The 72089-nt window shown below is 39.8% G+C and overlaps 1 pseudogene; it reads right to left on the bottom strand.

Moving 5' to 3' along the window:
- Positions 1 to 45960: 45960 nt before the first annotated feature.
- LOC148132436 (uncharacterized) lies at positions 45961 to 46703 on the bottom strand (annotated as a pseudogene).
- Between the last annotated feature and the right edge of the window lie 25386 nt (positions 46704 to 72089).

Below are 72089 nucleotides of genomic sequence, written 5' to 3'. Positions count from 1 at the left end.
ATAGAGAAATAGAGCTGAAAAGTGTATCATATTCTATTTATTTCTGCCACATCTAATATTCTATGTTGTGCACAGTACAACATCTTTCTCCTTCTACAGAATGCCACAGCTGATGCTCAGGAAACTGATACAACTACACTATCACACATTTGGACTGTTGTAGCTTTCAGCAGGGACTTGGCATGAGGCTTGATAAGAGCAGTATTGCATTTCAACCATACCTGTTTAGGTGTGTTTGTATATGCATATAAAATTAAACATATATTTAATTTAAAAAGTATCTTTTGCATTTGCCACACTGTTCATGCATTTTTTGAATGTTACTTCATTTCAAATAGGAAGGAGTATGTGAAGCAGGGTGATCTAATTGTCACTGATAGCCATAATCTTCTTCCAATAATTGTTTCATTATTGCTTCCTTCTTTCCTTTCTCTCTTTTTCTCTTCCCCCCTCTTTCTCTCTCACCTCCCTCTTTCTCTCTCTTTTCCTCCCTCCCTCCATAGCTCATGATTTGTTAGAAAAATATCCATTCTCTGAATCTTTTTATTTTGTTGCCTTCTATCTTCTTACATCCTCAAATATCATTGGTTTTATTGCATGATCAGCTACTTAAAACCAAATCAGAATGATGACATGAAGGTTCAGTGAAATTCAACTTGTCAATGTTGTATTTCACGCCCTGATTCCTCCATCGTTTCTGCAGTTTCACATTTGTTTCTTCATCTGATTAAAAACATAAAATGCCCGTGGCTTTCTTTTGTGTTTGCATATGAAGGAAAGGTAGGGATGTGGTGGCTCAGTGGCTAAGACGCTTAGCTTGTCGATCAGAAAGGTCAGCAGTTCGGCAGTTTGAATCCCTAGCACTGTGTAACAGAGTAAGCTCCTGTTACTTGTCCCAGCTTCTGCCAACCTAGCAGTTCAAAAGCACATAAAAAATGCAAGTAGAATAATAGGGACCACTTTGGTGGGAAGGCAAAAGCGTTCCGTGCACCTTTGGCATTTAGTCATGCTGGCCACATGACCACAGAGACGTCTTCAGACAGTGCTGGCTCTTTGGCTTTCTAACGGAGATGAGCATTGCCCTAGAGCCAGAAATGAGTAGCAGGTATGTGCGAGGGGAACCTTTACCTTTATGAAGGAAAGACTAAATATGAAGTAAGAAGCTGGTTGGGAATATATGTCTATGCATTGCCACTGCAGAGATACAAATAAAAAAATTAAAAATAATGTAGAAAAGTGGTTTAAATGTGAAATCCCACACCCCACTAAACTCTCTTCCCATTAAAAGAAATCAGAAACATATTTGTTTGGGAGAAGATGTACATAATCAAATGCCTATGAACTTTACCATGGCCAGAATCCTTGTGCTGAATCTGCCTCTTTAGAATCTCTCTTTTCCCATCAAACAGCGCATTCGAGAAAGAATGCATATTTCCAAAAGTTACATGCCCATAGCAGTAGCTATATTTAAAGGGGAGAGGGAGAGAAGCTTATGCGGTGGAAAATCCACACTGAAAATTCTACATCAGGGAAATTTATGTAGCAGAGAAAACGTTAGTGAAATTTACTATAAGAAAATATTCCCTTGAAATACATGTTACGAATTACATAAATCAGGGAAAAGACAGATAGAAGGGGACTGTAAATTAGAGTAAGCTACAAATAGATGTAAAGAATTTACATTAAAAAATAATAAATTTAAAATACTGCCATAGTGGTGGGGCAGTGGTTAGAATGCAGTATTGCAGGCTAACTCACTGCTTACTGCCAGCAGTTCGATCCTGACTGGCTCGAGATTGACTCAGCCTTCCATCCTTCCATGGTTGATAAAATGAGGATCCAGATTGTTGGAGGCAATATGCTGACTCTGTAAATCACTTAAGAGAGGGCTGTAAAGCACTATGAAGTGATATATAAAACTAAATGCTATTGCTACTGCTATAGTGATGACAGGGTAATATCTATATGATCAGGCAGTAGGTCTATATTGCATACAGGTCTATATTGTAAGCCTGTTTTTCCATCCAGATCACTAATCACAAGAACATAAGCATAGGTAAAAAAAAAAAAAGAAGCAAATCTGGCTTTCACTTTTTTAATTGCAGGGACATATTTTCAGGACAAGCATAAGAATAATTATTGTCATTATGTCTGCTATTGCAGTAATGCTCTTATCTTATTCCCAACCTGTTTTTAATGTGAATACAGACTAGTGAATAGATTTTACTCATGCCAAGATTTAATTAATAGAAGATGGATGTTTAATATTACAAAATGCCCTCTTGGATGCAAGTGCGCACAAATAAATATACTGACACACACACATATACACACTAATTGTAGGTTTTATACAGGCACAAATGAAAATCATGCTCCATTTGGCACTTAAGCATCAGATACAATCATGGAACTGTGTAATAAGCCTATAGAAACAGAATATCAGGATGTCTCTGAGTTTTCAATCCATTATAAAAAAAATATCTAACCACTTTCTGACCTGAGCAGGCAGATGTCAAAATAATGAGAATGTATTTTCCTTACATTAAAGCATTGCACACTGAAAAAACAAAATGACCTTTCCCCTCCCCCTGATAACATTTCATAAAATAAGAGTGATGTCTGCTTCACGCCTTCAATTAAATGATGATTATTCCATCTCAGTATTTATATGCTTGATCAATAAACCATAATTAGATCAATCTTGGTTTAGAGTTCCATGTCAAATCTCCTTTAAATGCCTCTGAGCTTTGCTTAAATTTTTTAGGAGAAATAGGAAGGCACCCAACATCTAAACCAGTGGTGGCATTCAAATTATTTTACTACTGGTTCTGTGGGTGTGGCTTGGTGGTTGTGGCAGGGGAAGAATACTGTAAAATCTCTGCTCAGAGGTGGTATTTGCTAGTTCTCCAAACTACTCAAAATTTCTGCTACCGGTTCTCCAGAACTGGTCAGAACCAGCTGAATATCACCTCTAAACTAAACCCCAGACTCTGATGGGCATTAAAGAAGTATTGGTTCCATTTTTCACAGTGCTCTAAATGTTCAGTTCAATTTGAGAGGAAGAATTTTCAGACATAAACCATATGAGATTACTTTGGACCAGCTGCAAAATTCATGCCAATGTTCCAAAATTGTCCTAGCTTACTCTTCACCAGAAATTGCATTCTTGGATTACAACTCAGCCAAATTATACTTGGTGATCTCTCATCAGTGGCAATAAAGTCAGAAGGCCACACAACATAGTGACACCATGCCAGGCTTGGCCGATTGAAAAAAGCTAAGCAGCACTGGGCCAGGATAGTATTTGGATGGGAGACCACCAGAAACATTCAGGGCTGTAAATTAGACTGGAAGGTTGAAAAAAATCCTGGAAGAAGACAAAAGCAAACTGTTTCTCAAATGCAATGGGCAAACTTAAGGTAAACTGCTCCAAACTCGATTGCAGAAAATACGACTTCAGCAACAGAGTTGTCTAGAATGTACTACCTGACTCTATGGTTTCTTCCCCAACCCCGCAAAACTTTAACCTTAGACTACTGTTGACCTCACCCCATTCCTAAGAGGTCTGTAAGGGGCGTGCATAAGCACACCAACATGCCTACCATCCCTGTCCTAATGTCCCCTTTTATTCATACCCATTTCATGTAATCATAATCATGTTCTAATTATATCTGTTATCTAATACATGCTTGATGATTAAATAAATAAAAATAAATAAAAAAATAAAACTGCATGGAAATGTTCCATAAAGTCATCAGGAGAAGACGGTAACTCCAAAATGAATAGAATAGAATAGAATAGAATAGAATAGAATAGAATAGAATAGAATAGAATAGAATAGTCTTTATTGGCCAAGTGTGATTGAACATATAAGGAATTTGCCTCTAGTGCATAAGCTTTTAGTGTGCATACAAGCAACAAATTGATAAGACATAAATTATAACATGCAATCATAAATCATAACCACCAAAGTAATAGTCATAAGATACCAGTAGGAGTAGATAATAGAAAAGATGAGAAGGATAATAGAGCCCTACTGCATGACTGGATGTTAATAAAAGTTTCTACATTAACAAGATAATACAGATTTAAGATTATACAGCTTGACATCACTTGTCGGGGGTGCCTGTAGCAGCCTGAGTAATCTCCCAGAGAAAATGGGCTCCTGAGCTCCATTTTTGGCTGCAACGGCCTCCTGCAACCCTGTGCTAGTGAAAACGGAGCTCGGGAGAGCCGCATGCAGCCCTCCCGAGCTCCGTTTTCACTGGCAGAGGCACTGTGGGCCAGTCCTTTGCTGTTTCCAGGGCAGCCGCACGGACCAGATCTAAGCACCCTACAGTCCGGATCTGGCCCCCGGCCTTGAGTTTGACACCCAGGCTTGCACTAGACTATATCATGGTTAGGTAACTGGGCAATGTGATGTGTTTGGACTGAGCAATGATCTGGGTTCTAGGGGGAAAGGTGATTTGGGGCATGCAAAAGCTGTTCACACAGCTGTAGTTGGCAGCAGTTTAAAGGAAATGCATTTCCCCCCACCTTACCTAGTAGGAAGAAAAGATTTGATTTAATGGAGAATATTTGATTTAATGGAGTGTAGATGGTGTTACATTTACTCCGAATCCCATTTCCACCTAGAATATGGAAAGTTGCATTTTTGTGATCAGATGTTCTAAATGCAGTTTAAAAACAAGAATTTAAAAATGCCCCCCCTACTCTCCCCCCACCCACTCCAGTTCTTTATAGCATTTAAAAAAAAAAAAAAAACCATGAGAATAAGGCAGAGACAAAATCCTCATTTTAAAGAAAAGAAATTTCTGTCATCCTGGGTCTCCGAATTGGCCAGCCATTAATAATAATTTAGACATTCCAGTGCTCATGTTTTGTGCAGTGGACTTTTAAACATAATGAATTTAGCATTGAAAAAGTAAGTAACAGCTTTTTAGCCCATTAGTAAAGCAACAATTTGGTGAATACTAGTAATTGTAAATGCTACATGACAGACATTTTTTTTACCATGTCTATCCTTGTATTCATTGATTATGTTCAAATAAATTAACTGAGGGATTTGTTTAATCCCCAACTCCATGCATACTGACTCTGGGATACTGTTCAGAATCTAATTAAAGATGCTTCTTTGTGGAATGTTGCAACTAATTGTAGAATATATTTTATTTACTCAATTGGAAAATGAGTCCCCTCCTTTGAAACAAACACCAGCCTAATTACATTTTGCACAAATGGAAGTTTAAGATGAAAGCATTATTATCCTATGGTCCACATTCAGCACTTTCCTAGAATTACCTTTCTTTTTTTAAAATTCTTTTGTTAAAAGCTAGGTTTTAAAAATTATTTAAGGGTATCTGATTGTATGGAGAAGACTCGGTCAATTACCAAGAAAGTGTCCTACCCATTTGCTCCAACCATAAAAGGAAAAAAATAATAATCTAAAATCAGCATGGAATAGAAGACTAGTCATTCAGTGTAAAGATAAAAGTTTCATAAATCAGAATTTCAGCTGAAAATAAATGGAGCGTATACATTTTTCAGAGCCCCCTATAAGCAGTATAAACAGAGGTATCAAAAAACAACAACAAGATGGAGACCATTATCAAGCAATTTAAATATATTTTAAAATATGTTGTTGCTTCTGTTGGATATTCTTATGAATACTACCTTGACTGTGTTTGACTTTCCCTTCACACATCGCACTGGCCAGTGGAGGGATTCAAATTTTTTTTACTTCCAGTTCTGTGGGCATGGTTCGGTGGGACTGGCAGGAGAAGGTTACTGTAATTTGACCCTCTCTTCTTTGTGGCAGCCCCTCAAATACTGGGATACTGCTATCATGTCACCCCTAGTCATTCTTTTCTCTAGACTCTAAACCCAATTCCTGCAACTGTTCTTCATATGTTTTATTCTCCAGGCCTTTAATCACCTTAGTTGCTCTTCTTTGCACATTTTCCAAAGTCTCAACATCTTTTTTGTAATGTGGTGACCAAAACTGGATGCTCTATTCCAGGTGTGGTCTTACAGTACTAATACTTTATAAATCCTTAGTAAAACCACATATTTATGGATATGTTTGTGTTAGCAAGTGTGCAAAGTAAGGATTTCCGCAAATGGTAGCCATATTTCACCGTAATCACCCATAGATAATTTACGATAAATAATTTATTAGCACCTTACTAATAGGTCAACTCAGTTACAGATCATCCTGTAACCCAGTGGTGGGATTCAAAAAAATTTATTACCAGTTCTGTGGGTGTGACTTGGTAGGCGTGGTGTGGCTTATTGGGTGTGACTTGGTGGGCATGGCAGGGGAAGGATACTGCAAAATCTCCATTCCCACCCCACTCCAGGGGGAAGGTTACTGCAAAATCCTATTCCCTACCCACCCCACTAACCTGCTTTCCAGTTCCGTTCTCTTGTGCAGGGCAACAAAAGAAGACCCAGCCAATCAGCTGGGACTCAATGGGGAGCAGAGAATAGATGGGGGCAGGGCCAGTCAGAGGTGGGATTTGCCGGCTCTCTGAACTACTCAAAATTTCTGCTACCGGTTCTCCAGAACTGGTCAGAACCTGCTGAATACCACCTCTGTCCCTGGCTACAATATCTCTCTGTATTTTAATCTCTCAAAGTAAAGTAAAGCTTGATTCAATTGGTGAACTCATGACTAAAACAGTTTAAAACCTTAGGATTTCAGTTTAGTATTATGTTAAAGTAGCTTTCAATTTGAAGTCAGATTCAAACGATTCCTTTGTTTTCCTTCCTTCCTTCCTTCCTTCCTTCCTTCCTTCCTTCCTTCCTTCCTTCCTTCCTTCCTCCATTAATATATATCTAGGCTTCCTGTAGCATCTAATGAGACCAGAGGGAAAGAATTTCTGTTAGGGAAATTCTAGGAGTTGAAGTTGACACATCTTCAAGTGACTAAAGTTTAGAAACCCTGGGCACCACATTCCACTGTTTCTTAATTTTTTATTGAAAAAGTATCTCACTTGGCTTCAAAGTGATCAGATATATCTATCTATCTGAAATCTCATAGGTTTGACACTTTGTGAATACCCAAACATTGCACAATAATTGGTAGGCAATTCCCACATAATTTTTCTTCTTAGGTCCACTTTTTTTAAAAAAAGAAATAACTGCAAATTACCATGTAAGGGTTTGGGGAAAAAAAAAGCATTTTGGGTGGGTGGGTGTGGGTGGGTGCATATAATTGTGTTCCAATTTGCATATCAGGATGGGACACGATATTATATTTTCTCCCAATTTTTCCCAATTTCCCCAGTGATCGGCTGCACTTCAGAGACAGTAGTGACCTCTGGAGGAAATATAGTTATTCATCTGAGTGAATTGCTTGTTTTCTGAAGTTGTAACAGTAACGTATTTATTGAAAATATTCACCTGGCTGTTACTTTTGAAGCCAAAATAGTTTGGGTCCAGTATAGCTTGAAGCATCATCTCCTCCTTTACCAATTACAAAAAAAAAGGGCAGGCTTGACAATGACAGCACTTATCTCGGCTCAGAAACCAATCAGCAGCAAACCCCAGTATGTACTTGGGTGGGGATTATACCACATCCATAGGCTAGACTGACAATTCAAAAACTTTCCAGAGAAAAGTAGTGGCAAACCACTTCTGCATTTTGTTCTCTAGAAAATTGCAGGGATATGTGCTTGAAGTTGCCTGTCTCATCTCTCAATCCAACCTACTGCACGGAATTATCAGGTAAAGATAAAATAAGAGGAGATCCTCATGTCTACCGTGCTCAGCAGTATTATTCTACTTTATGTAAAGGACAAGAACTTTCCTCAGAAAGTCTCGATCAATATTTACATAAGGCAGAGGCTACTGAAGATTACAGAGAATCAGAAACAAACTTTGAATGGGCCTGTACAAATGGTCGCAAGTCCAGGATTACCTTTACTCCTCGCTTGAATGATCCACCAGCTTTCAGAATTCCTAAATATGGGAGTTTTTCCTCAGCCACGAATCAGTGAATCAGAATAACAGAGTTGGAAGGGACCTTGGAGGTCTTCTAGTCCAACCCCCTGCCTAGGCAGGAAACCCTACACCACTTCAGATAAATGGTTATCCAACATCTTCTTAAAAACTTCCAGTGTTGGAGCATTCACAACTACTGCAGGCAAGTTGTTCCTCTGATTAATTTTTCTAACTGTCAGGAAATTTCTCCTTAGTTCTAAATTGCTTCTCTACTTGATTAGTTTCCACCCATTGCTTCTTGTCCTGCCTTCAGATGCCTTGGAGAATAGGTTCACCCTCTCTTCTTTGTGGAAACCCCTTAGATATTGGAACACTGCTGTCATGTCACTCTTTATCAACCCAACTCATCATTGGGTGGTTGTGGGGAGGCATGAGTATAAATATGCTGGCTTGAGCTCCTACAGAAAGAAGTGATATACATCCAAGAAATAAAAATGTATGGCAATACTTACTGCCTCCTAATCAGATAGGCAGATGTAATTATAGCATTTTCCCATTGCTTCAACATACCATATGAAGAAGCAGAAAAATGAGGAGAAAAGACATCAGAAATTTGTCTGAAAATGTTATTTATTTTTATCTCATCTATTTTTTTGCTAGCTGAATCAGAATGCATGTATCAGAAACTCTGACGTTGGTTTTTTTTAATCCTCATTCTCAAACTTCCCTTTTTTAAAAAATATGCTGCTATATAAAGGCCTGTCCTTAGCGGTTCATATTCAGTTTATCCATTGGCAAGGTGGTTTTCTGCATCAGTTCCTTAGCACAGAAAGTGAGTGGCCGATAAAAACAGACTCCATTTTCCCTCTCTTACATACACCATCAGTCAGCATCCTTTCAATCAAACTGCCCAAAGTAAGTCAAAGATAGATACTGTAATCTAGTGGCATAGGTTGTTGAAAAGATCTGCTTTAGCCTGGACTTCATTTTGCTATTACAGCCATATAGAGAAAAAGAGAAAAGAAAAAATGGGGGGGGGGGGGATACGATTGATATCTTCTTAAGAACTATACCACAAATGTATTTTTAAAATGTATTCATTGTTCCGTAGAAAGCGCTGAGGAAAACATAGCACAGAAACAACTAAAATATAGGATTTAACAATGTTAAAATAAGTTAAATTAGATACTAAAAACTGAAGAGAATAAAACAAAACAAAAAAAATGAATAAAACTTAGTAAAAATTAAAGATCCATCAGCATCAGATTAAAGATGAATCATCATCAGATTATCCAAAACCCAGATTATCTAAAACCCAGATCATGAAGTAGAGTGGGGTAGTTTAGTGTAGAATTCATTTGCTTGGAGCAGAACAGATGAGATTAATGATGCTGCATTCCAACTGTGATCCAGTTCCATGAAAATCTGGTGCTGATGGATTAGTCCAGAATTTGGAATACTGTTTACACAAAAATGTTGTCAAGTGCAGGAAATCGGAAGTCCAGGCAGTTCAAATGAATATAGGTTTATTGTTTCTAAAGCTCCCTACAAAAACTTTTACTACTGGTTCTGTGCGCGTGGCTTGGTGGGCGTGGCCATGTGACTGGATGGACGTGGCATTTTTTGCAGCCCCCCCATTTTTGGGAGCTTCTTAGCCACAGAGGAGCCTCGGGGGGGGGCATTTTTGCTCCCCTAAAGCTCCTCTGGGGCTCAGGAAGAAAAGGAACAGAGGGGCATGCATGGGAGGGGCATGCAGCACCCCTTCAAGCTCCGTTTTGGGAGCTTCCTAGCCTCAGAGAAGCTTCGGGGGTGTGTGTTTTTGTCCCCTAAGACTCCTCTGGGGCTATGGAAGGCAAAAAATGGAGGGGGGGGGGCTGAGCTCCCTCCATTTTTTTGCCTTCCTGGGCCTCACCAATGGCACAGCTGATCTTATCTACAGCTGATTATCGGGAGGGGGGAAAAAGAAAGAAATACCTTAGGCGAATGTCAGGCAGGCGGGCGGGATGAGCGAGCATCGGGCAGGAAGGTGACCGGGTGGGGGGCGTGGCCAGCCAGAAGTTACTACCGGTTCGGCGACCCACACCAAATTCTTGCTACCGGTTCGCCCGATCCATTGCGAACCGGCTGAATACCACCACTGTCCCTACAAGAATCTGAACTACTAACAGTCAAAGCAAATTGGCAGAAGAAAGGCGTCAATGGAATTCAAGGTGGGCTGGATTTAGATTTTGGCATGAAGGAACTCGAGACTGATGATGTGTTTCACCCTTCCCTCAGGCTCAGCTTGGTCATCTCCTACAAAAGCCATGATATGAAAAAAAAGGAAAGCTTGATATTGGGACATAGGGAGAGGAGAATATTCAAATCAGAATAATCTGTTGATGGAACAGGAGGATGTTCTTGAAGACTGAAAGAAATTAATAGTTTAATCACTGATTTTACTGTTACTGGCCTATGATAGGTATACAAGATGATCTGTCCTGATTATTGCATTATGTTATAGAAAAGTCCAAGAAATACTTTCCTTATATTTCTGCCTCTGTCCCTGACTCTACCTCCAAAATATCTGTCATTTAAAATGATTGTTAACTTAACCTGCCTGAATTTAGCATAAGGCTTTCCAGCTGTAGGGGCTACTGTTACTGAATATTTCAACAAATTTGGTATAAAAACAAACATTATAGGCATATTTAAAAACCCTAATTAAGTTGCACCATGCAACTCACCATACGGTATCTCTTTATGTTCTTGCATTAATGCATAAGTATGTATCAGTATAACTCATGACTCTGTACGATGTTCACCAGATATCTTTTCCTCAGTTAACACAGTCTACCTTTGAGTTTAGAAACCAAATGCATAATTTTATATTTCTTGGGATAGATGGCATTTCCTATTATCTCTTACTTCCCTAGTCACACCGTGTAGTTTTCTCACATTTATTATAATAATACGCACCACAGAACAAATAGAAAAGTGTACAGGTTATAATTTTTTTCTATTCAGAAAAAAACAGGAAAGATTATAGTTTGTCTTCTATTATATTGGAAAATGTAACAATCTATGACCAAATCCACGATAGCTACCATACCAGCTTTAGACTTGCCCAGGAAAACAAAGATCATATATTCTTCGTAGCTATAAAAAAGAGGAATTGAACTGTTTTTAAAAAGTGAGCAAAGCACACTTACAGTTTACTTCATCAGTCTACTAGTGTCAAAATACAGTTTTGTGGCAGAACTCATACATACTTGCAAATCTCTTGCCTTCAGAAAGCATTTCAAACAGACATTTATTAGCAACTAGAAATGTCTTATGGACTTTTTGCATTTTGAAAAAATGAACTTATGATTTATAGCTTTGATGATTACACAGAATAGATTGTAGGAAGAAGATTGTAATCATAGAGTGAGAGGTAAATTTATAATTTATCAATTTTTATAATTTACATCTTCTGTAAAGAAGTTTGGAATCTACTTCTTTGTATCTCTTTTCCTTTTTTTCCCTTTTCTATTTTTCCCTCTCTCTTCCACTTCTAGCTTTCTCTTTATTTTTTCTTATTCTATATTAGTTTTTACCTTCCTATTTAATCTTTTAAAATATATATTTAATATATCATTCCTTTAATAAAATTATATGTGTATATGTATTTGTATCTGGGTGTGTATATATGGAGAGAGAGAGAGAGAGAGACAGACAGACAGACAGACAGACAGTGACAGTGACAGTGACAGTGACAGCGACAGAGGCCAAACTATAGGCCAGTACATGGAACAGCTGAGAAGGGCATTGGGAACAGCATTAGATGCTTCAAACACCAATTGTTCATATATAGATTAGTCACCCAAGACTCAATACAATCTGAATACAGCCTAGATAGAAAATTTATGACTCAATGGCACACACATGGATCAGAGAAAGTCAACAGGACACTAAGGACCTTCCTCAAGAACTCAATGGAACTGTGGAAGACAATACTGGAAGTCAACTCAAGACAGCTCACAGAAATGCCACATATACCAAGATGATGCACTGTCCCGACTGCTCATCTGCATAGATCTGAATCTCTTCAGCCAAATAATCAGAAGGACTGGATAAGGATACAATTTCAAGAATGGAACTACCACCAGCCAATATGAGTAGGTGCTATGTCTTATATCAGGCCTGTCAAAATGGTGGCCTGTGGGCCGGATGTATCACACGCAGGCCACGCCTACCCTGGCTCTGCAAAGGCAAAAAACATCATGATACATCACGGTACATCATGTGACGCGATGAAGTATGACACCCTTATATGAAGAAATGTAAATAATAATAATAATAAAAATGAAAAATATAATCATTTTCAGAGGATCCAGGCCACGTGACAGCATGATCCCCCTCAGGAGGACCTTTGGAGGGACTGGAGGGTGTACGAGAACATGCTTTATTTTTGCGCAGCCATTGCAGCCTCTGAAAAACATGCAAGAATGGGGTGTGCTTTTGATAATAGTTGTTGTGAGGTGTTGGTGAATGCTGGTATGTCACTCAAAACATTGTGGCATGTCATTGAGTCCTTGTCACTTGTTTAAGCTCAGAAACGAAAGCAATTTGTTGCTTTCTGCCTCAATACACTTTCTGTAAGAGTAAGGAAGGTGACTTTGATGGAGATACTGTATGCAGGAACCATTACCTAGGCATAAGGAATGGAATCATTTTTAAAGTCCAGAACAAGATAATATTCAGAAGCAGTTCAGGCAGATACCTCTCCAATTCACTAAACTGGGAGGAGGAGGAGGAGGAGGAGGAGGAGGAGGAGGAGGAGGAGGAGGAAGACTTGCAAAATTCTATAACTGTATCCTCAGTAAACTCAGTAAAAGTAATTTTAGACAATCTTAATAAAAGTAATTGTAGCCTACCTGTGGAATTGATTTCCTGGTCTGCTCTACCTAATGGAGCTAATACATTCTTACATGTAAATAGGAAACATAATAATAATGCCACAAAGGAGAGCAACATATTTAAGCACAAAGCCAAGAACAAATCAAAGAAGCATCACAGGGGGAGCTGCACTTCTCCAGTGATCACCAAATCTCCAAATTACTCCAACAGACAAGCTGTTACTACACACAGAGGCAACAAATCACCTGGTTATTTTTAACATTGACATAGTAATGGGGGGTGGGACAAAGAAAGAGGAGGAGGAGGAGGAAGAGGACCTTCCCATACTTAGATTTTGGAAGGAGCTTAGTAGCTAGAAACTGCTGGTTAAAAAGCCAAACAGTAATTTCAATTGATGGGTAATTAATATATTTTAACCACATAACTCACAATCTGAAAACTCCGGAGGACAAAATAAAATTGCAAGAAAATAAGCAAGAGCTGGAAAAATAATCATCTTTTGAGTGATGCCAGCTCTTTATGATAAACCCATCCAGAAATAGACATGGTAGAGATTCCAGGTTTGCCCGTGATTCTGTATTTATTCTATAGAATAACAGAAGTCTGAAAGCCTGTTCAGATTTCTCTCTGTCCCATCTTATACTAAAAATCAAGGCAGGGCAATTTTGAGTTTCCTTCTCAGGCATCTCTCTTAGGATTTTGTATTTTTTTCTGCAAATCTGCCCCTAATAACTTCCCCAAGGTAATCCCCGTGTTCCTTTATTTGGTTATAGAGGAGCTTGGGACAGGAAAAGAGCTGGTCAGTTGGGATGGGAGTTTACTCTGCTCAAAGTCTTCAAAGTTGCAGTGTACTCGAAGGATTTTAAGAATCAGCTTAAGATTCTGGTGCCATCTAGAGGCATCCAGAACAAGCCAGGAGAAAGTACATGGTATTATTTGCTCCCCTATCCATCCTTCAAAACAACTGAAATCTCAAATCTCCAAAAGTATTATTTATTAATTGAAGAAGTTTAAGATAATGTGAATCTGTTGTGGAGCGGCGGTTACAGAAAAAGGGCCCCAGAAAACAATCCCCCCCCCCCCCCCCCCCCCCCCCCCCCCCCCCCCCCCCCCCCCCCCCATCCCCCCCCCCCCCCCCCCCCCCCCCCCCCCTCCCCCCCCCCCCCCCTCCCCCCCCCCCCCCCCCCCCCCCCCCCCCCCCCCCCCCCCCCCCTCGTCGTTCCCCCCTCCCCCCCCCCGCCCCCCCCCGCCCCCCCCCCCCAAGCTTTCGCCCCGTCGCTCTTCCAACCCCCACCCACCCAAAAATAACCAACCCCCCCCCCCCCCTTACCCCCCACCCCCCCCCCCCCCCCCCCCCAAAAACCCCCCCTCACCCCAAATCCAACCAACCCCCCCCCCCCCCCCCCCCCCCCCCCCCCCCCCCCCCCCCCCTTCCCCCCCCCCCCCACCCCCCCCCCAACCTCCCTCCTTTTCTTTCCCCCCCCCCCCCCCCCCCCCCCCCCCCCCCCCCCCCCCCCCCCCCCCCCCCCCCCCCCCCCCCCCCCCCCCCCCCCCCCCCCCCCCCCCCCCCCCCCCCCCCCCCCCCCCCCCCCCCCCCCCCCCCCCCCCCCCCCCCCCCCCCCCCCCCCCCCCGAATCCATCTGCAGTAAGTAAAGCAAAGTCCTTGGTTTCCAATGGGGAATTGCTCCAGTTTCAATTGCTTCCTCTCTTCCCTCCCTTCCCACCTCCACTCCAATGCATGGGTTCAGCAATCATTTCTGAAAAGTTTTATTCTGCAAGGAAAAAAAATCTGCAGACAATTTGTGAATAAGTATCAAACCTAAAAGCCTACAAGCATCTTGTCCCAACATTGATTAAATGGAGGAATTGGAGGTATTTCTTCTACACAGCTAGTAAGCTTAATAGAATATAGAACATGGAATAATGATAATAGAGTTGGAAGGCACCTTGTAGGTCATCTAGTCCAACCCCTGATTGAGACTCTATATTCAGATAAATGATTGTCCAGTATCTTTTGAAAAGCCTCCAGTAATGGAGCACCCACAACTTCAGAAGGCAAGCTATTCCATTAGTTCATTGCTCTCACCATTTGGAAATTTCTCCTTATTTCTAGCTATTATATTAGAACTAAAGTTATGAGCTATTGTCTCCTTGGTTAGTTTCCATCCATTGTTTCTTGTCTTGCTTTTTGGTGCCTTGGAAAATAGGTTGACCCTCTCATCTTTGTAGATATATTTGCTTGAAATGGAGTAGCCCCAAGGAAAATTTTATTTGCACTTACAACTTTTTATTTCATCAGAATCTTGAGATGGAAGAAATGTTGATATGCTAACCTTACTGAAATAGCTCACCATATCCATTTTTCAAGTTAAAAAGATGTAACTCTGCAACGTTATTGCTTTTTAAGTTGCGAAACCTTCAGTTAGCACAACGGTGTCTGAATGCGATTATCGAAGAGGTGAAAACTATTAAAATAATTGCTTTTTAAATAATGTTGGGGTTAAGTCATTCTTACCCAGTGTTTTCATTAATGTAATATGCATCTTATTCCCAGATATCTTCTCGGTGTGATCTATTCCAGAAAAATATGTTATGAGCTATTGCTGAAATGGCGGATGAAGGAACAAAGGCCAGATGCCAGATCAAATGCAGATGCAGGAGCAGCCACTTTCATGGGTTTCAAAATTCTAAGTACGCCTGTTTTAGTGCAGAGAAAGAAGAGAATGAAAGAAAAAGGATGTGGCATATATTGGGGAGGAAATATATAGGCAATTTATCAACATACTGGCTGGATTTATCTTACGTGCAATTTAGGTATAACCTGGTCTCTCACATCCATCTGTATTTAATCAAAAAGTCTAGGCTGCCGATTTTCATTTTGATGCTCTTTTAAACACTTTAAGTAAGCACACGGTGGCCCAGTGGCTAAGACACTGAGCTTGTCGATCAGAAAGGTCGGCAGTTTGGCGGTTCGAATCCCTAGCACCGCATAACGGAGTGAGCTCCCATTACTTGCCCCACCTTCTGCCAACCTAGCAGTGCAAAAGCATGTAAAAATGCAAGTAGAAAAATAGGGACCACTTTGGTGGGAAGGTAACAGCTTTCCCTGTGCCTTCAGCATTTAGTCATGGTGGCCACATGACCACGGAGACGTCTTCGGACAGTGCTGGCTCTTCAGCTTTGTAATGGAGATGAGCACTGCCTCCTAGAGCTGGAAACGACTAGCACATATGTGCAAGGGGAACCTTTACCCTTTTAAGCACTTTAAACCCAGCGTGAGGCTGGGCTATCCAAGGCACATCCTCTCCCCAATTCATCTAGCTGTCCCATCAGACCTAGCAGAAGAAGCATGCTGAAAAGGTAAAGGGGTTCCAATGGGTTTTAGTCTGGTAGTCCTAGCTGACTTTAGGGGAAGGTGCTCATCTCCATTTCTTTAAGCCACTGAGTCAGCGCAATCCAAAGACATTTCTCTGATCATGTGGCTAGCATGACATCACGCTGTAGCACAAAGTATATGTTGAAACATGGAATGCTATTACCTTCCCACATGCTTATATGCAGAGCCTATTCACCTACTTGCATGTACATGCTTTCAAAATGCTAGGTTTGAAGGGTGGTATGGTGGCTCCTTGCTTAAGACCCTGGGGCTTGACAGCTAGAAAGCCGAGTGACACTTGATGGGGTGAGGTCCCACCCTCACCCCAGGGCCTGCCCACCTAGCAGCTCGAAAGCATACGAATGCAAATAGATAAATAGGTACCACTTCAGCAGGAAGGTAACAGGGCTCCATGACATCCTACTGGCCACATGACCATGGAAATGTCTCCAGATAGCGCAGGCTCAATGTCCTTGAAATGTTCCCCTTTAGTTGGCAACAAGCAACAGATTAAAATCTTCTTTATCTTTTTTTTAAAAAAACCTGCTAAATTAGCAGCAGCTGTGGCAAGTAATGGGACCCACCCGTAGTGGTAGGATCTGAACTGCCAGGCACCTTTATCTTTTTTTTAAAAAAACCTAGTATAGACTTTCTCTGATGTCTTTAAAGTTGCTGAGCCACTGTGCCTCTTGAGGCATGTTATGGCTCTCCTTTATTAGGGAACTGCATTTGCTGGACCAGGAAGGGATTCTTTTCTGTCATACCCACCTTATGAAATATTCTCCCCCCTAATGAAGTGAAGCTGGCTCCATTAATGTTGATTTTCCAGAAGTCCTTCAAAACCTGGTTATGTCATCAGGCCTGGGCTCCACAGAAGACAAGCAAGATTCACCTACCACCCATTATTTGGCCCTAAACTCATTATAAACAGGGTTCTATATAACTCCAACCAGTCAAATTCCCCGCCAAATACTTGCTTCTTCATATGCTTATCCAGGTGAAACCCCAAATCCACAATTTCAGAAAATTAGAATATTGTGAAAAGGTTCAATATTCTAGGCTCAAAGTGTCCCACTCTAATCAGCTACTTAAGCCATAACACCTGCAAAGGGTTCCTGAGCCTTTAAATGGTCTCTCAGTCAGGTTCAGTAGGAATCAAAATCATGGGAAAGACTGTTGAGCTGACAGTTGTGCAGAAAACCATCATTGACACCCTCCATAAGGAGGGAAAGCCTCAAAAGGTAATTGCAAAAGAAGTTGGATGTTCCCAAAGTGCTGTATCAAAGCACATTAATAGAAAGTTATGTGGAAGGGGAAAGTGTGGAAGAAAAAGGTACACAAGCAGCAGGGATGACCGCAGCCTGGAGAGGATTGTCAGGAAAAGGCCATTCAAAAGTGTTGGGGACTTTCACAAGGAGTGGACTGAGGCTGGAGTCAGTGCATCAACAGCCACCACACACAGATGGATCCTGGACATGGGCTTCAAATGTTGTATTCCTCTTGTCAACCCGCTTCTGAACAACAAACAATGTCAGAAGCGTCTTACCTGGGCTAAAGAAAAAGAGAACTGGTCTGTTGCTCAGTGGTCCAAAATCCTCTTTTCTTATGAGAGCAACTTCTCCATCTCATTTGGAAACCAAGGACCCAGAGTCTGGAGGAAGAATGGAGAGGCACACACTGCATGATGCTTGAAGTCCAGTGTGAAGTTTCCACAGTCTCTGTTGATTTGGGGAGCCATGTCATCTGCTGGTGTTGGTGCACTGTACTTCATTAAGTCCAGGGTCAATGCAGCCATCTACCAGGAGATTTTGGAGCACTTCATGCTTCCTTCCGCAGATGAGCTTTATGGGGATGCTGATTTCATTTTCCAGCAGGACTTGGCACCTGCCCACACTGCCAAAAGCACCAAAACCTGGTTCAATGACCATGGGATTACTGTGCTTGATTGGCCAGCAAACTTGCCTGACCTGAACCCCATAGAGAATCTATGGGGCATTGCCAAGAGAAAGATGAGAGACATGAGACGGAACAATGCAGAAGAGCTGAAGGCCACTATTGAAGCATCCTGGTCTTCAGCAGTCCCACAGGCTGATAGCTTCCATGCCACACTGCATTGAGTCAGTAATTGCTGCAAAAGGGGCCCAAACCAAGTACTGAGTACATATGCATGCTTATACTTTTCAGAGGTCCGGTATTGTTCTATGTACAATCCTTGTTTTATTGATTGCATGTAATATTCTAATTTTCTGAGATTGTGGATTTGGGGTTTTCATGAGTTGTAAGCCATAATCATCTCCATTATGACACATCATGCCTTGAACTATTTTGCTTTGCATGTAATGAATCTATCTCATATATTAGTTTCACCTTTTAAGTTGCATTACTGAAATAAATGAACTTTTGCACGATATTCTAATTTTTTGAGTTTCACCTCTAAACCCAGGTCAATCAACCAGAAGAAACCTTATTACCGTATTTTTTATTTTGCTACAGGTAGTCCTCCAATTACAACCACAACTGAGCCTGGAATCTTGGTCATTGAGTGAATCAGTTGTTAAGAAGATTCCATGTGATCGCTTCACTCAATGATCACAATCCTGACTCTCCCAGTTACAGTTATTAAGTGGGCCACCAAAGAAAGGGCCCAGGGCTCCAGGAATGAACCCCAAACTAGTGTAAATGCTATCTAACCCCAACAATTTGAGCCTTTCAAAAAAAAAAAAGCATTTGTTAGCATTTTATCTTCTTCCCAAGAACCTTTTTGGAGGGGAAGGGAAAACGCTGGCTTCACCAGGTTTGAGGTCCATTCCTCCAGTTCATGGGATGATTTCCCCTCCTGAATTGACATGAGGAAAAACCCCTCACCATGATGGGGGCGGGACAGACCCTCAAATCCAATGTTCGCTTTGCTTGCCCTCTTCCTTACCGGCTTCCCTATTGACTTTTTGAAAACGCTGGTAGGAAAAAATGGCAAACGTCGATCACACGATCACAGGCACTTGGTAACTGGTTGTGAAAAGTGAACAGGTTGCCTAGCGTCTGAAATGCGGTCATGTAAAGAGAAGGCTCAATGTAATGTTCTACAACCATCAATGTTTTACGACCAAGTGCGTTATGGGCTATAAAACACCCATTCCGAGCCTTTTGTGACTGCAAATGGTTGTTAAATGATCAGTTGCAATTTGAGGATAGCTATATATTATATTAACTTAATGTACCTGAACCATTCCCAAAGGTGCTTTTCCAAGAGCCAGCTGGATTAAGTTTCTCTCTGAAGATGTTTTGCTTCTGATCCAAGAAGTTTCTTCAGCTCCAGGTTGGGATAACCATGACTTGGATGACTGAGTATCTCCATAGACATTTAACTGAACCATTGTTTGTGGCTAAATGCTGTATAAAAAAGATTAAACCAATCATGGCTTCATAGTATGCGTGAACCGAATAAAAGCCTAAATTGTAACTGCTGGGACTGATAAAAAAAAAAAAAAGCTTTAAACTACAATAACTTACCATGGAAAGTTCTTCCATATTCTATGTGCTTCATTATGATCTGTGATTTTTAAAGTATTTGGGTATTTTAGGGGACTAAGAAGATCCAGGCTCGCATCTTGCCTTAGCCAATGAATCTTATTTAAGTTTTAACTCATAGGGCTGTTATAAGAACAAAATGAAAAAGCACTGAACTCCAGGGAAGAAAGATAGACTATTCGTGGATTACATTAATAGTAATCAAGTGAGGCACTGTGCTATTTCTGGATTTTTAAATCTCTCTTTCTTTCACCCTGGCGTATGCATTAATACATATCAATATCCATGACAGGAAATGTGAAGTCGATTCTAATCAAACAAAGCAATATAAAAAGCAATTTTGAAAAAAGTCTCTCACAGATACCATAGTTTTGATTATTATGGCCATATTGTTATTCCTGGAATATTCTGAGTGTCAAGTTATCTGTGTGCGACTAGCCTGCGTGTACAATACAGCTGCCCAGCAGGAAGTCTCTGGTGTAATATAATTCTGAAACCGTGCCAAGAGATACCTTTTAAATAATGCAGAAGTTACAAATGAATGAGAAAGCCATTTGACAAATGCAACAGAATGTGGCACAGAGAGAAAAACAGGAGGAACAGTTCTGAATTTTGGCTAAACTTGGAGAAGGGACAATCGAAGGTGGCAGGGAAACCAGTTTGTAATCTAGCAGCTTTTTGGCGTTTAGAAGAAACAGCCACGGCCTACCTTGAAGCAGAGACAGTTTGTAATACTACACAGCTAACGTTTCACTTTTGCAACATAATGTTATATTTTCTCCTGGTGTGAAATCAGTTGGCAGAGGGCTGTGGAAAGAGGGGGAGAGGAATTCCAGAGACTAGGGAACAAATGAAGACCATTTGATACATCTGCGAGAGCCGGTGCTTTTATGGGAGTTTGTGTACTGTGGTGTGATGGTTTTTGACAAGCACAAAAACTTTACTTCATTTTTTACTGTGAGAAGCTGGAAGAAAATAAGAGGGCAAAGGTAAACGGGAGGGCAAAGGTATCAAGAGTATAGACTAAGGCTGTGTACACTTCAAAAGTGATTCAGAAGTGCATCAGTTCAGTGGTGGGATTCAATTGTTTTTATTACCAGTTCTGTGGGTGTGGCTTGGTGGGTGTGGCATGTCTTAGTAGGCATGTCTTGGTGAGCCTGGCAGGGGAAGGATAGTGTAAAATCTCCATTTCCACCCCACTTCTGGGAGAAGGTTACTGCAAAATCTCCCCATTCACTCCCCACTAACCTGCTTTCCAGCTCCATTCTCCTGTGCAGGGCAACAAAAGAAGACCCAGCCAGGCTTCCGGTTTTGGACTTCCCCAAAAACAGACCGCTGACCGTGATTGTGCGCGGCTTTGGTCCGTGCTTCTTCATCTGAGAGCCACGATCGGCTAGATCTGGGGCAGAAGCCACCTTGTAGGGGTGGCGGAGGAAGGGGAGACCATCAGCTGGGTAGAGGGTGGTTGCAAACCCCCTCCCTGGATTGGTAAAGCTCCCTCCCGAAGACATTTGAAGCGGTGGTCTAAAATGGCCACCCTGAAGGGTAAGCTGGAATAAGATTGTGCAGGAGAGAGAAAGGAGTGGACAGCAGGCGAAACAGGACATTACAATTAAATGAAAGGAACCCCAGGATTAATTTTTAAGAATTTTTTAAAAGGGACTTTAAGCAGCGAAGAGAAAGGAGGGGAAAAAAGGGTGTGAATTGTTTTTTTGACAGCGGTGGGGCTTTGAACTGGAAAAGGTAGAAGCTGGAAGAAGAAATCATTTAACTAATTTGGATCAATTGGATTTGATTTTTTTGGAAAACTGTGATTTCAAAAGCCCCGAACAGAGGGGGAAAAAGGGGTGAAGATTTGTTATGATAAAGAGTGCCATCTAATGGTTAAAGTTAATTTGTTTTGTTATTAAAAGATTCTGCTTCTAAAAAAATCTTAAGGTACATTGATACAATATAACAAGATCTTTGAAAAATTGACACTTTGAAACAAAGAGAAAAGTAGGAAGATTCTTCCTTGGGATTAATTGTTGATTTTGACTGGACTTGGATTTGGACTAGTTATGAACTTAAAATTTGAAAAACAAAAGCTGACTGTTGGAAACTAACCTCATAGACTCTGTTTGGATTAAATTACTAGACAAAAAATGTGTAAATGGCAATATCTCTTCTGGAATTAAAAATGGAACTCAAAAACATGAAAGAAATATTACAAGAATGAGGTGAATCTTTGGTTTATACTTTAAAATTCTTGGGAAATGAGATCTTAGAATATGGACAACAAAGACAACAAAGACAAAAGATGGAAGATGAGGTGGAGCTGACTACAGAGGAGGCCATTTTTAATTATCATCAGGAAAAAAGAACTCTGAAAAGAAGGAGGAGAAGAGTGGGAAATAAAAATATGAGATGTAAGAAGTTAAATAAAAAGGGGAATATCTGTAAAATTAAAAAAAGGTAAACAGAAACAGCAGAAAATTGAAGGGTGAAAGGAAGCTATAAATAGGGAGGAGGATAAAAACTGGAGTGGCAGAATAAAGGGTAAAATGAAAGGGAAAAGAAGGGATAAGAAGCATGATTTGGAAACAAAGAAATATGGGAATTGTAAAAAAACGAAAAGGAAGTATTTATTTAGAATGCATAAAGTCAATGGCTAATTAATATCTTTTTTGGAAAGTTTTATTTGGGTTTTTTCACAAAAACAAAATACAAATAAAACATCTTTTTTGAAAATAGCATGGTCCCAGGTTATCACTTCTTCATACAGACACCAAACTCAATTTCATGCTCATTTTTATATTCTATTTCATATCTTATTACCGTTTCATATTTTCTACATAGTTTTTCCCCTCTTTTAATTTTCTCAACTTTATTTTAATTATCTCATCTCAATCAAATCATTATATTTATACTTTTGTCTGTCCTGTTTCAATTTCATATTATCTTTTCTTATTAAACATTTTTTTTCCTGTAGTTACCAATTGGAGTATGACACCTTTATATCTTTTAATTTTATCCATTCAAACTCTTATTTAAGCTTCAATGTATACCTTTAAGATTATAGCATTCAATATAATACATAACTTCCAATTGAATTCTGCTTGGTACATTCTTAAAACACACACTATATTCTTAAAAGAAATATATATATATATATATATATATATATATATATATATATATATATATATATATATATATATATATATTGTTTTCTTAAGTTTGCTGGTACTACATGTATGGTGTTAGGCTTGGTTCGGTATTTCCCACGTCATTGTAGTTGTTCTTTTGTTGTATATATCTGCATCATCAGGCTTCTGTATTGTGTCCGTCTGACGGACACAATACAGAAGCCTGATGATGGCAGATGAGATATATACAATACGTGATATATATATATATATATATATATATATATATATATATATATATATATATATATATATATATATATATATATATATATATATATATATGTGTGTGTGTGTGTGTGTGTGTGTGTGTGTGTGTGTGTGTGTGTGTGTGTAAATAAAGCACACATTCCATTCCAATTCAATTCTATCATTAATATTCATTAAAATCTTAACATCTTTAACATTTCTTTTCAATTAAATATCATACTTCCTTGGGAACACTTATAAACTTTCCATAGTTAATTGTTTTTTTCCCCATATTTCTCACTTATATTTTTATAAATCATTACTAATAATTAAAAATGTTCCCATTTAATTCTCTCAATCATTTGAATTCATTTATTTATTACCAAACATTCAACTACATTACAGTAAATATTGTATCCATCATTTTAATCATATTTTCTAAAATTATTTCTGTTTATAATATAACAATGCTATCTTATGTACCTTTGCAGAATCCCTTTTGCAATTAAATTTTCACCCATTATCTCTAAACAAGCTTATGGTTACAATCCTTATATTTTTCCCCTGTTTCTCCATTTCTTGTTTCTGTCTTTTACAACTTCTTTTCCTTGCCTTCTTTCCCCTCTTCTTCTCCCTCCCCTTTTTACCCCCTAGTCTCTCTACTTCTAACTCTCTCATCTGTAGTCCCCTCTTCTGTTGCTTTCTAATATACTTATCTTTCAAATTCTTCTTCTTCTTTTTGGTTGTTTTTTCTAGTCTTAAACCTTTCACTCTCTTTCCCCCCTTTTCTTTTTTTCCCCCACTTAAAATTATTTGATCATTAAAGATAGCTTCTTCTTTGTCCCAATCTTCTTGTTCTGCAAGCGTTTCTTGTTGTTTCTCATAGTTCCAGATCTCCATTTCTAAGAATTGAAATACGAAGCCAAAAGAACCTCTCCCTTCTTGTACATCTTCTTTCCATTTTTTTAGTTCAATTTTCAGTTCTTCTAAGAGTGATACCATTTTAAAGACTTTTAAACAACCACCCGGTTAATTTTAGTCATCCAGATGCAAAAACCAAAAATCACCAAGTAATCCAAATAATCCAAGGCTGTTTCTTTCTGCTTCTTTTTTCCACTTTCTCTTCCTGGGGTTCTATTATTTTGTTACCAAGTTTCAATTAAGATGTATCTTTGAGGAATCTTGTTGAAATTTCACTGTAAGTTCCTTTTAGTTACAGTTCCATTCCTTAGTTCCAGGCAGTCTCCTCCATTTTTCCAGATCCTGCCCTTTTATTCTTTTTTTTTCTCCTTTCCTGCTTTTAAAAACTTTTAAATATCCAGAAATCTTTATTGTCCCTTTGACTTTTATTTTCAGCTTAGATGCCTATTAATGTCAAAGTGGATTTTTTTCAATTTCTTGCCTCTTAGCTGTCAGTATAAGGAAGGGGAGAAAAAAAAACCTAACCCTTTCCCTTCTCTCTCTCCTTCGCAGCTTCAAAATCTTCTTTGGGAACAATGTTATTAAATTTAAATTCCAGGGTACCTTATTTGTTGCTTTTGCTGTTTGACCCGGTCAACCAAAACTTTCTCTTCTTATCTTCCTGCTGCACATTCTTTTCTGGTCGAGTTCTTCTTTGTGGTGGTCATTTCTGACCACCGCTGCAACCGCCTTCGGGAAAGGGAATAATGGCCAGCTGGGGAGGAGAGATGCAGCTCTCCTCAACCCTGCAGGCAGTCTCCCACTTCTTCACCACCTCTATTTGGTGGCTTAGCCCCGAAACCAGCCGGCTCGGGGTGCTCCAGCGTTGAGCACGGATCGAAGCCTCACAGAGATGAGGTTTCGGTCTGTCGCCGAAGAAGCTCAAACCGGAAGTCTCGGCTAATTAATATCTTAAAAGGGGATTCTGCAAGGTGAGGAAGGGTAGTTTAAATATACTTAAAGTTATGAATATTGAAATTGTAAATAATTTTTATGAATTTAAGAAGGGGAAAAACCATGCAGAATCTGATTTATATTTGCTATGTAGTTTTAAAAGGATTATTAATTTCCATTTTCTAGGTAATAAAGGTTAAATATTCATTGCGATTAAAAGGGGAGATAATTAGTGACTTTGTAAATTTTAGAGGTAATTTAAGGGGTAAACTAATTTTATAGAATGATTGTATTAAATTAGATTTTATGAATGGATGTAATAAGAATATGTGATGAAATATGCAAATATGACAGTTAAAAGTATTAAAGTATAACAACTATGAAGATATGTGAAATATTGGTGAATTAAATAAAGAGGCAAGCATTTGGAATAATATAATAAAGTAGAAAATGTATAAAAGTATTGTTAGGATAAGAAGTTGAATATAAAAATTGAATATGTAATTATGGTCATATTTGTATGTAAAGATGAACCCGTAATGATGCTGTTCACTAAAAAGAGGTGTTTTTAAAATGTGGAAAACTGAAATAAAACTTGTTTAAAAAAAGAAGAAGAAGAAGAAGACCCAGCCGATCAGCTGGGACTTGGGAGGCAGAGAATAAATGGGGGTGGGGCCAGTCAGAGGTGGTATTTGCCGATTCTCCAAACTACTCAAATTTTCTGCTACCAGTTCTCCAGAACTGGTCAGAACCTGCTGAATACCACCTCTGGTTCAGTTCTCAGGTAAGTCCAGCACATCTCTACTATTTGTGATTAAAGTGGGCCAGTTTTGTTCAGGCTTCCACACACATTAAAGAGTCAAATTCTTTGGATGCCAAACAAGGTCAGACTGCTTCAAGGAATAGCAGGAAAGGCAACCTTGCCTGTGATATCCAAATCACTTCTGAATTCATTTCAAGAATGCAGATATCAGCATATTAGGGTGTCCCTCAGAGGAACATCAAAAAAAAAAAAGTCAATATAGTAGCTGTGGCACAATTAAAGCCCTAACCCCTCCATTTTTTATTTGCGTTGACTGTACAACACAGGTTAAAAAGGAGGGGTGGGGTTTTAATTTGTGATTGACATCTTGACTTTTTGACCCAACCTCTATGGCCATCCTTGTTTGGATATTTTGTTCAGACAGAGCAGGGAGAGCATTTAATTTTGAACTAATTGGAATTTTCAACAAGAATTCTTCAGCAAGCTGAAAGAAACTCACAATTTCAAACAGGGTCATTGTCAGCAGCAAACAGCATGCCTGATTATCTTAATTAATAGTTTAATTCACACTCTGGAGGGGGAGAAATGATCCAGCTGAAATTTTAGATATACATATTTCATCCTGGACTAGGGGAATAAAGCTTGCAGTTAATTTTATATCATGGCCTATTAGTTCTTTACCAGGAATGAAGTTTTTAAAAAATAATTCCCTGGTAAAGAGGATGCTAGGTAGAGATGGAATTTTCATGTCATTTGATTTGTACCTCTTGAAGTTATAGAATTTAAAGGCATAACAAAAGCCTGGGGCCCCCAAACACTCACACTTTGGACCCAGTATGTAAACGTGTTTTATGTATGAGGGGAAACTGCTTGCGAAACATACATGGAATAGAAAAAAAAAAGTCACACAAAACCCTGTTCATTAAACGCATGCATTACTTTAAAAAAAAAATCCTGCTAAATTCAGAAATGAGTGCAAATATGAGTCTGCTTCCAACCTGCAGATGATAAGAAACTGAGGACTAAACAAGACAAGTGTGTACATGGCATGCTCTGCTGGCTTACTTTTACTCTTATTTTCCTTAGCATAAGCCAGAATGGGACAATTCGCCACAGCCAACTCACCATGGGACAATTCACTGAGGATAATTCCACATGGGATAACTAATCTGCCACTATTTTTTTTGACATTATTCCCATTTTTTGTCGATGCCGGATAACATTTATTGTGTTGAGTTATCCTACATGGAATTGTCCATGGCAAGTTGGCTGTGGTGAGTTGTCCCACGGTAAGTTGGCTATGGCAAGATGGCCAAGGCGAAAGGGCTGTGGTGAGTTGGCCATAGCAAAATGGCCACAGTGAGTTGATCACAGCGAGTTGGCAGTGGCAAAATGGCTGTGGTGAGTTGTCCTTGGCCTACATAAGCACTAGTGACCTGGTTCAGATTGGACACACAATATCCAGAGAAGGACAATTCTAATTCTTCTTCTAAAAATGCAAAGGAGGGCAGGGCAAGTCAAAGCAATACAGTATTTTCACTTCTCATAGACAAGGGTAGAATCTGTATACAAAGACCTCTTTAACTTTATCCTTGCCTCTGGCCCCAAAATACGTACATAGTTTTATTTCTCAGTGTTTCTCACCCTCAGCAATTTCAAGATGCGTGGACTTAATTCCCAGAATTCTTCCGTTGGCTGCAAATATTAATCTTTCTGTTTACTTCTCAATGGATCCAATCTGATTTGAAGCCATTGCCCAGTGTTGTTCATTTTGCATTTAATTTATTTCAGGGATTGACCATACAGAGATTTATCTTTCCAATTTGATAACTGTTCAGCTTAGCATGTCACCTTTGAGCCTGTCCCATTTGAAATGTTTTCCTTGAAGACATTTATTGGTTTCTTTTCTGTGCTTGTTTCTGTGTAATCATTTAAACCTCTGATTTCATCCTCCACTGTCTGCTTCACTTGCAACAAACCATGACCACCAATTTTGCTTGGCAATTGCACACAACAAATGTCACTTTTTTCCAATGTAATGCATGATATGTTACCACATGTTTTGGGCCTTGTAATTACAGAATAACCCAGTCAGAAGGGACCTTGTGGGTCATCTAGTCCAACCCCCTGCTTAAGCAGGAGACCCTATGCCATTTCTGACAGATGGCTGTCCAGTGTTTTCTTGAAAGCTTCCAGTGATGAAGCACCCACAACTTCTGAAGGCAAGCTGTTCCATTGGTTGTTCTCATTGTCAGAAAATTTATCCTTATTTCTAGGTTGAATCTCTCCTTGATCAGTTTCCATCCATTGTTCCTTGTCTGGCCTTTGAATACTTTGGAAAATAGGTTGACCCTCTTCTCTCTACAACAGCCCCTTAAATATTGCTATCATGTCACCCCTGCCCTTCTCTTTACTAGACTAATCCAAAGCTTCTAGTTCAACTTGTGTCCAGTCAACATTAGCTATTATGTAGTGAATTACAGAGAAAGTCCAAGTATTAATGGCTTTGATTGTACTACCATTGTTCAGTTTTAATTTCCAAACTTTACTAATTTGTTTTTTTTAAATTCAGAGTTCCTTTTCTTTTTCACTTGGGCCCAGGAAAACAATGAGTCCAGACCTATTCTCTTTCCCCTCATTACTAAATCTTTATTTTCATGAAAAGGAAAGCACAAAGAAATTTGTTCAGTAGAGAGAGAATACTTCATCTAGGCTTCAAGATTTGATTATCAGTAGATCAAAGATAAAATCTTTTGAGACTTTTCCTTCAGAATGGCCAGAAGCACCTGACTAGTTTCAAAATCTTCAGATGAGTAATGTTGAGACTGGCAAAAACAAAGGGGAATATTTAACAGACTTGATTGAATTTGCAAAACAGATTACAATATTCAGAGCATTTACTGGATGGTGTTTACAAATTGTTGGTGAAATACAGTTGATAAACTGAACAAATTAAAGATTGTATGATTAAATTGCTAAAGGAAAGGAACGATGCGCAGCAACGAGAATTCCAATGGAAGAAAAGCATTACATCTACACCAAACATACTGCCTGAAAAAGTTGTTGCCATTAGGGAAGAGGCAGACTGGAATTTTATGTTCGGCAGGCCACATCAGTCTCAGTTTCTCATGTGGCCCCTTGGGAAAATTAATTGCCCATCCCTGCATTACAGTAATGGTGTCAACTCATAAAATATTTCTATGGTCATTTTAGAGTTGCCAACCAAAATGGAGGGGGAAAAGGGGTTTGAAAGAGCAGTGTGGCAGCTTGGAAATTGAAATTGCAGATAATCAGAGTTGGAAGGGACCTTATAGGCCATCTAGTCCAACCCAAGTAGGAGACCCTACACCATTTCTGACAAATGGCAGTCCAATCTCTCCTTGAAGGTCTCAAGTGATGGCGCTCCCACAACTTCCGAGGGCAACTTCTGTTCCATTGGTTGATTGTTCTCACTGTCAGAAAGTCTCTCCTTATTTCCAGGTTGAATCTCTCCTTGTTCAGTTTCCATCCATTATTCCTTGTCTGGCCTGCAGGTGCTTTAGAAAATAGCTTGACCCCTTCCTCTCTGTGGCAGCCCCTCAAATATTGGAACACTGCTACCCTGTCTCCCCTGGTCCTTCTCTTCACTAGACTAGCCAGGGCCATTCCATACATTGTTTTTCAGAGATAGTAACTAAGTGACTGAAGTTTCTGCCACACAAAAATCTAACTGGAGAACATGATTGATGACTCTTGGCTATGGATGTGTCTCATTGGATAATATGAATTATGATACACCCAGGGGGTGGGGGGAAACCAGGCTCAAGAGTGATTGTGAATTATGTGTCTCGAGTCAGCTACACCCAGGCAGCGCCAACATGCTAACTCCCAAATAAATCCTGTTTAGTTTTGGAAGTTTGACTCATGATTTAATTGGGGTAACTGCTGAAATCCTGACAAAATGGTTTAGCAGACAACTACAGGTAGTCCTCAACTTACAACCAAATTGAGCTTGGAATTACAGTTGTAAGTCATACCGGTCTCAAGGCGGGTCATGACATCGCACAACTGATCTGATTTTACAACTTTCTATGACAGTCATTAAGCGAGGGCTGTGGTCATGAATGTTCTTAAGTGAACATGTGGTAGTTGAGTGAACCTATTGTTTGCAAGGGCTTTTTTTTTTTTTTTTTTTGCCAAACACTGGAAGTAAATGCCAGTTTCTGGTAATAAACATTGTAAATTGTGCTCATGTGACTGCGTGGTGCTGCTGCAACCAGCCATAAATGTAGACAGATTGTCTACATGTGTGATCACAAATGTAACCACATGACTGCAAGGGGGGGAGGACATGCCTGAATATTGAAACTTCAAACCCAGGCCATAAGTGCCTTTTTTTTGGGGGGGTCTGTTGTAACTTCAAAAGGTTACTAAGTAACTAGCCATTAAGCAAGGACATTTGTACGCATACAATCACTGTTTATTAAGCAACCAGCATATAACAATAACTTCTGATATGTAACTTCCTACACTATTGGGTGCATTCTGGTAAAGTAATGGCAGAATTATTAGCTGTCTTGTCATGGAAAATAAAAGTAAGCAAAACAAGCTTACTATATGGTTCAACATCATAATTGGTTTGGTGGCATGAATCAGTGGTGGGATTCAAACTTTTTACTACCGGCTCTGTGGGCATGGCTTGGTGGGCGTGGCAGGGAAAGGACACTGCTGTCGTCAGGGCGGGGAGTGGGAGTTGGTTTTTGATTTTTTTGTTTTCCCAAATTTTGTTCTATTGTATTTTACTAATTTATTTGATTCTTTTTGTTAGTTTTTTAAAATATGTTTATTGAGGGTTTCAAAACAAAAAAAAAGGATTTTTTAAAAAAAACATGAGAAATAAAAACAATAAACATGTGAGAACATGTTTCTTTTTGTTAGTTTTTTTTTTTTTTATTTTTTTGTTTTAAATATGGTTTTACATTGAGTAAGCCACCTCGAGTCACCATGGGCGAATAGGCGGCAATATTAATTAATTAATTAATTAAATAAATAAATAAATAAATACATACATACATACATACATACATACATACATACATACATACATACTGTAAAATTTCCAGTCAGAGGTGGTATTTGCTGGTTCTCTAAACTGTTCAAAATTTCTGCTACCCATTCTCCAGAACTGGTTAGAACCTGTTGAATACCACCTCTGGCATGAATGCATCTGGTCTCTTGAAAACCTCCAGATATGGTTAAACCATCACTATTGGTGGTCTCACCACAAGTAGGAAGTAGAGAGAATTGGCTTCTCCATATGCCAAACAGCCACTCTCTACCAGCAAAGTTAAAAATCAACTGATGCTTCCCAGTAGGAGTGAAATTCAGCTTTAAGGGGGATGTTTCTAGGATGTTTCCCAGAAATCACGTGTCCCCTCAAAACTCTCCATACTCTTAATTGACTACTGCAAAATTGTATTAATTTCGGGAACACATAAAACCTAACTTGACTCAAGCCTACAGGAAGACTCCATAAAGTGCTACTTTAATTAAAAGATGGTCTAGCTAAAGTGACCTATTTCAGTTTAGTATAGATAGTCCTCGACTTATGCCCACAATTGATCCCGGCATTCCTGTTGCTAAGTGAGACAATTGTTAAGTGACCTGTGTTCCTTTTTGTGATTTTTCTTCCCATTGTTGTTAAGTGAATCACTGCAATTGTTAACAGCAATAGCACTTAGACTTATATACCACTTCACAGTGCTTTAGAGTCCTCTCTAAGTGGTTTACAGAGTCAGCATATTGCCTGGGTCTCATTTTACCGACCTCGGAAGGATGGAAGGCTGAGTTAATTTTGAGCCTGGTGAGATTTGAACTGCCAAATTGCTGGGAACCAGCTGTCAGCAGAAGTAGCCTGCGGTACTGCATTCTAACCACTGCACCACCACGGCTCATAAGTTGGTAACATAGTTAGTAACATAGTTAAGTTAAGTTAGTAACGTGGTTAATCTGGCTTGACCTTTGACTTTGAAATGTGACCACGTGACCCCAGTACACTGTAACCATCATAAATATGAATAGAGTTGCCAAGCATCCAAATGTTGATCAAGTGGCCATGGGGATGCTACAGCCATTAGAAGTGTGAAAAATGGTCATGTCACTTTTTTCAGTGCCATTGTAACTTGGTCATTAAACAAATGGTTGTAAATTGAGGATTACCTGTATCTGGTTCCATATGAAGCAGAGTCGTGCCTCTGACTGATATCATTGGCAACTATTCTAATTGCCTCTTAAACTTAAATTGCTTGACTCTACCTTTGTCCTTCATTTAAATTTTCATTCTATATAGCCATTGATTTTAATAATCTTAATCAAATGCTTTCCAACAGTAATTGCTCATTACATTGCTGGCACACTCCTTAGTCCATTCGTTGTTGTTTTTTAATGTATATGATTTTCAACTTTGTGTTAATTGCCAGAGTTAATTAAATTAAACACGGATTGAGTTGCCTCCACTAAAATGACAATGACATATGGTTCCTCTGCTCTTTCAATGAGACAATCGTTTACATTCATTAGATAAGCCTCAGGATTGTTTTGCTTGGGTGACTTTGATGGATGACTGCGAATCATCTTGTGGCTGAATGTGCACAAAATGAAACATATAATAGAGGCCAAAACCACCAGGCAGGGCACAACAATTTTCCAGCAACCTATCTGGTGGTCTTGTTCAGTCCAATAATATGGACAAGCTGCTTTGAAGCATTTCCCTATATTAAAGGAGATAAATAATCTGATCATTCTATCTGCTTCTTTCAAGATCTAGTTAAATTACATGCAGGTCATTCCTCTAAAATTGTGGTTTTATATTCCTTGACCAGAGAACAGTGACACACAAGTGGGACCAAACATGCAAATGAGATATCCTTACACATGTCAACTAGCTGATCAGAGAATAATGTCCTGCTTCATTTTTCACATATAAAAGAGCCCAATTTGAAGGCAGATAAAATACCCAAGAGTCCGAGAAGGAAACTGGAGAATAAGGAGAAACTGTTGCAATCCATACCAGTACACAACTTATTGCTTCAATAAAATGATGAACGTGGTGGGGTAGGCTAGGAAGTGGGATAGGCTAGGGGTAGTCTCAGTGGTGGGATTTTACCCGTTTCCCTACTGGTTCGGTGATTGTGCACTTTGTGCATGTGCGCACACACCTAACACATGCGTGTGCAGCTTTCCAAACATCAGCTGAGCAAAGCTGGCTGAGGAATTCTGGGAGTTGAAGTCCACAAGTCTTAAAGTTGCCAAGGTTGGACACCCCTGGACTAAATTGTCATGATATTGGAGTTGCAAAGGTATCAAATGTTTATTTAAATAAATGTCTATAGATTGCTCTATAACTGTGATTTTTGAGAAAGAAGTTATGTCATAATTATGAGACAAGTTATCATACTCACAGATGTTCATAGTGTTTTTAGTTATATTCCTACTTACATAGACATCAGACCAAGAAATTCTATAAGTCCTGCTCATAGCTAAAAAGCTTTATCTTCAGCATTGGAAGGATGAAGATTTTCAATGGTTACAGGATGATCTATAACTGAGTTGACCTATTAGCAAGGTACTAACAAATGATTTGTCATAAATTATCTATGGGTGATTATGGTGAAATATGGCTACCATTTGCTGAAATCCTTACTTTGCACACTTGCTCACACAAACATATCCATAAATATGTGGTTTTACTAAGGATTTATAAAGTATTAGTACTGTAAGACCACACCTGGAATAGAGCATCCAGTTTTGGTCACCACATTACAAAAAAGATGTTGAGACTTTGGAATAAGTGCAAAGAAGAGCAACTAAGACGATTAAAGGCCTGGAGACTAAAACATGTGAAGGATTTGGGTTTAGAGTCTAGAGAAAAGAATGACTAGGGGTGACATGATAGCAGTATTCCAGTATTTGAGGGGCTGCCACAAAGAAGAGAGGGTCAATTTATTCTACAAAGGACCTAAAGGCAGGACAAGAAACAATGGATGGAAACTAATCCATCCTGGAATTAAGCAGAAACTTCCTAACATTGAGAACAATTAACCATTGGAACAGCTTGACTTCAGAAGTTGTAGGGGCTTCATCACTGGAGGTTTTTAAGAAGAGACTGGAAAGCCACTTGTCTGAAATGGTATAGGATCTCTTGTTTGAGCAGGGGATTGGATTAGATGACCTTCAAGGTCCCCATTCAGATTGAATATAATGCTTCCATGTTTTTTTTTCCCTAGATTCCTTCGGTGTTCCATATTTTTGTCTTTATAATTTGGTATACATGGTTGTGAGTGGCAGTGTCCCATACAAGATGCTTGGGTAACTATGGGTGGCTTACCATCTTAAAAAGATAAAAACCATGCAAAAGCCTAAATACATAAATAAAATAATGTAAAGATCTAAACATGGTGACCAAATTAAAAGATGGGGGAGGGGAGGAGCAGGATGGGGGTGGGGAAGAAGTGGAATCTGTTGTTAATCTATCAACCGCTTCTATTTGTCCATTATCAACATCTTTGAGAATTTTGCAGTTTATAGAAGCACATTGTTTCCATAAATCAAAGGTCATTCATGAATCAAAGATTAGAACTCTGGAAGGATATATGTCACAAGGAAGTAGTTGTATGGGTATAATAAAGATAGCAAATAATTTAAGACTATTGTGTCTAGATACATTGGCCTTTATGTTAAGCAGGCCTTTATGTTAAGCAGGCAAAAAGGGACAGAAGTATGCAGGCACCACCAGTGACATAAGCACGAGCAATATATCCAATATGAAGGCATATAGAACAATAAAAATTGCATTAATTTTGTGCATTACTCATAGTCCCTTTCTTGATTTATTTCTATCTGCATGTTCAAAACCATGCAGATTGTATTGCATCTTATTTGGCTCTTGTATAAAGGAAATGCCTTCCAACTCCACAGACATTTACTGCTGAATCTTATACCTGCCTTTCTTCTGCTCTGTTTCAAGAATTGCAATTTAATGATATCAAAGAGCACTAGAAACTAGTAAGAGTTTGAATATTAAGTTCATATGCAGATCGATAATTGTAATGAATTAGAGATTGGGATCTCTAATTCATTATAATTGGAAATGAATCTCTAATTTATTGCAATAGGATTGGAAGCAACAAAGATGATTAGGGGCCTGAAACGAAGAACGGTTGCAGGAATTGGGTAGGTCTAGTTTAATGAAAAGAAGGACTATGATAGCAGCATTCCAATTGGGTGGGATTCTACCAGTTCGCACCTATTCGCTAGTACTGGTTGTTAATTACTGGCCTAATCCTGTAAAGAAGGCAGGAAGGAAGCATTCTGGTGTTGCTTACAGAAACTGCCTCTCCGTTAACCCTTATTACATTCTTGGCAGGACTAGACTTCCTGTCTCAGGAACTTCTCTAAAAAAATTTTTCCCCTTCCTTTGCTGATGCTTTGCTTGTGTAGAGTGACCATTCAAAGTTACAATGCCACTGAAAAACATGACTTATGACCATTTTTCACACTTACAACTGTTGCAGCATCCCCACAGTCATGAGAGGCCAGGCGAGGAGATCCGTGCCTCGATGTGAGTGATATTGAGTTGGCTACGCCCAATCAATAACATGACCACCAAGCCACGTCCACCCAGTCACATGACCACCAAGTGACGCCTACCAACTAAGCCACACCCACAGAACTGGTTGTTAAGAAATTTGAATCCCACCCCTGATTCCAATATCTAAGAGGCTGCCACTTTGGTTAGTGGTTTGATCTTATTTTTGTTAAACAGAATATGGTATGTGGATTTGTTTTTCTTGTTACACAGTTATCCAAACTATTCTACAATCTTCCCAACTGCTATTGTTTTCCAGTCTGAAATAAAGCCTTCCTAATATATTCTTGGGGATAATCAAGGCATAATTATCTCAATACTAAATAATGGAAGACCTGTACATTACACATTGGGAATTGTTTTTCTCCTTAGTAAACAAAAGTAATTGCATTTAAGTGAGTTGAATCAGAAAGAATAATTTTTAAAAATTCAGAAAACATGTTATGGTATGGTATAAATTAGAATCAATCAAAAATTTGTGTATTATAATAATACAATAAAACATTAAAAATAATAAGCAGGTCATTTCCAATTAAGGTCTATCACTTAAGAAGCTTGCAGCAATATCCAACAAGGTTATAGTATTTTTAATCCCAAAGTGCTACATTTTTGCATTTGTTTCACCTTGTTTTCTTTTTGAAAAGTAAAGTTTATGAAGTCATGAATGTAAAGGAAAGAAAATACACATCTGTAATGATTACTCAGGAAAAGATTTAGCCTATTTAGGACTTCTCTGTCAAGTCTAAATTTCTAAGATTTCCTAATTGTCTCCCAATGGGCAACAAAATTTTTGGTTCCTGAACACTTTCGGGTCTAACATTTTTAAAATATATTTTGTATATTTTTTGGTTGCTAATCACAAAAATAACTTGCGATTTAACTGATCATGTACCATTTTATAGGCATTTTCTCTTTTTACACAATGGCAATGTACACTCTTTAGTACCTGTTGATATGCTGCACACATGCAAGAAACTACACTGAAGCACATTGAGTACACAAAATACAACTGAAATATCTAAGGAGATATAATGACTCTAATCTTGTGGTCTGCTGCTTGGAATGCAGTTCAGATTTACTAGGTACTGTTGTTACATATGCAAATATGACAGCAATGGAAGAGAGTCACATTAATTAAAAAGAAATAGCCATGTCAAAAGAATTTGGTTCCAGGACAGAAAAAACATGGCACATGAACCACTTATTGATCCAACAAACATATTTTTGCCTTTGCTTCACATAAAATTCAGACTGTTGGGAAAAAAAATCTTTAAAACAATGAACAAGGAAGGTGAAGGTTTTTGTTATTTGAGGCAGATGTTTCCAAATATAACTGATGCCAGGATTAAGGAAGGCATTTTTGTTGATCTACACATCAGATACATCATCAATGACAAGCAGTTTGAAGATCTGTTAGTGGGGCCAGAAAAAATTGCCTGGAAAGCATTCAAGGATGTCTTTGAGAAACTATATTCATCCGGTTGACAAATTTCTTACAGCATGCAAGACCATGACGTGCAATGAAGTCACTGAGGATTCATTTTCTACATTCACCCTTGGATTTCTTTGTTGAAAATCTAGGTGCAGTCAGTGATGGACATGGTGAAAGATTTCACCAGTACATTGCCACAATGGGAAAACAGTATCAGGGCTGACTGGGCATTGCTGGACACTTCAGAAAGATGCAATGGACACTGAATACTAATAAAAATCAGCAGCAAAAATTAACCCTGTTGAATGCATGCAGTGTGTTGGAAACATTATGTAATTAAATACATAAGTCATTAAAGGTTAATTTCATAATTTCTCAAGATTCCTACATGATACAGTCATTCTGAAATTATGTTTGTGTTCAGCTTGAATGGCTCTATCATAATCAGCAAAAGATTTTCAGAAAGCAAAACTTTTGAAAAACCGTGTTGTCCAAGAATGAATTAATCACCTCTTACTGCACTTAGTTTCCTGGGATCAGTCAAAATTGCTTAGATGAACCACCAACAAACAGATATGAAAAACGAAATATTTATTTGAAGTGGAAGAGTGGTGTGTGTTCTATGAAATACCTAATCTTTAATTGCTACAAAGTTTCCCAATCCTCTATAAAATGTTTGCCACTCATGTGTGCAGGAGCTACATTAGCATTGATTATTGTTATTGACTCTTTCCCATTGATTCTACTGAAGTTGCTTCAAGACATGTACAAACATATTAGGCTACTAAATAAACAAAATGCACTCCATGCCTTTTCTGCCTCCACTAATCTCTCCTTATTCTCAAGGTAAATTGATCTATTGACAAACAAATTATATGACAAAAGTGATATTTATGCACTTGGTAGCCGCTACCGCAGCTACCATTTTAACCTAAAATAATCTCAAATTATAATGATGCATGGCATGGAAATAATAAAGTAAATATGGCAGTCATATGTTTTGCATATGATGATGAAAAATGCAACTGCTGGACCAGACAACATACTTGTGGTTCAAAAAAATAGAGGGAGAAGAGAAGAGAGAGAGAGAGACGGAGAGGGAGAGAAGAATAAATGTGTTGGAGATCAATCTACGCTCTAAGCAGCTTCTCATCAGGATGTGAAATGTAAGACTAGCTAGACAAGCTACTGAGTTTCAATGCCTTATCAACCAAAACAAATCAGATAATATCCTCTGAAGGGTTTCAGTTAATGCAAGATTCCCGAGAGGATTTTTTCACCATCTGCGCAAATGAGGCCATGATAACTTTTCCATGACATTTGTACAAACAGTTGGGAGTCGTCCCATCTTAATTAATAAACAATTACTCACATACTGGTTTTATGCTTGCATCCCAAACATTCCACACACAAAAAACAATAAAACAAAGCCATATGCTGATCGTTAATGGAATATAGTCTGTGCTAATTATTCGATCGACAGTCTAACTAAGGTTGATATATGCGGAGGCACACGGGGGTAGGTCCAATTTGTAGCTCTTGTATGGTTTGCACAGATATTATGCGCTTGCAGTCATGCTGATCTATGGGAAGTGGAAATGGGGCCCATTGTATGGCACAAGAGTGTGCACCCTGTTGGCATCAGAGCTTCCGGCAGTTCCATCACACACTAATCATTGCGATGGTCTAAGAGAAAAAAATAACAGCAATCTTTGGTTAATGTGCCTTAAATGGCAGCTATAGGAATTCTGGGCCTATTTCAATTACATATGCTAATGTCATCATTCGTCCATTGCCATCATCTCTCCTGCAACCTGCCCTCCCTTAGCAATCTTTAGATGTGATAAGAATGCAACGCTGGGTAATTGGAAGGGCACCAAGATGGTAAGAGGATTTGCTCATGGGATCCTCCCAGCTAGGCAAGGATCTTTCACTGAGATGATGTTTTGTTTGTTTGGTTTGTTTTTAATAGTTGGAAGTTTGTCTGCAAAAAGGTAAGCAGAAGAAGCGGGAGAATAACTGCTTTACCTTAAAATACAGAGACTTTTTCCTGAGGCGGAATGACCAAATGTTACTTATTACTCAGCAGAAGAAGTCATTAAGCATTATTAGTTCACACAAATGGGCAAGAACATAATTATATACTTTCCAGCTCTCCCACTAAGGGGTGGGTTGCTAGGGGTTCACAGAGGTTCGGGAGAGCCCCTGGCTAAGATTCTGTACAATTCGGAGAACTCCCAAATCCCAATCCTGGCTGGCCCCGGCCACCCTGCCCTTCCCTTCCCAGGAGTCCCCACATGGCCCATTTTGGATGCAAGTAAGTGCAGGGTGCATGCAGAGGCTTGGGGAGGGTGAAAACCAGGCCTCCCAGAAGTTCGGGAAGGCCAGAAATGGCCCAGTTTCTGGATTCCAGAGAGCCCAGGGAGGCCATTTTCACCATCCCAGAGGCTCGAGGAAAGCCTCCAGACCCTGGGGAAGGCAAAAACACCCCCTCTGCTGTGGTGCAGGAGGCCAACTAGGCCAACCCACCATGCCCATGCCCACCCAGCAACCGGGCAGAGAACCTGTTGTTAAAATTTTTGAAGCCCACTCCTGCTTCCAATCCCCAAAGAACAACTCTATGTCTGTCTCTCTGTCTCTGTCTCTGTCTCTGCCTCTCTCTCTCTCTCTCTGTCTCTCTCTCTCTTTCTCTCTGTCTCTGTCTCTGTCTCTGTCTCTGTCTCTCTCTCTCTCTCTCTCTCTCTCACACACACACACACACACACATACATACACTGGATACCATCTATGGATTTGTACGTGCCTTCTTTCTCCCAAATGCTATTGTAACATCAAAGCTTGAAATGCAAGTGAAAGTTTTCTGCTTAGGTAAAATATCTATGGACCTTGTTAGGAATATAAGTCACCTAACAGGTATTTGGGTTAGAAATATATAAACCAGGATAAACATTTTAAAACTGTATCTTTAAGAAAATGCAAAACTGTAATTAGGTGTGGTTTCTCAAACGGCCATAAGATGGAGCCAGAAACCTGGTTTATCTTAGTCTTAGTCTCAGAAGAGTGTGTGTCTGAGTGAGTATCTCTGTTTCCTTCTGTTGGAGGGTTTTGCCGTTCCTCATAATTGACTGGTATTCATGGATTTGATGTAAGTCTGATACTGAACTGTTTTTTGACACTGGACTTTGTTATTGGATTATCCCTGGATTGAAAAACTGACTGATTTACCTGTGAATGACTTTGGACTGCTTATTTTGAACTTTGCTTTAAATCTTTCTGGAAATAAAAACCTACATTTACTGTACAGTGTATCTGTATGCCGTGTGTGTATTATTCAAACACTACTCTCAAATACGCCTCCCTGTATGCGCTCATTCTCCTAACGGGGAATTACCTCAACAGAGCTCTGAGAAAAAAAAAGTGTTTTAGAGGAAGAACTCCTTGCAGACTTGTAATACCAACTGCAAAAAATATGGAAGATCTCTACAGAAAGGTAAAATAAAAACCTGAGAAATTTTGAGGGAACACATGCATTTTCATTAGATTATCTCATCAATGTCCTACCTATATTATTAGTTATTATATTTTCATCTAGGTGAAAACCTTTGCATTTCTGCTTTCATTATGAGATTTTTAACATTGTTTGTTTATATTTTACTGGCTTTTTTTTAGCATTTAGTATTTCAGTATCAATGTGGGTTTTTGGTGTCGCTTACCAGTGTCCAAACAGTGTCCAGAAATGTGGATCGTAAGGAGAACCTGATTGTGGAAAACACCTATGTTCTTTCTTACATGAGTAGTATTGTTAAGGAAATCATAAACTTCACCCCTTTTGGATTATATATTGGGATTTCGTATAAATGTATGAAAGGAGGAGAGGCTGCAGCGTGATGCCCATACTACAACACAAGAATCTTCTTTCCTCAACCCCCGCCCTCCACATGTCTTCCATCATCCTCCACATTTTCTATTTTACTACTAAGTTGGAATCGGGATATTCTTTATTTCTGGAAAAGTTCTAGAGCAGGGGTCCCAAAGATAAAGTGCCAAAGAAATCCCAGGGCAGGGGCAAGGAAAAAAAAGGAATCCCTGCTTTGAAAAGGGAATACCCTCCCAAGAAAACAAAGGAGTCAAAACCTTATTTACTCATACTTTAAAAAAAAACAATTTAACAGACATTAAAAAGCAATTTCAGTTCCACTTTCCCAGGTTCAAATCTCTTTGCTTAACATAAGTGACATGTTAACATATTTTTTACCCCTCTATGATTTTAAGCACTAGGAATTCTCTATTTAACTAGATTTAAGAAAAGCACTTACATTAAGTTAGTGGCAATTTTCTATATCTCACAGGCAATGAATTAGTGTGGAACTACTTTATAACCATCAGACATAAACTTTTGGTCTTTTTTTAATTCCATCTGTCTTCTGACACATCCCCATTCTTAGATTCCAAAGTGGTTTTCCTTTTCAGAAATTCTCCTGTGAATCTCACCCTCAAATACTTTGTGGACTTCATCTACTCAGACACAGATGAGTCTTTAACAGTAGAAAAACTACCCAAATCATTCTAGGCTATCTAATCACTCTTTTCTGGATTGTATTCAATAGCCATCAGAACCAAATCTATTCTAACCAATGTAGTACCTCTTGTACTGCCATCATCTCTATAGCCATACATCTGCTTTCCAGAATTTTGTCATCTTTCATCTTGTATTGCTAAAGACTGTCTTCCTATTACGAAAGCAGAAGAAGATACCTAGTACAGAAAGTGTTTAAATTATTCAGGGATGCAGGGATATATGAAGAGCTAATGAAACAGAGCAAGGTTATCCCAAAACCTGATTTGTATTTTGAACAAGTGAATCCCATAAAAGGAAGGTATCTTTAGGGTGTCTCCTGATCTTAGCCTTCAGACTGGCTCATATTGAGATAGTTCTTCAGATAGCTTTGAAATCATTTAAAGTTTAACATCTTAAATTGTTTTTGACAATCACTGTAAATTTTATAACACATCTAGCAATTTAACTGCTGTATTGTCGTTCAATTTCTAGAGATTCAAATGCAGCACTGCATATAACACATTGCATAGTCAGTATGGTGGACTGACATTCGAAAATGAGACACAGGGAAATGTCTTGAGAAAATGCCAGCCCTGAGTGAACTCAGGTAGCAGTATTTATTGAGAAAAAACACAAGCAAATATACAGTATGCATATTCAGAAAACAATGACCTCAACAGGAGATTACTTCACCAGCATGAGAACACACAATCTTGGAAAGTCCCAGATGTTACCTTGCTAGGATGAGATCATACAGCCACGGAAAGTCTCATGGGAAAGTTTGGAAAGTCCCATGAGAAAGCACAACTGTGTACCTTGAACTTTCACCCATTTTCCTATTCCTTCTAAACTTGCAGAATCAAACAGGATGAGACACTCATGAGCGAAGGTACTCCTACCCCCACCAAGAATGCCCACATCTCCCTAGACTTACTGCTAGTATTCAAAGGCCTTACAGAAAATGATAAAATGATTAATAAAATATATTACCACAGTCAGTGAATATGTAATTAAGGAATCTGCTAAATCTTCTAGCTTAGAAGTAGTTGCCACTAGGTGTAATTGTGCAGTTGCATTCCTTTCCGGCACTGTCTCTTGAGAATCCAAACATTATTGAAAAGTAAGAAGTATTTCCAGATCATTCAAAGGGATTATATAATATATATTCACCTAGAATAGAGAATATCCCAATCCCTGATCATCATACTTATTGATCAGTTCACTTCTGCTTCAGCATTGTCTTCATTAAAACCAGGATTGGCTAAGTCAGAGGTCTCCAAACTTTAAGACTTGTGGACTTCAACTCCCAGAATTCTCCAGCCAGCAAAGTTTAAAGTCTTAAAGTTGCCAAGTTTGGGGACCCCTGTTGTTGTGTTCCCTGACTAACTACAGTCTCCAATCTGGTCCACATTCCTGGCGGGAGCACCGACTGCTCCCATTGGTTGATGCCGTTTGACAGCCGGCTATAAAAGGAGCTGTCAAACAGCATCAGCTGTTGCCACCAGCTGGCTGCCAGCCCAGCCTCGGCAGCCGCGGCAACCCGTTATGCTTCGAATAAAGCAATGTTAGCCTTTAGCTCCGTGTCTGCCTCGTGTGTCCACCACTACTCAACAGTGGCGACGAGGATGGGATGCACAAATGAGAGTCAACCGGACTAAAACAGCCGAGCAAAGTCACTGTTAAAAAGTGCCGAAGCCGCTGAGCGCTGAATGTCACAAGCCGCAGACGATCTCTGTGCGCGCGAAAATTAAAAGCCTCCACAGCTGAGGAGACAGACGCTGCCTAACAGGCACTGCCGCGAGCGCTCTTTTGAGAGCACGAAGTTCAAAGCCTCCCTAACTGAGGATACAGACGCCGCCCGACAGGCACCTCCGCCGGTGCTACTGAGGCGCGAAGTCAAAAGCCTCCCTAGCTGGGGAAACAGACGCCACCTGACAGGCACCACCGCCGGCGCTCTCTAAAAGCCTCCCTAGCTGAGGAGACAGACGCCGCCCGACAGGCACCTCCGCCGGTGCTACTGAGAGCGCGAAGTCAAAAGCCTCCCTAGCTGGGGAGACAGACGCCACCTGACAGGCACCACCGCCGGCGCTTCCGAGAGCGCGAAGTTCAAAAGCCTCCCTAGCTGAAGAAACAGACGTCACCGACAGGCACCACCGCTGGCGTTTCCGAGAGTCGAGATGAGCCGGTCTATCCGCTGGAAGCCGAGACGAGCCGGTCTACCCGCTGAGAGCCGAGACGAGCCAGTCTACCCACTGAGAGCCGAGACCGTCCCACCAGGCGACCCGGTCTACCTGTCAAACTCTGAAAGGCCGGTCTACTCAGCAAACACCAGGTGACCTGGTCTACCTGTCAAACTCCTAAAGGCCGGTCTACTCAGCAAACACCAAACGACCCGGTCTACTGTTCCAGCCGAACGATGCACCCGAAGCAAACCGAATGGGGAAACCTACCTGGACGACCGCTGGCTCCTGCTGATCGTCTCGCACCCCTGCAGCTTCCAGGACGATCCCAGGGGCAAAGGACTTCTCACTCTGCCGGGAGAGAGGTGCTCTCACTCTCCCCTCCCTCAAACGCCCACCCCACCAGGCATCTCAACTGCCTGCAAAGTGCAAACTTACCTTCCTCCTGTGGCTGGTGGCAGAGGGAAAGCTGAGCCAGTCAGGGCACAGCCGTTGCCACTTGGCTGCCCACCAGCCCGCATCTTGTCCCCTGCTCAGATTCTCCACAGTTGCTGGGCTCATGGCTGCCGTGGGTTGCCAGAGGCAACCAGGAAGCATGCATCTGCCTGCATTGCTCCTCTGCCAGTCACCCCCTCTCACCCGGCTGAGCGTTTTAGCCGAATGCGGCCCACCAAGGAAGATCCGCTCTTGTGGCCCGCATTCAGCCAAAGCAGGCAGGCTGGCAGGTGTGGAAAGGGGTGGCAGGCAAAGGGGCAATGCAGGCCCAGGCGCCATAGCGTTGTGCTCTCTGGTTGCCCCTTCCCCCCACCCCTAGCAGGCAATGCCAAGCAGCTGTGGAGAATCCAGGCAGAGGGCGAGGTGCAGGCTGATGGTGATCCAAGTGGCAATGGGTCAGCCCTGGCTCACCTTCCTCTCTGCCACCAGCGAGCCAGGTAAGCTGGAGGCTGGGGACGTTTGGGGGAAAACTTGCTAGGCTGCGAGAGCTGCATGGGTGGCCCCCACTGCTAAGCAAACCAGACAGGGACAGGGGAGCAGCTAGCTAGGCCATGAGCACTGAGGGTGGTGGTGGCATGGCAGTGGCGGCCTAGGCCAGCCTGGGAGTCGGGACTCAACCGGGGCTTGTGGTGGTGGTGACAGCAAGGGCAGTGATGGCAGCAGTAGCGTGGTGGTGGCATCCTGGGCTGGCTCAGAAGTCAGGACTCAACTGGAGCTGGCGGCAGCAGCAGCATGTAGGCAACTGGGGCTTGCAGAGCCTCACTCACCTAGGCAGATCATGGTGGAAGGCAGACAGCGATGGCTGGCAGGCGGGTGAAGGCAGACTGCAGGTAGTGATGGCGCATGGCCGAGATAAGGAGGGGCAGGGCGGGCAGGGTTAGAATGCAGTCAGCTTGTCGCACATGCATGCAATGTTGCACATGCGTGATAAGGACTGACTAGGCAGGGAGTAAAGAAGCGGGAAGAGAGGGGCAGGGCCAGCCAGGGGTAGTTCTCCAAACTACCGGGAATTGTAACAACCAGTTCTACTGAACTGGTCCAAACCGGTAGAATCCCACCCCTGGCCACAAGTAATCTTGCAGGTTTCAAATGTGTAATCTGCTGCTGGAGCCATGTCTTTCCTCCTGTCTATAGAAAAAACAGCCCCGAATCGAGCTGTTTAAAATTCATTTTGCATCTAGTGTTTTTCATAGTAAGATTCATCATCTAATTGGAAATTCTGGGCAAAAGGATCTTTTAGAATTTGACAACAGTTTAGGATGATTTGAGGTTTTCTCTTTAACCTTTACCACATTAAAAAGATTTATGCCGTATAGCATCACACAAAAGGTTAAAAAGAAAAGCAAAATCATAAGAGTCAGGGTATGGTCTCTATTGTATTCCTTTTCATTGAATAGCTTGGCTGCAATTGCTTCTCTACATATCCAAAATTCCACCTCTAAGCTCTGTGCTCCCATACGTCATAAAAATCTTACTTAAACACAATAGATGACAATTCACTAGTTTGTGTACAACAATGGACTGAATACCAGAATAACAAAATAACAGTGTTGCACTGGACCTCAGTGGTCTTCTAGTCCAACCCCACTGCACAGGCAGGAAACCCTAAACCATTTCAGACAAATGGTTATCCAGTCTCTTCTTCAAAACCTCCAGTGATGGAGCACCCGCAGCCGTTCCACTGATTAATTGTTCTAACTATCAGGCAATTTCTCCTTAGCTCTAGGTTGTGTCTCTCCTTGGCTAATTTCCACTCATTGTCCTGCCTTCAGGTGCTTTGGAGAATAACTTGACTCCTCCTCTGCTTTATAGCAGCTCCTTAGGGTTGCCACAAAAACTGCAGCATTTCATTGTAGAAAAAGATTGTGGATTATTATTATTATTATACACAAAAAACAACAGCGTACACAGCAAACGAGATAACTATGCTGGGTTTCGTATCACAAATGACTAGTCGAACACTTCCCAAGCGTTTAGGACTGCGTGATGTATCGGCGGATTATGCGAGCAGATCCCAGTAAGGTGGCCTTCTGCAGCTGACCAATGGTGATCTTGTCAGCGCCAATTCTTTTTAAGTGATTGCCTAGGTCTTTAGGCACAGCACCCAGTGTGCCGAGTACCACTGGAACCGCCTGAACTGGTTTATGCCAGAGTCTCTGCAGTTCGATTCTCAAGTCCTGATATCTGGTGACTTTTTCAAGTTGTTTCTCATCAATTCTGCTATCACCAGGTATGGCAATGTTGACGATCCACACTTTTTTCTTCTCCACAGTCGTGATATCCAGGGTGTTGTGTTCCAAAATTTTATCAGTCTGTATTCAGAAGTCCCACAGTAGTTTTGCATGTTCATTTTTGACCACTTTTTCAGGCTTATGGTCCCACCAATTCTTTGCTACAGGCAGATGGTAGTTGTGATACAAATGCCAGTGGACCATCAGAGGGACTGTGTTGTGATGTTGTTTGTAGTCAGTCTGAGCGATTGTCTTACAACGGCTCAGTATGTGATTGATGGTTTCATCCACTTCTTTTCAGAGTCTGCATCATCATCATCATCATCATCATTATTATTATTATTATTATTATTATTATTATTATTATTATTATTATTATTATTATTATTATTACCTTTCCTGTTCAAGGCTAAGGCCTAGACACATTGGAGTTTCAGCATTTTTTCCCCATTGTTCCATTTTTCCCCATAACTGAGTAGATTTTAGGAAGTTTTTTCACTGTTAGGCAACAAAAAACTTAACATTGGTGGGAAATGATTCATAGTATAATGAAACAATTTAGTCCACTTCTGACACTATGCTTCAATGTCCAAAATAACTTCATTCGTTAAATGTGATGCAGAATTTAATTTAAACTAGAAACCATTTCTGGAATACATTTCAAATGTTTGGATATATGCCTTATTCAAAATTTGGGTATTTCAGTGTATGGCATCTGTGTTTCAGTTTCATTGGATATTTCCATCAGAACCGATTTTCCATTTTGACTCAAGTTTGCAACTTCTTTTTATGATTCATGCAGTGCTGTCCATAGTTTTGCTATTTATCTTTGCGTAGAAGTTTAATTTCAGCTTTTTAAAGCTATCTATTATATTTAATTTTTCATAATTAATAAAAGATACACTGGAAAATTATAATCCATATATGTTTAGATCCCTTGTTTATTTATTGTTTGTTGTCTTTGCCTGTTTTTGAAATATTCATTGTCCATGTATTTTCTTTAAATGTTTACTGAATCACACACAGAGACCCAGGAAATTCTTTTTAAAATGTTGGGAGTATTGGTATATTGAGGTGTAAATCAAGGTTAAGTTTTCTGACCCCATGCCTCCCCCTCAAATATTCCATATATAGTGGGATAGGTACTATCAATGCACAATTCATACATCAATCAGCCTATGTCTCATGTCTCATGCTGATGAGATATTCAGCATTCTCACTGTGTTTTCATGGCTATTCCATAAATACCAGGACCAGGGTTGCAGAAATATACATCTCTATATGATGTTATTGTGGCCCCCCAGCAGCTGATGGAGCTGGTAGCAGTCGGACAGTAGTGAGGGAGTTGGGGAGGAACCTGGGCTGGGCCTGGAGGCTGAGGAAGATCCAGAGGAGGGCGCTGCATCAGAGGCAAAGATGGGGCCAGGGCAGGCTGGCAGTCAGCAGCTGCCTTCAGACTCAGACAGCAGTGATTCAGGGCAGCTTATGGAACCGGTTCCCAGCCTGCAGATGCGCAGAGCTAGCAGAAGACCAGAACAATTGAGAAAGCAGGGTCAACTCAGGAATAAGGCCACACCTTGGATATGATTGGCCCCTCCCATAGGGCATAAAAGAGGAGCAAACAGGACATGAGCTTTTGCAGGAAGCAATTAGTTTGTTTGCTCAGAACGGAAGCTTTGAAAAGTGCTTTTTGACTCTGTGTCAAGTTTGGCTTTGCCCTGCGTCTGGCAATTAGTTCTCTGGCCACATTCCAAGTGTGATAAGGTGGGTGCTTATCGACATACCCCTGAAAGACTGTATGTGAAGCCTTGTGAATGGACGTAATTCACAGCTGTGGAAATAAAAGCGGTTTTTGCGGAGATTAAGATTGTGTTTTATGCTTTCTAAGGAAGCCTAGGTCAAAAGAGAAGTTTTCTACATAGAAGATACAGGTAGTCCTTGACTTACAACCATTGGTTTAGTGACTGAAGTTACAACAGCACTGGAAAAAAGTGATGTATGATCGTCTTTCACGCTTACAACCATTCACTCTTACAGCATCCCCCGGGGCCACATGATCAAAATTCAGACATTTGGCATGTATTTATGCTGGTTGCAGAGTCCCAGGGTCACGTGATCACATTTTGCAACCTGCTGACCAGCAAAGTCAAGGGGGAAGTGTTAGGAATGTAAGTCACCTAACAGCTATTTGGGTTAGAAATATATAAACCAGAATAGACATTTTAATACTGTCTCTTTAAGAGAATCCTAAAAGTGTAATGGGTGTGGTTTCTCAAATGGCCATAAGATGGAGCCAGAAACCTGGGTTGTCTTAGTCTTAGTCTCAGTGAGCATCTGTTTCCTTCTGTTGGAGAGTATTGCAGTTCCTCCATTTTTCCTAATTGACTGCTATTTCTGGATTTGATGTAAGTCTGATACTGAACTGTTTTTGACACTGGAATTTGTTATTGGATTATCCCTGGAATAAAAACTGACTGATCTTACCTATGAATGATTTTGGACTGTGTTTGAACTTTGCTTAAAAGTTTCTGGAAGTAAAAACCTACATTTACTGTACAGTGTATCTGTGTGCTGTGTGTGTATTATTCAAACACTACTCTCAATATGTCTCCCTATATGCGCTCATTCTCCTAACGGGGAATTACCTCAACACAAAGCAAGATTCACTTAACAACAGTGTTACTAAGAACTGCAGTGTGTCAGCTTTGGAATCCTTATTCATCGCTGCTTGTCTCGGGGTTACTGTAAGGAATGGAGGTTCCCTGGAATGCTGACACAGTGATTTGCTTAAAACTATGGCAAGAAAGGTTGTAAAATGGGGCTAACCCCACTTAACAACCGTCTTGCTTAGCAATGGAAATTTGGGACTCAATAGCAGTCATAAGTCAGACACTACCTGTACAGAGTTTGATGCAATTATTGCAGAGTGAGGCTATTTTCTTGTGGCAGTTCGCGGGCATTATCGTTCATAATGAGCAGTGGCTCAGTGGTTAGAATGCAGTACTGCAGGCTACTTCTGCTGACTGCTATCTGCCTGCAGTCCTGACCAGCTCAAGGTTGACTCAACCTTCCATCCTTCCATGGTGGATAAAATGAGGACTCAAGATTGTTGAGGGCAATATGCTGATTCTGAAAACCATTTAGAGAGTGTTTTGAAAAGCACTGTGAAGCAGTATATAAGTCTAAGTGCTATTGCGGTTGCTGGTATGATCCTGAATGGAAAAATAAAAGACAGAGGAAAAAGAGAGAGAAGCTTAGGTTGAAGGAAATGTTAAGTGAAGAAGGAAAAGGGCAGGGAGTTGTTTCAGGCATTGCATAATTCACCCAGGACTTTGCCATACCTCTTCATCACTTAGATAAGGGGCCCTCAAACTTGGTCAACTTTAAGACTTGTGGACTTCAACTCCCAGAATTCCTCAGCCAGCTTTGCTTTGCTGGCTGAGGAATTCTGGGAGTTGAAGTCCACAAGTCTTAAAATTGCCAAGTTTTGAGACCTCTGCCTTAGATTTTGAAGCCTCCACTTTCTTGTTCTGCTCAGTGGTTGCAACACAATACAGGCAGTCCCTCGATGTACGACCACAACCGAGCCCCAAATTTCCATTGCTAAACGAGACAGTTGTTAAGTTAATTTTGCCTCATTTTACGACCTTCATTGCCACCATTGTTAAGTGAATCACCGCCATTCTTAAAGTTAGTAACATGGTTGCTAAATAAAGCTGGCTTTCCCATTGACTTTGCTTGCAGGAAGGTCACAAAAGGGGATCACGTGATCCTGGGATCCTGCAACTGTCATAAATATGAACCAGTTTCCAAGCATCCTGCTCGGTTTTTTCCCCCCAGAATGGATGGTGATGAGCCGCGGGAGTGCTGCAACTCCAGACACCCGCCGGATGAGCAGAGCCGGGAAAACAGACTGTTGCTGCTCTTTTCCCAGCTCAGGGCAACTGTGTAGAGGGAGAGGCAGAGAAGGAGGCAAAGGAGGGAGCACGGTTGGGGATTCTTGTGCTGCGAGATTATCCACTCTGTATTATCTCCCGCCTAGAATCAAATAAATCCAGTCTGGACTCCTGAACGAACAGGTGGCCCGTAGTTGGAGAAGCATTTAGCTGGCGTAACGCCTTTGGCCACAGACAAGTCAGATGCTAGCCAGAATAAACTAAAAAAAAAACATTTTGTTTAAATTCTCCCAGAAAATAATGGTGGGGCAGAGCAGGAGTCTACCCAGACTAGCTAAGCCAGTGGCCTCCAACCTTTTCGGCACCAGGGACCCATTCTGTGGAGAGAGGTTTTTCTGTGGACCAGAGGGGGTGGGTTTCACAAGCTGCCTGTATCTTGACCATCTACGACGTAGATGAGGCTTCGCTTGTTTGTGCAGCCTAGTTTCTGGCAAGCCACGGACTGGTGTCTGTCCACGGACTGGGGGTTAGGGATCCCTGATCTAAGCCTTTTAAGACCCCCCATAAAGACATTTCTCCCTCTTTAAGGAAAGGAAAAAAAAATAAAGTCAGAAGAGGAATATGTGAGCTTCACCATTTATATTTAGTCATCTTGCCCTAAGCTATTACTTCCTGCTGTTTGGTGATATTACCGAACAATTGCACTTATCTATAAGATGAAGAAATTCAGTTATAATAGGTACTTGCATTAAGAAAGTGGCTTGAGTACCACAGGGCAACAATCATACCTATCTTCTTTAGGGTCCATAATTGTAAGGATTGCAAATTAAAAAAGCAATCTGGAAACTGTTTAGAAGAGCCATTATAGAAAAGTTATTTCAGTTCTTTGTATGTTAAAACTTGACATTGTTTTGCAGAGGGCTTACAAAGCTTGCCTGGAATACTCCAAATTTAAGCTTTGCTCGTTTGTTTTCTATTGCCCTCATAAATTGGGTGTTCTGTAATAGCTGAGCTCAAATGTTGTTGTTTTTATTGCTAATGTCAATAGTGGAAATTAAGAAATGGAGGGCTTTATTCTGTTCAACGGACCAGCCTCTCTCTGAACAATTCCATCCTTTCATGGATAATGAACGTTGTGCTGTAAATTGTTCTGGAGGTGAACAAATAAGTTCACCGCTGTTTAAAAATTGGTGAGGATATTGCCTGTTGATTTTTACAGGAAATGCCAGTGAGACACTTCAGATTTGATTTAGATACCCTTGATTGAAAGGGAAAAGAGTAAGACATGTGGCTTTGTAGATGTTGTATCTTGTTTGGATTCACAGTAAGGATTCAGCAATTGTTCCCAAAGATGGATACCACTTATGATTTCAAATGATGTTGTAGGTCTCCAGATAAAAGCAAAGAAGAACAATATTTCTGCTTTTAAAAAAAACAGAAAAATGTTGAAAATCTCATGAGTGGCAATGGGTGGAACAAAAAGTGAAATGTGGCTAATTCATAAGATTATTGCTTATTGTTATGATCGATCACAAAGTTATCCAGATGTTTTGATTGGATTTGGCATTTTTATTCACTTAATATAATTGCTTTCTCCAGTGAATTCCCTATATGACATGGGCAAAATAAGTGAGATGCAGTTTTGTGATTTTTTTTCATTTGCTGATTGAGTTCTTTCCAAGGACCTGTGATAGGCAGAATTTATTGTTTGTTGATGTTATAGGTATTGTCACAAGATGTAAAGCTGCAATTGGCTGGTGGTGATTTGTTTGCAATTGACTGGTGGTGATTTTTTTTTCACCCAATGCTGACACTATTCAAATGGTTTTCCAAAGGTTTTTGGGATTGCACCCCTTGCTTCCTTTTGCCACAGACAATCTACTGCTATATAAATTTTTATTCATTAAACATGAAATTCAGTCAACTGACCCAGTGGTGGGATTCAATTGTTTTTTACTACCTGTTCTGTGGGTGTGGCTTGGTGGGCATGGGGTGGCTTGGTCGGCGTGGCTTGGTGGGGATGGCAGGGGAAGGATACTGCAAAATCCCCATTCCCTCTCTAACCTGCTTTCCAGCTCTGTTCTCCTGTGTAGGGCAACAAAAGAAGACCCAGCCGATCAGCTGGGACTCGGGAGGCAGAGAATAGATGGGGGGCAGGTACAGTCAGAGGTGGTGTTTGCCGGTTCTCTGAATTACTCAAAATTTCTGCTACCGGTTCTCCAGAACTGGTCAGAACCTGCTGAATACCACCTCTGGACTGAATATTTAAAAATGTATCACCAATATCATTGACCGGAGCTGATGATTGATATGGGTTGCTGCCAGCATCCTAGATATCAACCAAGTATTTTCTTAAAATGTACGATGTTCCGAGTAGTTCAAATTTTGCAGTTCCGCTGGCGTTATAGCTCTACAATTCTAAAACACAGGCAGGCAGGCAGACACAGAGGGGTGGAGGGGAGAGAGAGGGAGAGAGGGAGGGAGAGGGAGAGAGAAAGAGAGAGAGAAACTCAAAAGTGAAGAACAGTCATTGATTCCTTTGGAATAAAAAAGCTAGATTTGAGGACAACCTTGTTTCTATCTCCCACAGCTCAGAACTGTCTTTGAAAGAGATGAACCGCTAGTCTCCCATGAAACATGATGAGGGAACAAATGTGACATATTTTATACAACTCCCAGTAGACAAGCATGAGCAAAGGGGAGAAGAATGCAATTATGATCTGAAAGAGAAAAGTAGAATTTGATTAGCCTGGGTTATAAATAGCAATTTAAAACCACAGTGTAAAATCAATTCTGTTAAACAGCAATCCCTCTGCATTATGTTTACTTCCCACTTAGTCTGTCATCCAATATTTTCCACTCTTAGAAGATACGAAAAGGAACGTCTTTATATTGTTCTTTGATTTCCAAACAAAGCTTATTACCTTCTAGCTACAGAAGGTATATTCTATGTTCAGAAGTTTTAATAAAAAAAAAGAGAGAAATTGTATAAGTACCAAAGCTATCTTATGTTCTAAGTGACCAACAGAACTATAAAAGTGGATTTGGCATAAACCCTGCTGTACTGACGTCATCTTCATCAAAACAGACATACTATTCCCCCAGTACAGTACTATAGTGAAGATGCACCAAAGCTGGTGCAGAATTACTCTGGGCTGTGGACGCCAGCTATTCCTTCCTATTTACAATGATGCTGAAACGAGGAATGATCACTTCTAGTGTAAGTTCACTAGAAACTTACCCTTTCCTATTTCCATCCAGCTAACATGTGCAAGCCCAACTTTTCTGTTCGTCAGATATTTGCAAAAGAGGATCACATGTCCCTGGGACAGTGCAACCATCATAAATATGAGTCAATTCCTAAGCGTCTGAATTTTGCTCACACGACCATGGGGCTGCTACAACAGTCATAAGTGTGAAAAATGGTCATAACTCACTTTTTTTCAGTGCTGTTGTAACTTTGAACTGTCAGTAAATGAACTCTTGTAAGTTGAGGACAAGCTGTATGCCATGGGTGGAAATTATGTTGTGATGAAACCTATTTTGTCACTTGCCCAACCTTGCAGATGCCTTCGCTATGGATACTAAAGATAGTAAACATAGTTTTTCTCCTTCACAACTTAAGGATGTTCTTCACTGTAGGAAGAATACTACATCAGCACAGATAGAATTTGACAGAAGAGGAGAAATAAGAAATAACCGTCTTGGTCTCAGTTATGCTCCAATTGACCAACTGAACTATTACCAACTTCATCCATATCATCACAATAGAGAATAGGATCTGTCTAGAACAGTTTCTGTGAACAGCAAACCATGACCAATCTTCACGGACTCTGACATTACTACCTGCACTTTTCATCTAATTCTAAATGTAAAGTTGTAAATGTTTATTACTTTTCATCGGTTCATTTTCCACTTTAAGCTAATGGAGAGACATTCAAAAGCAAGGATTTCTGTAATGGGGTTATGATTCTAAGCCAAAGGCTTGAACAAATGATGTTTAGCACCTAGATGTCAAAATCCATTCTAATCAGGATTATACTAATCAATAACAAAGCACTTTCTTATTTCTGAGGTTTAGAGAAATCACTGTATGTGTCTTCTACAGAAGTGAATTATCATTGAGTTTAATAGAGTGATCCTTTTGTAAAACGTGAATGGGATTGAATCTGAAATCTTTCATAAAGCTATTATTCATTAGATGCTTCTACAGCTTGTTGTTTTCTGTTTGTCAGGGCTTCCTCTCCTCAAGCCCTGGGAAAGAAATCCCCTTGACTCCATAGATTAGAGAAAAGGTACTTTAACTAGGAACAAACTGAATACAGCAAAGGTCGGGCAAGATCTGAAGAAAAGAGCTGAAGCAAACCAGTGGTAGGATTCAATTTTTTTTTTTACTACCGGTTCTGTAGACGTGGCTTGGTGGGCGTGGCAGGGGAAAGATACTGTAAAATCTCCAGTCAGAGATGGTATTTGCCAGTTCTCCAAACTACTCAAAATTTCCACTACCGGTTCTCCAGAATTGGTCAGAACCTGATGAATACCACCTCTGAAGCAAACCCCAGAGCCCACTCCCCCCACCCCCAAGTAGCTAGACAACCAATCATCGGCCAGAAAAATATCTTGGGAAAGTCTCTAGTCCAGGTGCACTGTTCCTCCATACATTCTGAAGGCTGGCCTTGGTCATTTTAAACAACCCAAGCTGGCCTCCCTGAGACCAAATCTCCTCACTGCTTCTCAGAAATTTCATTTACACCTCCTGCATGCCTCTACCCGCCCCCCCTCCCAAAATACCCAGTGCTTTCCTCTCCCACTGTTTCCATGGCAGCTGGCAGCAAGCTTGAAAGAAAGTAATGATGGATGCTCACACTGTTATCTTTTCAGAGTGAAATGGATACATACATACATGCATACATACAATGTTTCTCATATAATAAGGCCGGGTCTTATTATTTTTTTGAGCCCCGAAAAAATGGCTAGGCCGTCTTTTCGGGGGTGATTTAATTCCCCCCCCCTCCTTGCATCTTAGGGCAGGCGGCGACAGCTTGGATGTTGACCTCGGCGTTGGTGGGGCACTTCGTATCAGGGTCAACGCAGGCAGCACCATATCTGGGTGTGCCACAAAAGTACTTCCTAACGGCAAGCCCCCCCCCACCATTCCCCCCCCCACCATTTTGCATGTTTTAATATAGGCCTTAATTTGGGGGGAGGGGCTTAATTTCATTTCATGCCTATAAAACATGCTGGGACTTCCTATTGGGGGAGGCCATATTGTTGGAGAAACAGGGTACATACATACATACATCTAAGATTCTGAATACAGCTAAGATTCTGAATAATAATACACATCATCTGTGGTATTTTATAGACACATGCCAGTTTCCATCCCCTCCATCTGAAAATCAGGCCCAATTAAAATGGAAAATGACTGTAGCATGGCTGCTTGGAATAAATGATGAAGGTTCCAATTACATTACAGAATTTGCAAGCATTGCAAAGCTTGACTGCCTAACTGATGTCCTGATAATGTTCCCCATAATTACTTTGATGGGTTTAATTTTGCTTAAACATGCACAATGTTGGCCTCTGGTGCTAAAGATAAGCTGTGGGAAAGGTTGGTTATCTAACCTACACAGCAATTTTACTGCCTGGGGCAGTGGATTCCTACACGGAAGCTTCTGAAGAATTTGGTGCTCTGCTGGGTTCATGCCAGCAAGATGGACACGGGGGAAAAGCAGAGAGTGGAGCGGGGGGAGGTGTTTCGTTTTATTCTAGGTATCCTTGGCCATTTTTTTTTCCAGAAGGAAAATCGTGCAGAGAGCTCTCAGATAATGTTATAATGTTTTTCCTCTTTTTCTTTTCAAGAGGCAGATAACAAGGAAGGTGAAGACTGTAGATATTATGAAAGTTGTCCATCATGAGGAACACAATTTGCCTATCTCCCCCAGGAAACACCAGTAAGACCTCTTGAATTTTTTATTTTTATTTTTGCAAGGAGAAGGGCAATTGAAGTGTGATCTCTGTTTTCATTCCAAAGATAGGGTGTACTCTTCTAGAATGCCTGCCTTGAATCCTAGAAAGTAAATGTCTATGAAACATTGTCCAGGTTTCAGCTGATATCTATAGTCTATAATCCTACGTAGCTTCTTCTCTGGTAATATCACACTACTAACTAGAGCATACAAAACATTTGCTAGACCTATACTTGAATACAGCTCATCAGTCTGGAACCCATGTCATGTATCTGATATTAACACAATTGAAAAAGTCCAGAAATATTTCACAAGAAGAGTTCTCCGCTCCTCTATTCATTGCAGAATACCTTAGGCCACCAGACTTGAATCTCTAGACCTAGAAAATCTAGAACTACGCCGCCTTCGGTCCGATCTAAATATAGTATATAAAATCATACATTGCAATGTCCTACCTCCAAATGAATACTTCAGCTTCAATCAAAACAATACAAGAGCACACAATAGATACAAACTCAAGGTTAACTGTACCAAACTTGACTGCAGAAAATACGATTTCAGCAACAGAGTGGTCAATGTCTGGAATACTCTACCTGTCTCTCTGGTTTCTTCCCCAAACCCCCAAAACTTTAACCTTAGACTGACTACTATTGACCTCACCCCTTTCCTAAGAGGCCTGTAGAGGGCGTGCATAAGCGCACCAATAGTGCCTACTGTCCCTGTCCTATTGTTTCTTTTATTTTTCTTATAAGTATCTATCTCATGTATTCAAAACTATGTTTATTGTTATACCTGTATCTTGTAAGCGATTGACAAATCAAATAAATAAATAAAAATAAAAAAATAGTCTATACCAGTGATGGCTAACCTTTTCCACATCGCGTGCCGAAGTGTGCTCATGCCTGCACCCATGATGCAATGTGTATGTGCCTCCCCCGCCTCTTGCTATGCCTACGCAAGCCCCTGCATGCAAGCCTCTACGTATGCGTATGTGCCCCTGCACCTCTGCCTCTGCGCATGGACGCACGTCTACCCACACACATGCGTGGCAGATACCCAACAATCAGCTGGCTGGTGGGGGACACCCGTGCATGCACAATGGGGCTCTTCCGGGTGACCTCTCGTGTGACAGCAGAAATAGCTCTGCATGCCACTTCCAGCATGCGTGCCAAAGGTTCGCCATCACGGGTTTATACTATACACCAGTGGTGTTAAACTCAAGGCCCGTGGGGTGCTTAAATCTGGCCCATGGGGCTGGATTTCAAAGGACTGGCTTGCGGTGCCAATGGCAGTTAAAACCGGCTCCGTGCACACACACCCTCCACACCTCGTTTTCACCTTCCATGGCATCCTGTAGCACTGTGCTGGCTGAAAACGGCCCAAAAACCAGGCCTGAAAATGGCCAGCAGAGTGCTGCAGGAGCCCATGGACGGTGAAAATGAGGTGCGGGGGGGGGGAGGGGGCTGTGCGCAGACCCCCCCCATGCCCTGTTTTGGCCAGTAGGATGCTGCAGGAGGCATCCATCCTGCCCTCCCAATGCCCCCACCTTGCAGAAGAGAACTACAATGCTGATTTGGCCCTCAAAGAAATCCAGTTTGACACCCCTGGCCTATACTAAACTATAGTCCAGGGATGACTACAGTTTGCCAAACAAAAGAAATTAGGGCATACCTAAAATAGAGCATACCTAAAATGTGAAACAGGAGGCTATATTAAAGAAAGCATATGGTGTGTTTAAAGAACATTTGATTTCATGGCAAAGAAAGTACAGAAGAATCTTGAACTCACTCATGTTAAAAAAAAAAAGGGACAGGAGTTTGATGACAGTTTTGATCGCCATTTTGGTTTTTGTTTTTTTTTAATCCCTCCACCCCGACTCTTTATGGATATGCCTGATCTTATTGAATCAATTAAAAATCTTTAAATCAGGGCAGGCAATCTTTTGATGGGTGGAGGGGAGGGCTGCATGGACGAAGCCATGACACAAATTGGTGTGGTTGTGTCAAGCATTTGGGATGAGTTTTTGTCTAATTTTATTTAATTTTGTTCTGTTTCTTTGTGTAAATAACACTTTTGGTGATGTTTTTAATAATTTGCATTAAAACCTGTTTGGGATTTCTCCAAATGTTTTCTTAGAATGGGAATATGTGCTTTGACACTCAATAACTATTGATGAATTTTGGGGGTTCAGTTTGAATGCCTTTCCTACAACGGACTTAATTAAACAATGCTAAAAGAATGCTGCCTTCGTCTTTTTTTGTGTGTGTGTGTTTGTAAGGAGATCTTTGTGGCATTTTTCCCTTTTATGTTTCTCCTTATTTAATTGCCTGACACGCTATTTGCAGTTTGAACTTGTAATAGCTTTAATTTGTTATTACTGATATTGTTAATTGCCTTGGAATTCATTACAGGACAGAAAGGTGGAAAAGAAATCTCCTAATTGATGCAAGGATGGGAGAATAATGATTTGCCTAAGGCCACATATGAATTCATGGCTCAAATGAGATTTCAATTACTATGCTACACAATCCTCTTGTTCCATTTAGTGGAACTGCATTATGGAATAGCCACAATCATCATCCCCAGATCAGAAGTGACTGATCACCTTAAATCATCCATTAAAGTTTACATAAGAATTAGAAGAACTATCCCTCAAAGCCTATGAAAGACTGCCCTGACCTCTCTTTCTCTTCTAAAAAAATAATAATAATTACAAGGCTTAGGCCCTGTTTTAGCCAACATCATCTGCTCCAAAATTCCAGCTTAATGTTTTCCAGCTGAGCACTTAATTCTGCACTATACAGCACAGTCAATGTTAAAAAAACACACATTTTCCTCAGGTAGATAGGTGATTTCCTGATAATCTGTCTTCTTATTGTTCAAAATGCAGCATGGCTGATAAGTGGCTAAGATAGAGCTATTGATCAAGTCAGTACATGTTCTCATTACAAAACAGATTGATTCTTTCCTTTTATAGATCCTATCATAGAAAGTTGCTGCCTAATCTTTTTGTAAGTTTCAAAAGAGAGCAAGTATATGCTCGAATGTCAGAACTCTTTTGCCAACAACTTCGTTTTTAGTCTGTTTCAATGATCTGGCATTGTGAGAAGTAACAGAGGTGAATTAAAAAAAAAAGATAGAATTCTATATTTGGACTTAAGTGGAAAATTAGATAGCAAGTACTATCTTGCAAGGTGGATTTGTGAATTCTACATTGTAGATGGGAAATTAATCTCAATAAGGCTGGGCTGAGTAGTTGTGGCATATAGATGAAATGCAAATAAAACTTTCATAGAAACACAGTTAAGCTCAAAACTCTTTCCCATAACATTTTTACAGAAAACAAATACAGAGTAATATTATATTTGTCAAAGGGGAAGAGGATAGATTGGAAGCCTTTTGCATTGAAAATACCCCATGGAAATTGCTACAATAGCTTTGAACAACTTGAAGACAATAGCTTTGAACACATGAAAAATGGTTGCAGGAATTGGGTATGTCTAGTCTAGTGAAAAGAAGGACAAGGGTTAACATGATAGCAGTGTTCTAGTATTTGAGGGCCACAAAGAAGAGGGGCTCAACCTATTTTCCAAAACACCAGAAAGCAAGACAAGAACCAATGGATGGAAACTAATCAAAGAGAGAAGCAATGTAGAACTAAGGGGACATTTCCTAACAGTGAGAATAATTAACCAGTAGAGCAGCATGCCTTCAGAAGTTGTGGGTGTTTCATCACTGGAGGCTTTTAAGAAGAGACTGGACAGTCAATTGTCTGAATTGGGAATTGGACTCGATGACCTCCATAGTCGCTTCCAAATCTGTTATTCTACAAATTCAATGAACTCTTCCTTCCTTCCTAGGCATACTGAACAGAAATGAAAGCTAGATAACCTTAAACCAGTGTGGTTCAGCTGGGAGAACTATTTCTTTTTCTTTTGAGTAGCATGTTTGTATTTGAAAAAAAAAACCCCAACCTGTTCACATAAATTAGGGAGAAGGAGCAGGAGCAAGACAAACTCAAAGGCTGTGCAAAGCTTCAGAAAGATACTTGAAGTGGAAGAAACATTAGTCAAAATATCCCACGGAAGCAATTCTGTGAATCAAAAGTGAGGATCCAGTTCAAAGCCACAATTAGGAGCAGGTAATGATGAAGCTCTTTGCAACCTTGTGAAACACTTAATAGATTCAGCGGGTGTTTTTTTCCCCCTGCTGCTCATAGGACTGTTACAGATATTGTGTTGTATTGCAATTTCACTCTCTTATCCAGGGAATGCTGAGAGGGGTAGAGTAATATGACTGGCTCTCAGTCATTGACAGGAGCAGTCAACCAATGAGATTTATTACCTCATTAAACAGTCTGCCTACTGAGCACTTTTGAAGTAACCAAGCTAACATTACTTTAGGTTTGTTCACTTTTTCAGCTCTCAACTTCAAATAGAATATATATGTAGTCCAGAGTTTACAGTGGAGTCCTTGGTGTTCTCTGAGTTTATTTGTTTACTTGCAGATGTTTCAATATCCAACTAGGTAACATCAAGATGATGATGATGGTGATGATCCACGTTGACGATGTTACTTCGTTGGGCAATAAAACATCTGCAAGCAAACAACCAAGATCAGAGAGCACCAAGGACACCACAGTTTTCATTTTCTTTAATGTGGCCTACCAGAGGCCTTAATTTTACCCTCTCTTATGCTAACTGATTGATAGACTTTTGTCCTGGTCTTATCAATGAATTTGGGAATTTATTAAGTCTCAGCATTCTGAAAGGGGATCAAGGCTGATGGTCAGTTTAGTATGTACTCTTAAGTCAACTCTTGATTGGGACAGATTTAAAACATTCAACAAATGTGTGTGGGCTAATGTTTACCAGGCATTGACCTAAACATTTGCTCTTCCTTAGAATATAGGATAGCAAGAACATAGATGCCAGTTCTCCTGTGCCAGTCTCATATTACGAAGCCTGCTATCTTCGTTGCACATCATTTCACGAACTAAATTAATTAACAAAGCATTTCCAGCATGCCACAAACAAGGCCTGTCAAAGTTGACGGACTCCTTGGAAGACAACAATCTTGCCAACTAGTGATAACCCCATTATGAAAGGTTGGAAAGCTATATTCCATGGAGACAAGCCTATGATAATTCTTCCAAGTCTTGCCCAGAAGACTCAAAAGTCTGCCAATGTAATTAGGCTAGCGTGAAACTCAATGAAGCTGGAGATGAGGAGCTGTTCCAGGTAGTCTCCCACATTTGATTGCAGGAAATACGACTTCAGCAATAGAGTGGTCAATGTCTGGAATACTCTACCCGACTCTGTAGTTTCTTCCCCAAACCCCAAAAACTTTAACCTTAGACTGTCTACTATTGATTGTGGGTAGTCTCCCACACTTGATTGCAGGAAATACGACTTCAGCAATAGAGTGGTCAATGTCTGGAATACTCTACCCGACTCTGTAGTTTCTTCCCCAAACCCCAAAACTTTAACCTTAGACTGTCTACTATTGACCTCACCCCTTTCCTAAGAGGTCTGTAAGGGGCGTGCATAAGCGCACCAACGTGCCTACCCCTGTCCTATTGTTTCTCTTATTCTTCTTTTATTTTCTTATATGTACCCATTTCATGTATTCACAACTATGTGTACACTTATACTTATTATCTTGTAAACAATTGGCAAATCAAATAAATAAATAAATAAATAAAACATTTGACAGGCAGTTATAGCCATCCTGACATGTCAGAAGCACAGTGATCAGAGGCCGCAAAGCATTCCACACCATGGGACCATGTCAATGCTTATTTGATCTCCTGCCAAGCCTGGCACTTCGGGAAAACAAACATATTAACAAAAGGTAAGACCTTATTTTTACAAAGGTTTTTGACTGCTCTCTTTTAAAGTAGATTGGAATCTGTTCTGCATGGCAGTTTATTGAATTACAATAATACTGTAAATCTATTCAAAATAAATTCAAAATTAAAACATAGAATTCCCAATAGCGAGTAGTGAAAATGAACAATATTATACAAACCTTTGAAACCTGCATATGGCTGCTTATTCATATATTATGGCAAATGCTACAGGCAAAAAAGCAATGTTTAGCAATGAATTCCTTGAGTCAGAATCAGATTGCTTAGACAGTAATATATGTAGATAAAAATGAATCTGAACAACCGGGGCATTTGTCTAACAGTGGAGCCCTTTCTGCATTGATTCAGATAACGTAGGGCATGTCAGCTCTTACTATTAAAGCTGTTCCTGGCCTAAGCTCAGCCTGCTTAAATTAAATGTATACATGTAAAAACATCAACATGCATTAAATCAAAAATATTTTAACAATTCCTTAAAAAATAAACCTGTCCTCTTGCTTTCAAAGGTCTTTCAGAGATATATCATCACGATGAAAGCTGTAATAGTAGAATGGTTTTATTTGTTTTGCAAATATATGGTTGCTGATTGGAAACCTGAGAGATACCTTTCTTTTTTTCTTTTTTTATAAAACAAGTTTTATTGGTTTTTAAAGACAAACAAAAACAAACAAAAAATAAAAACATCCAACTTTTTTTCATAAATGTACAAACAGTGTGTCGGTTGGTTTACAATTTTTTTGTGTATCCATTTCATAGTCTCAATTACAGTTACATTGCATAATAACTCATATTATCAATCAAAAATTGAATACCCTAGTATCACTATTAATCAATCATTTGACTATAATTTTGTTCATTCATACTTTATGAGATAACTATAATTTACTTAGTTTAATTTATAACAATTCATATAATCCTCCCAAATCTATCCTAAAAACATTTTATAGATATGATAACAAAAAAAGAAATACATCTTTATATATTCATTATTTTCTAAAATTCTAAATATAAACAATTATAAAATTGAGGATAAACAATTTTATAAAATTTGGGACCTTTTCTATCAATGGTTAGATAATAAAATACAATAATAGAATATTTAGAATTTTAGAGAGATACCTTTCTTTTTTTGTTTCCCTGAGTTTTGTACCTTTTCTTTGCTTTTCATTCAATAGATCTAAAGCAATAAATCCTATCCATCCTTCTTCCAGTCATTAACCAATGGAGTATTTGGGAACTGGAGAGGAAACCCTTCTATCTCAAATTATTAGAAAAATGGTAAACATTACTGGTCTACTTATTGAGAGGAAAAAAATCTGAAGTGTCCATTAAACATAAAAAAAAAAATTCAACAGCATCTTTAAAGACATTAAAATTAGAAATAAATTCGGGAAAACAAAGAAAGTCTACCAAAATGTCTCCAAATCAAAGAGAAGATCCAGATCAAATAAAGATGGAAACAGCATACTGAAATGATGCACAATTGGGTTGTGAAGTTAAGGTTAGAAAGTATTTCCTATGTGCAAGAATCTATAATACTGGAAAATGGGTTTAGGTGAGCTCGCCAATCAATACCAAGTTGGAAGCTTACAGGATGAAAAGCAACAAAAATTCATACCAGCAAACCTGGAAAAGTGGCCCACAGTGGCCCACCAATTGGAAGAGGTCAATCTATATACCAATGCCAAAGAAAGGAGACTGAACAGAATGTTTAAATTATTGTACAATATCTTTAAATCACATGCTAACAAATTAATCTTTAGGATTATTCAATATAGATTAGAGACCTACATGAAAAAGGAGATATTTGGTTTTAGAAAAGGCTTTAAGAAGAAGAGACGTTGTTGATGCATGCTGGATAATTGACAAAACTAAAGTATATACAAAACTAAAGTATATACGAACACAATACAGAAGCCTGATGATGGCAGATTCTGCCGAAACGTTGCTACAACTTTAAAAGCACAACTATAATGACGTGGGAAAATACCTGAACAAAGCTGAATACCATACATGTAAGTACCCGCGAAAACTTAAGAAAACACACACACACACACACACACACACATATATATGGTCAATATGTGCTTTGTTGATTATAAAACATCCATTGATTGTGTCACCAGGCTATAGACTGTGCTTAGAAAAATAAGAACCCTTGAACATCTCATATGAAACCTATATACAGGACAGAAAGCCACAGTGTAGATTGGCTGATTATGTTCCATCAGGTCATTTTTTGTCTCCTAGTGACCTAGGAATTGTCTTCAAGACAAGCTACCCTTTCATATCTTTTAATGGTAGCCCATCTGCCTTGCATCTAGTCATCTCTTCCTTTCCACCTTTCCCTACATTAGAGCCTTTTTTCCAGAGAGCTGAGTCTTCACTTAATAGATCAGAAGTAGGATAATTTGAGCTGGTAAATTGTGCCTAGAGTGAGAAACTCTGGTTTGTTCGGTGATCCATTGGTTTGTTTTCTTGGCTGCCTATAATATTCTCAGGAATCTTCTCCAAGACTCAAAAGCATCAACGCTCTTCCTACCCTGCTTCTTTAATGTCCAACTTTTGCTTCTGTAGAGTATCACAAGAAATACCATGGCTTGCATGACTCTGTTCTTTGTAAGTATAGACATATCACAGTATTTGAATACATTTTCCAAGGCCTTCATGGCTGCTCTGGTCTCTGGTCTTCTTTTATTGTTGATGGTTGATCCTAAAAGGCAGAAGTTATCAAACACTGTGATATCTTCATTGACTGTTTGTTTTATCTTGGCCACTAATTTGATCTTCTTTACATTTAGTCTCATTTTTTCCCTTATGCTCTTTGACATTTAGTGCAATAGCTTGCAGATCTTTTCCATTTTTTGACTATCAGGATACATTTACTTATTTATTTAGCGTATGGCACATCATCCATATCAAGGTATAATACTGTCAATCAGCACAGCATTAACAATAACCACAGAGAAGGTTATTTATATTTTTCCCTCCAATTTTAAATCCATGCTCAGCATCTTTCAAGCCAGCTTTCCTTAACATATATTGCACATACAGTTTGAATAACTAAGGGGAGACTATATAGTCTCATCCTTTGCTAATTTGGAGTCAGTCTGTTTTATCATGTTCTGTGGCTTCCTGACTTATACACAAGTTTCTCCTGAGGAGAATGAGATGATGTAGGATTTTTTTTTGCGCACTTATAGTTTGTCTTGATTGATAAAAAGGCTGTTCTATAATCAATGAACCCTATACTGCTTTTGTTTTTGGTATTCTTTGGCTTTTCAATACAGTCTGGATACACCATAGCAAAGCAGACTGGTTCCAGGTGAGCAAAGTAATGAGTTAAGGCTATGTTATTTATTTATTTATTTGCTCTTATTCAACCTATATCTTTGCATACATGTTGGTGGAGATTAGTTAGAACATGAGCATGGTTTTAAAAATGAAGGGAGAAACACCAGTCATCTGGGTTATACTGATGACACCACTCTAATAGCTTAAAATGCAAATAATATGAAAGCTCTAGTAATGAAAGTCAAAGAGCACAGGGAAAATGTCATTAAATATAAAGAAGACCAAACTAATGACAACACCAGCTACCAGCCTTAGAATTTATAATGAAGATATTGAAGTTGTGGTTAGCAGCTGCCTTTTAGAAGCAATTATCAATGGGAAAAGAGCCAGCAATCAAGAGATAGGGCACAAACCAACAGGATAGCAATTGAAAGCTTTGGAAAAGATATTCAAAAGTGGTGACGTATCTGTACTTAGAAAGATCAAAACTATAGGGAAAGTTGGGCTTTGAAGAAGCAGTAGTGTTGATATATTTGAACTTTGTTGTTGGATAAGGCATCTATGATTACCAAGAATAGCCAAATGGAACATAGAACAAATTGATCCCAGAATTCTCACCTGAGGCACAAACATATAAAAAATGGTTGCTGGAACTGGGTATGTCTACTTTGATGAAAAGAAGGGCAAGAGTAGCAGTGTTCCAATATCTCAGGGGCTGCCACAAAGAAGAGGGGGTCAAGCTATTCTCCAAAGCACCTGAGGGTAGGACAAGAAGCAATGGGTGGAAGCTAATCAAGGAGAGAAGCAACCTAGAACTAAGAAGAAATTTCCTGACAGTGAGAACAATAAACCAGCTGGAACAGCCAGCCTCCAGAAGTTGTGAATGCCTCCAACACTGCAAGGTTTTAATAAGAGAGTGGATAACCATTTGTCTGAAGTGGTGTAGGGTATCCTGCCTAAGCAGGAGGTTGGACTAGAAGACCTCTAAGGTCCCTTCCAACTCTGTTATTCTATTCTATTCTATCTTGGACACATCAAATGAAGAATTGGCTCTCTTTCTTGGCTAATGCCAGGAAAGGTGGAAGGAAAAAGAAGAGGACAACTAACAACATGGCAGATAGACCTTATCACATTGGGGATGCATATACTGTTGGAAAACCTGAAGTGCCAGATCATCCTTGGAAAGTCTACCTATGTGTTGCTAACAGTTGACTTGGTAGCACATAACCAATTAAAAGAATCAGTAATATGCCTAATAACATTTAACTATCAATTTGTTAATGTAGGTGGTCCTTGACTGACAACCATTCATTTAGTGACTGTTTGAAGTTACAATGTTACTGAAAAAAGTATCTTATGACCAGTTTTCACACTTATGAAAATGCAGCATTCCCATGATCAGAGGATCAAAACTCAGGTGCTTGGCAACTGGCATATATTTATGATTGCACTGTCCCAGGGTCATGTGATCATCATTTGTAACCTTCCCAACTGGCTTCCGACAAGCAAGTAAATGGGGGAAGCCAGATTCACTTAAAGGTATCAGGGTAATGACTTAAGAGCTGACCAGCTGCTATGATGATGTAATGCTGGGAACGAGTCAGCAAGGTTTTTGGGCTGATATCACTTTAAGAGCCTGTAATAAGAAGGGGCCCTTTTGGGGCATATCTCTCTCTCCATGTGTGCTTCCGTGCAGTAATTGTTGATTGCTGTTTGTTTGAGGTCTGACTAAAGTAATTGTATGTATATATTTTTGTAGATAAAACCACTATTTAAATACAAACCTCTGTTTACTGTATTTGCTGGGTTGTCTCATATAGTCACACTGTGCGCATTCTGACGAACAGCCACATGATTAACTTAAAAGCTGCAGTGAATCGCTTAACAACTGTGACCAAAAAGGTCATAAAATAGGGCAAAACTCACTAACCACTGCCTTGCTTAGCAACTGAAAATTTCTATTTGTGCCATATTCTTTACATTCCATTCCAATTATCTCATTTGCTCAGGTAAATGCAAGAAATGATCCCATATCCTATATTCTAAAAGTGTCACTGCAATAAGACTCAATTTCTTTACTGAATGTGAACACAAACTTATATTTAGCAGATTAATCCCAGTATGTATTATAGCTGCAGTGAGGGGGAAAAAAAGTCTCACATATAAATTTTCTCATTAAAACCCCCACTATGGACAGATCTTTCTCGATATTATAAAGGGTATTTTAAAAATCATACATGATTTCTAGGAAACAGACCCTGAGGAACAATCACTTTAGACTGCACATCTGTTTATTTTCAGCACTGTTTCAACATCTGTGGAACATTGTCAGAATTTTCAAGCTCACTAATTCTTTTTTTCATGTGAATCAGTCATTAAGGCTTTCATCTCTGTGGTTGTCTGATATCGAAAAAGTTTTGTTTCCCCACACCCACTATAGTTTGTTTAGCAGGATCAATTTAGACATTCTAAAAGACTATGTCACAAGAGCAAGCCACTCCAAATCACTACTCTGTAGTTTCTCTCTTTTGGGTCAGGAATTATTCCAGCTTTTCTTATTCTTCAGCTTCACTTCTGAGAATCTGATAGGAGTGTTCCAATATCTCAGGGGCTGCCACAAAGAAGAGGGAGTCAAGCTATTCTCCAAATCACCTTTAATATTATTCATATCTTTCATATTTACAATACAGTCTTTATCTGGTTTTGTTCTTTGTAGCTCATCCTACTGCCAAAGGACAAAAGAAAAATATGTGTCAGCCTTTATAGAATGTCTCTTCTCCTTGAGCAATGACAAACTCTTCCTTCACGTTTAGCATTACAAATCTTATTTCCAAGAGGAATATCCAGTTTCTCTCTCATATAGATAGATAGATAGATAGATAGATAGATAGATAGATAGATAGATAGATAGATAGATAGATAGATAGATAGATAGATAGAGAGAGAGAGAGATAGAGAGATAGAGAGATAGAGAGATAGATAGATAGATAGATAGATAGATAGATAGATAGATAGATAGATAGATAGATAGATAGATAGATAGATATAGAACCTGATGTTTGTTTGAATTAGTGAATAAATAAATAGATAAATAGGCATTTGCCCTGAACCAGCCAGTCTTTGGTTTGTGATATACACTTAACAACCATTCATTTAGCAACTGTTAAAAGTTATATCAGCATTGGGAAAAGTAACTTACAACGGCTCCTTGCACTTACGACTGTTGCAACATCCCACCATCATGTGATCAATAGCCAGACTTTTGGCAACTGGCATGTATTTACAAAGATTACTGTGTCGTGGAATCATGTGATTGCCATTTGTAACCTTCCCAGTTGACTTTTGACAAGCAAAATCAACAGGGGAAGCCAGATTAGCTTAGTGATCACAAAGTTCACTTAACAACTGCAGTGATTCACTTAACAACCAGAGCAAAAAAACAACAACCTGTAAGATTGGTCATTTCAACCACCTTGCTTAACAACAAAAATTCTGTTCCAATTGTACAGTTATGACAAATCTGATATTTTTCTGCCAAGTGCAATTAGAGAAACTTACCAAAGCTCTGTTTTCCATTTATTTATTTACTAACAGGGTACCCGTGCTTCGCTATGAAACTATGTGATCGGGCAAGTTTTTGGGGAAGAAAATAAGTGGGGGGGGATTGTGCCTCTGCCTACCAGCATTTATCGGTATTCATCTGGCTAGTGTCCTGTCAGTGTGTGAGAGAGTTGAGGACTGTCTGGAAACTGAAACAGTATTTGCTGTGTGAGCTAGAAGGAGACAAGGAGCCTGGGTGTGGCTTAGCTCAACTGTTCTGTATTAAAGCTGCTTGGTGCTGTGAAACTAAAACTGAAACTCCTCTGCTTGTGTTTTGCATTTGGAAGTTATTTCTTTTCAGGTGGTGAGGGGGAGTAGAACTCCTTAGCATCAGAGCGTGTTAATAATAATATACAAAATACTAATGCTCTGATGGTCATTTTGAAAAATCCTTTCTTAGTGAGCACCTAGAAGCCAAGATGTCAAATTTCAAATTTGTAGGCTTTATGGTTCTGGAGATTTTGTGATGGTGCATGAGTGGTATTTCACTTTTATATAGATTTATTTATTTATTTATTTAATTTATGCACCACCCATCTCATCTAAGCGACTCTGGACAGCTGCACTTGGGGAAATTGCAGGGTTTGGCATACCTGGAGAGCAATGGATGAGCTTGATCCTGGGAAAACAACTTTCAAGATCATGGTATCCCCCCGCTACTTGGCATGGTGGTGATGGAGTGCTGCTTTTATGTAAGTGGACTGTTATGAACTAACATAAACGTATTTTAATAAAGCTTGACAACCTTGATAGAAAAGCAGGCTCGTAATCCTGCACTTTTGATTGGCCCGTGGATAGCGAGCTGGGATTAGTCCTTACGGAGCAACCTGATTGGCTATTAGCGGAACGCTCTCATTGGGTACAATTTAAACGTTTTAACGTAAGTCATTGGGTAATGGGACAGCAGCCAGCCCTATAAAAGAGCTGCTGCTGCCCAGGGTTTTGCTATGTTCCTGATTGTTAATAAAGAGTTGAAGTTCACTGTTCACTGCCCGCCTCCGTTCCTTGTGCCCATGCCCAGAACATAACACGGACAGTGGATTGCAACTTTTGCGATCAGTTACAAGAAAATGAGTACAGCTAAAAAAACTGGAAGGATTTTTATGACTTAAGAATTAAAAAAAATGCCCAAATAATGACATTTACAACTAATTCTTCCAATTCAGTCTCTTAAGGATCTAATCCTTTCCCTACTGTGTTTTTAAAATATATTTCAGTGGTAAATCATAAAAACTGAAATGGACATATTATTTTCTTTCCAGAAAGACACGCAGTAAATAATGTTTTTGTACTTAGAGCTTGTCTACCTTTGGACAATTCTCAACAGAGCTAAGCAATGTCTCATAATTGACATTGTACTATACGCTTCAGTAGATTAAAAATAAAAACTTGGAGGTTTTGTTTAAGAAAGAGAAACAACATCTACAGGTCAAGAAGAGATACTGACAGCCTTTGGCTACTCTTCCACTGCACATCATGTTGTACACTTTGCAGAGAAAATGTAGGCAATTGCATTTGCAGCTGAACAAGATTGATTCAATATATCAACCCATGCAAGGTTATATCATAGCTGTCTATGAAATAGGAAAGAAAGGGGTGTGAGAGAGAGAATGAGAAAAAGAGAGAGAGAGAGAAGGAGGAGAAATGGAAATCATCTGGAAAAATGAGTGAGATAAACAGTCAAGAAAAGGAGAGCAGATTGAGAGAAGAGAAGAAGATATAACAGGGTCTATTTAAGGGAGATAGATGGTCCATTGGTAGAAGAGAAGAGAAGAGAAGAGAAGAGAAGAGAAGAGAAGGGAAGGGAAGGGAAGGGAAGGGAAGAGAAGAGAAGAGAAGAGAAGAGAAGAGAAGAGAAGAGAAGAGAAGAGAAGAGAGCAAAGCAAAGCAAAGCAAAGCAAAGCAAAGCAAAACAAAACAAAACAACAGAGTTGGAAGGCATCTTGGAGGTCTTCTAGTCCATTTCCCTGCTTAGGCAGGAAACCCTATACCATTGCAGACATTTGGCTATTCAGCCTCTTCTTAAAAGCCTCCAGTGATGGAGCACTCACTTCTCAAGGCAAGCCAAAATTGTTATGGATGAAAGAAATGGAAGATTTATCAGGAAGGCATGAAAAATAAATAAATAAGGGGCTTCCCTGGAAAAAATATAAGTGGATTTGTAAAAATAAAACTCCTTAGGGACTTTTGTGAAAATTTCAAACTGCAATTTAAAAGTACAAATAATTCAACTTCATTTAATGTGTCAAAACTCAGATTCCAGCCTTAATTAGAAAAATTTGGAGCAGATTTTCATTTCCCTGGGGTGAAACACATGGCTCTAAACGCTCTTCTTTCTGAACCTCTACTAAGCTTCAGTTCCAATAAGTTTCTTTAATTATTTATTCATTATATCGATTTATCCAGTTGCCCATTTCTCAATTATGACACATTTTGAATGTTAGAAAGGTCAGCAATGTAGCAAATAGCAAAGAAACAAACAAAACCTTTTCATTCATAAGTAAAACGTCAAGTGGCAAGAGGTAGAAGGGAAAATATCAAATTGGGTAGCTTACACTTCTCCATTAAAACCAGAGTAACCTTTTAAATAAGGCCAGCATCTTAGGAAATTGAAGGAGACAGTTCGACAAACTGGCTAATATCTAGGGCTATGCAAGATATATGGGCTGCTGGGTCCTTCGGAAGGCTTAATGCTACATGTTATCTGCACATAGCAATATCACTTAGACTTTACAGTGCTTCACAGCCCTCTCTAAGCAGTTTTACAGAGTCACCATATTGCCCCCAACAATCTGAAGGATGGAAAGCTGAGTCAACCTTGAGTTGGTCAGAATTGAACTGCTGGCAGTCAGCAGAACCAACCTGCAATACCACATCCCAACCACTCCAACCATCACAGCTCTTGAATGTGTATGCATAGCAGGCACTTCCAGGGGCTGGAATGGGAAAATGTGACTGTGTACAGAGCCTTTTGAACTAGGAAAGTCCCTGTCCTCCACACCTTTAGGAAAGGGGCTTTGCTCCTGCTACCACACTTTCTATTCCCTGTCTTCTTCTTAAATGATGAAAAAGATGGAGGAAAAGGATGTCTAAGCAGCCATTTCCTGGCTTGGAGAGGTGCTATAATCAGTGGTGGGATTCAAATATTGTTGCTACTGGTTCGGTGGGCGTGGCTTGGTGAGCGGGCTTTGCGTGTGTGCACACACTTTGCATGCAC

This window comes from Notechis scutatus, chromosome 2 (genome assembly GCF_049901735.1).
Source record: "Notechis scutatus isolate UNSWTSFEM ecotype Mainland chromosome 2, rNotScu1.2, whole genome shotgun sequence".
In the NCBI taxonomy this organism is placed as follows: domain Eukaryota; kingdom Metazoa; phylum Chordata; class Lepidosauria; order Squamata; family Elapidae; genus Notechis; species Notechis scutatus.
Note: the sequence above shows the minus strand (reverse complement) of the source record. Positions and strands in the feature narration are given on the sequence as shown.